This window comes from Salminus brasiliensis, chromosome 13 (genome assembly GCF_030463535.1).
Source record: "Salminus brasiliensis chromosome 13, fSalBra1.hap2, whole genome shotgun sequence".
Lineage (NCBI taxonomy): Eukaryota > Metazoa > Chordata > Actinopteri > Characiformes > Bryconidae > Salminus > Salminus brasiliensis.
Genome location: NC_132890.1, coordinates 25319623 through 25380753, shown reverse-complemented (window position 1 = coordinate 25380753; position 61131 = coordinate 25319623). Strand labels below are relative to the sequence as shown.

At 40.2% G+C, this 61131-nt stretch overlaps 1 protein-coding gene across 1 annotated transcript; it reads right to left on the bottom strand.

Annotated features, from left to right (window-relative positions):
* Positions 1-515: 515 nt before the first annotated feature.
* Positions 516-28954, bottom strand: LOC140575438 (uncharacterized protein C14orf132). Its single transcript, XM_072695756.1, has 4 exons — positions 28670-28954; positions 5150-8170; positions 4188-4241; positions 516-3419 (listed from the first exon to the last, which is right to left on the bottom strand). Exons 1-2 carry the CDS (start codon positions 28694-28696, stop codon positions 7952-7954), a joined length of 246 nt encoding a protein of 81 aa, XP_072551857.1. The 5' UTR covers positions 28697-28954; the 3' UTR covers positions 516-3419; positions 4188-4241; positions 5150-7951.
* Positions 28955-61131: the final 32177 nt, after the last annotated feature.

Genomic DNA, 61131 nt, shown 5'->3' with positions numbered 1-61131 from the left:
ATCCGTTAAGGCTCCACCTCACAACTTACAGAACACAGCAAGCATCTGCTGATAACATCTTGGTGCCAAAAACTACAGAACACCTTCAGAGGTGACCATACCGTTTGGAGTCCAAACCTTGTGTCATATCTGTTTTGGTGGAACGAGGGGGATCCACACAATATTAGGCAGGTGGTTCTAATGTTATGTCTGATCAGAAATGGCTTCTTTGGACATGAATTAATAACCGCAGTATTGGGCCGAGGCTGAGACTGGGGCTGGGACTGAACTTTTAAATGAAACACCAATAATTGTAAACATTTTTATGCAATCATTTTACTTCATATTTAAATGGACTGGTAAAACATGTACATCTAGACACATCACAGTTTAGTACAGTTAAAAAAGAATTATTACAAATTTTTAAAGCTATTAGTTGAGCTTAAATGTGAAAAAAAGCAAAACAAAAACAAATACTTTTAAATACATTTGTGCTTTTGTATGCAAATAATAGAGATTTATGAATTCAGCAGATATTGTACCCATTACACACATGTGAAAACTTGGCTGTACATTTTATACAAATATTGAATAAAACAAAGACCAGCTAGCAGAAGAAAATGGTGATAACGGTTGGCATGCGCTAATCCCTCCATGCTCACTGTCTACAAATGCTAATACCAAGCACAGTACAGTTATGGTCTCTCACCAGCTGAGTTTGTTGGAAGATTTTGTCAAGTTCCTTAGAAAACACATATCTACATGCTGATGCTATCTAGATATATTCTTTATAGAAAAATGGTAGTACTATACAGGTTGCTACATGCATACAGTGCCAAGGTAAAAACAACGGCTGAAGTCAAGTTAAGGCAGACTAATTCTAGAGGAGGTGATCTTTCATTCATCTCAGTCCAGGTTATTGTCTAGTTGGTACTTTATGCCCTTTTCACATCTCATCACCTTCAAACTCTCAGTTCCCGCTGCCCAGGAAAATCTGACATGACAAATCTACAATGACATGTGCGTGACACAACAGATACGAGATTTCTTCGAAGGCCTATATTCTGCCCAATGAAAGTTTGGTCACAATTTCCAAATAAGTTTGTTACATTTTAAAGACCATTCAAGTTTATTTCTGGAGTAGCATCATTGAAGAACCATTTTTGGTTCCATAAAGAACCAATTTTGTAAAGAAGACTTATAGACTATATGTTAAGAACCTTTCAAATGTTTAAAGAAGTCATTTTAAAGCATCTTCACACTCACACAGATTTTTAAATGATTCCTTATGGAACAACATTTTTTTCTTCTATGGCATCGGCTAAACAACCCTTTGTAGTACCTTTAGTTTTAAGAGTGTACCCAAACTGCCCGTCATACCAATAAGGATATTTTGATGAGGCTCAATGTTAAATATATCTAATGTATTAGTAAAAAGCTGTTTGCAATATTTTCTTCTTACTTATTTGAAAAAAGTGCTGCCAAACTTTCCACAAGGCAGTTTACCACAGGATCCTTAAATGCCTCTGGAGGAAAACAAACCAGTAATACAATGGCATTCATGTTTTGTATAGTATCAAAAAAGTAAATCATTGGTGTCAGAAGGGCTGGCTTGTATATCTTGAACTGCTGATCTTCTGCTGATCTTGTGTGATTTTCAGCACAAAGGTTCAATATGGTAATTATAGTGTAATGGTGTGATAAAGAAAACACATCCAGTTCAGCAGATGGAAACGACTTGTTGATGAGAGAGGTCAACAGAGAATGGCCAAGCTGGTTGGAGCTGACAGAAAGGCTACAGTAATTCACATAACCATTCTACAACTGTGGTGAGCAGAAAAGCATATCAGAACACCCAACACGTCCAACCTTGAGGTGGAAAGGGGTACTATCAGTCAAGTACAGAAAGCTGAGACTGCAGCGGGAACAGGCTCACCAACACTAAACAGTTGAAGACAAGAAAAACATTCAGGATTTCTGCTGAGTCACGCAGATGGTAGGGTTAGAATCTGGTGGCAACAGCATGAATCCATGGAAAAGAATCTTAAAGGACTGTTTCCAACATTTTGAGCAAAACATGCCATGAAGTATTGAGATCCCAGTATATTTTCTTATCAGATTACGTGTGTTGATGTGTGGTTCCTCAAGACAAAGATGAATTAGCAATTATTTTATAATGTTATGAATTGGAGGTCTTGATAAAAACAGTACATTAAATTGAGCAGTAACTCTAGTAAAGGTTTTCAAATTCAACACTACTCAGGATCAAGCAATGTTGTTTTCAAACCATAACTCACCAGTAAAACTGTGGTCTCTGAAAGTCAGCACCTCTTAACACTCATCACTTTAAAATGCACTTTAACATTATATAATACATTACGTAATTGTGCTTTTTATGTTATTATATAATTTCATGTCTTTAAATCCAATGCCTTTTAAAAGCATACTGTCTCGTGTGGCTAATAAATACCCACAGCTATCAACGGACCTTAATACTCCTGTCTAATACCGTCTAATTTGCTGATTTTTAAATAAAGCAATGCATGATTTTTTAACATGGACTCCTTAATGTCTTTAATGCTTTGCATCTCTTTCTGATGTTGGTGGAAGATATTTAAGTACTTTCAGACCTGCCTTGTTTGGTCCGGACCTTATTATGGACCAAAATTGCAGGCGTGAAAAGAGCCTCAGACCACAGTGCGGACCAAAAGACCAAAATTTGGTCCGACCTGGTGGCCTCAGTCCGGATCATACTGAACCATGGTTCAGTTTTTAGACTTTCTGACTAATTACAGGACGTTGAGGTTGTGTATCTTCATCCATTTAACAAAAATGGGCTTGTCTGAAAATGGGTGGGGATACAACAGCTGGAAAGGAGTGAAAAATGCAGTGCTTGAATTTGGTGCTGCTGGTGGTAATGCCAATTTTAAATTGACAACATAAATTAACAACATGCCAAGTTAAGATGCACACCCCTGTTAAGTTTACCAAGATGCATCCCATGTAGGTGATGCAGACAGTCTGTAAGTATTTCATGCAGTTCTGTAGTGCAGTGTGAAACCAAAGCTAATCGCATTAAATGTACACAGCGTAACAAAAACATGAACCTTGGTTTCGGACCTTCGCCCGGACATTAGGCGTGAGAACACCCTTTATGTCTTATATCTTTGAGCCTGGTTGGAAAAAAGGAACACGTGCAAGGTGTGTCATTCCCCTCAGTCCTCAAAGACAGACATGAAATCCTTATCCACATAAGCCACACTCCACTGTTGTTAGCTGTCACCGACCCCAGCCACGCTCTCACTTTCATCTTTCTTAATTCCCTCTCCTAAATGTGAGTGTTACGTAAAGTCACGTCTGTTGAGTGTCAGAATTCTTCAAGCGTCTCAGAATCTGCTCTAATGAAATTCTCCTGCAGGCTGTAGCGTGTGCCTCACAATCTGCAAGACAAGAAGAGATACATTAGAGGGAGAGCCAAAACACATTGCATCTTCAACAGCCCACAGCCAAATTCAGGATTTAAATAACAATCTCTATAATCACAGGACAAACAAACAGCAAGCAGGAGGCAACAGTTCATGCGGAAGTTTCTATCTTCTACATCCAAAGGCTTATCCAATGTATCTTCTGAACTCAAGGGTATTCACAGGGAGTGTATGTTTTCCTATGCTGTAGAAACAGCCTCTACTCAATTCTGAGAAGCCTTTACACTAGATGATATAGATGAGATGAAATACTGCAGTGAGGATTTAATTGCACAAGAACATTATTGAAGGTCAGGTGCTGATGCTTGATGATCAGTTCTGGATGATAAACACCGCTCCAGTTCACCCAAAGGAACTGGATGGAGCTCAATCACTCCAGAGAACACAGTTCCACTGTTCCACAGTCCAGAACAGTTTGTATAGTCTCAATTTTTAAAGAACTGCCAATAGAATGCACTGCTCTGGAGCAGCTGCAAATTAGCCTAAAGTCACCTTCAATCCATCCATCCACCCATCTATCAACAGTGGAATAGAAAAACGCTACATTAAGTAAAAGTTCTCAGTTGTTCATGATGTATTCTGAGGAGATGTGATGAAGGATAATCCACTTACATGAGGATGCCAAAGAAAAGGAAATAAACAAAGAACAAAGACAACTAGACCTCGAACAACTGTGCAAGACCTAGTACACCACAAAAAGGAGAATATCAGCCCTAAATGCACCTTAAAGAACCGAAGCTTCTGACAGACGATTCTGTGGATCTAAGTGCTGTGGATCTGAAACAGAAAAGAAGAACATTCAATCAATCCCAACTGCTGAAGCTGTTGTTCTCAGAGTCCATATCTCAAAATTATTAATGCTGTTTGAGTGGCAAGAATCAGAAAATTCTCCTCCTTTGAAGATTGAACTTTGGAGGTGTGGAAACGTCTCCCTGCAGATTTCCCCATGATGAAGAAAATAAGGAAAAATAGGCTTGTATTTAATGGGCAAATTCTCATGACTAGACATTTCTAAAACAGCAGGTCTGTTCCTACCAAAAGAGGTCCAAGAAAGGAAAACCAGTGAACCGGTGATAGAGTCAGAAGGCAGAAGGCACCAGACACCAGAAGGCTAGCCCACTTGGTCGAATCCAGCAGAAAAGCTAGTGTAGCATAAATTGTTGGTTAGGTCTTGTGGAGTTCATGCCTCGAGGGATCAGAACTGTTTTGGTGGCATAAGGGGGACCTACACAATATTAGGCAGGTGGCTTTAATATTATGGCTGATTGGAAGCACAGTAGACAGCAACATGATCAACATAATCTCACTGTGCAGTCCTATTAGCCACAGTAGCATCATGCAACCAGTGCAAAACTATAAGAAGCAAACTTCAGACACCAGAATGTCTTGGCTGACTGACTTTACCTTTTGGGGTAAGTGGGAAATTGTGCAAAAAACAGGGCTGAGTGTGCACCAACCATACCACCACAGGCCTAAAGTCCACTGCCAGGCCAGACACCATGGTCCAGTGACCAGGAAAAGCACCAGGGGCAACCTTGGGATTTATGCTGAAACAAACTGGCTCTGCCTAAGGGTGGTGCGACAGAATAATCTCAAACAGACTGTGATACATCTGTTGGAGAGGAGGAGGCTAGAGGTGGGGTAAACAAGGTGAAAACGGATAAAAACAAACGAAATCGTCTTACCTTGGTGGTCAGATGCAGGTCTGAATATATAACCTCCTCCTGTGCAGCAACTCCAGACGATTATGGATTTGCAACATTTTAAGGCACAATGTGAGGTGTGTGCATGTGGGTGATGGGCACCTATGCCTCCACTGACTCTGAAGCCAAGCACACAGCAAGGCTGAAGCATGGCGCTGGGCTCTGGCACATTTCTAAGGCCAAACCATGCTCAGAAAAAGGCCAGAGCACCTTTGCCAACCCCCTGAAAGAATTAAGGAGCTGATGCAGAGGAAGGATGGGAGGTAGAATACATTCAGTTAGCCTTACTACAGAATAAAGCTAAGTGAAGAGTATGCTTTACCAGCTGTGCAAGGTCTTGTGTATGTCACACTTGTAAAAATTAAGGTGGTACAGGGGGTTCTTTGAGCGATTCCATAGAAGAACAACTTTTGGTTTCATAAAGAACCATTTTACAATAGAGTGTGAGTGTGAACCTTTAAATTATTAAAAGAACTATTAAAAGAAGGTTGTTTAAGCCTTTAAAAGGTTCTTAAGAACCAAAAGTGGTTCTTCTGCTATGGCATCACTCAAGGAACCATTCGTAGCATAAGGAACTTTGCAATAAATGCTAGGATTCTGAACGCATTCCCCTGTGGAGAAAGTGTCAAAAGTTCTGAAGAAATAAACGGTGAATCTCACACTGGGATGGTTACTGTGTCCTAAATTTACTCCTCTTCCACAAACCCTTCCTGTCAGGTTGTCAGAATGAACTCTACATCGTTTGTCATTTGAAAAGGCAAGGAGAAAGCTTAAGAAGCAGCCTGAAGACTGGGCTCCTTAATGCTGAGTGATTGCATGCTAGCTGTTATTAATCTGCTCTCCACACACTGAATAAATGGCAGAAATAGCTTTGTTCTGCTGTCAAGTGAAGCCTTCATGTCTGCTTTGATGGCTACTGCAGACAGGGCTGGAGAAGAACTAGAGAAGAAGATGCGATTGAATTAGCACAGTGACATATCTGTGGTCCAGTCAGATCAGGACATCAGAACGCTTTTCAGAAGTGCACACTGAAGGATGGGAAATGTAGACATCTACGTGACTGAAGCTAAAAGTAGCAGCTAAAGGTAGGGCGACTGTGATACAATTGAGGGAGAAGGGATTTTGGAGTTTTAGAGCTGGTAGGTTTATTGTCTCAAAGATATCCTAACCTCCATCCATTCATCCATCCCATGTTGTCATGTGTTTCTTCTTGATCTGGGTTGTGGTGGGTCCAAAGCCGGGAATCATTGGGTGCAAAGCAGGAATATCATCTTTCAGTCAATTGCAGGGTACCACACACATCTAGCGGGCAATAGCATAGTTCATTCACCTGTTGGATGTATGTATTTGGAAGGTGGGAGGAAACAGGTGTACCCAGAGGAAACTCATGTGAACATGGAAACACCAAACTCCCCACAGACAGAGACTTGAGCCAATGAGGCTTGAACCCACAAGGCAGCAAAGCCACAACTCCAGGCCCCTAGAGCTCTGCTTATGAACTACCATCTAAAAAAATAACCCTGAACTTAACTTGTTCAAAAATAAGATATAATAAATGAATTTCAACAATAAATTATGCAGCACTGACTGCTGAAAAGCATTAAATATAGTAAAACAGCCAGCAAATGAATGACTGGAGTTAGTGACTGGAGGAGAGAGGGTTAACGCCTCACACATTGGGTCTATTATAAAGTTATTGAATGCAGAATTTAATTATTTGGTAACCATTGGGTTTAGCTTATCTTGTCCCACAGGGTTCTGTTTTTGGGGGCTATGAAACTGATGTTAATTATGCAGTGTCATGGAGTGTGGGCTTAAATACAGGGCCTTTAGTGGAGGCAGGTGTATCAGACCCACACTCTTGTCATCAATAACCCAGTGCTTTAGCCACTGTGCCACCTCCACTATATACCCACTGCCTGCCTTAGAATAAGCTTGAAAATACTGAATATATTGATATTGAAAAGAATCTATAATCTACTGGAAATATTGATTTAGATCAGTCCTAATTAAAAGCAGAATACATGTTGCTGTACAAAAAGTCTAATAATTGAGTTCATTTTTTGCCCTTAATGCTCCAGAATGAAAGACTGCAGGGAAGGAGCAGGAGAAATGAGGGGGTTTGGCCAAGCAGAAGTACCAGGAGCACTTTATGCTAAAGCCAACTGACCCTGGGTGACTGCACAGGCCCTCTGGACAGCCACCGTCTGTCACCAATTTATTACACATACACACACAACACACACACACAGATCCCACAGCCAGGCTGGTCATCAGCTATCTCACAGTGTGTGCCAGAGATTTGGTTTATCAGCAGAAGGATCCACAAGATCACATCTGTAATCAGTTTTAATCCGCTGGACTGATCCGCCAGGCCTTTCCTGTTAGAAATAAACAGCAGCTTATGTAACGCTGGTTTGTGTAACTACGTGACCTTTGGGTGGCCGCTACGCATAAAAAAAGGTATATTTACACATTCACAGTTTCCCTATGCTGGTTATGCTTTTCACACTCTTCATGAAAACAGAAGGCGGTACATGTCCCACCTTAAGAATGATATCTGATGAATTTCACATGCAACAGGCCAATTCAGTGTAATCTCAAATATATAAAATATCATATTACCAAAATTAGGGTTGAGCCATATCCCACGCTTCATATTCTCATGGTCCCTTGCTGGAATCTTTGGAACAAGGTAAGGGAAAAGGTGTGCTAAGGTGCTAATGGGCAGAATGAGAGAGAGAATCAGAGGGTTTGAGGCTGTGTCCTTGCAGACTACGGAGTCTAAAAGGCACAGGCACACACCACCGCCACCACCACGATGTTGCCGATGGTTGCAATCACAGCCACCCACAGCCAGATGGCATCACTGGAGAACTTGCCCTCCTCCTCCTGCTCCACTGGCCGGGAGAAGCTGGCGTTGAGGTTGGAGGTGGAGGTCTGGAGGGACGTGTTGCCATTGTAAGGAGAATCCATGAAGGCCCCGCTTACTGCTGGGAAATGCTAGGAGAGGATGGAAAAAAGACGATGATGAAATAACATTGAAAAGTCTGATTTATGACTGGGTTACCCTTAGAAGACACATCAATCACCTGACATAACAAAATCATAGTGTAGGTAATTATTAAATATTGTTCAGTGGAAAGACAATCCTCTACATTATTGCAAGGTTATATGCAAAAAAGAGCTAACTTAATAGAAGTTGCATTTTCGTATAAATATATATGGAATCTTGTTGGTCACTAAGTAGAAACTGTTGCTACATGGTTGCTATGGTATTCCATGTGGTAGATATGCTGTTTGTAAGTGGTTGCTACAGTGTTGTTTGGTGGTTGCTATGATTTTGCTAGGTGGTTGCAATAATGTTGGAAAGCAGTTGATTGGCATTTGCTATGGTATCCCAGGTGGGTGCTATGGGGTTGCTAGGCCACTGTTATGGTGTCCCAGGTGGTTGCTTTGGTGTTACTAAGTAGTTGCTGTGGTGATGGTAAAAGGTTGATAAGCAGTAAACGTTGATTATGGTTCGTAGAGTGCTGTGGCATGGTTTCTGTGGTACCCCATGAGATTGGTTGGGTGTTACTAGTGTACCTGTATCATTAGAAGAGTGTACAGTGTTGCTAGGTGGTTGATGTGATTTTGCGAGGTGGTTGCAACAGTGTTGGAAAGCAGTTGCTAGAGCGTTGATAGGCATTTGCAATGGTATCCCAGGACTTGCTGTGTCATTGTTATGGTGTTACTAAGTTGTTGCTATGGTGTTACTTATTGGTTGCTGTGGTGTTCTGTGGTACGCCATGTGGTTGGTTGGGTATTACTAGTGTACTTGTTTGATTGTGACATAAGAAGAGTGTACAGACTTTTTGCCCCCCATTCGTTTCTATGGGAAAAAATCCATTAAACATCAATTCTCATTGGATAATGTCCTTGCTTTGTACAACGATGCTACTAATTTATGTAATTTACGGATCAAAATTATTATTTTTATATATTTTTGAGTTTTTTCAACAGCGTTTGTCTTTTTTCTTCCCTGACAGTGGATAAACTCTCATAAGTCTGTTACCAGTGCTCTAGACACCCTGATTATATACTAAGTTTTATTACCAACAGTAATTGAAGACTCTGGAGAGACCGGTTACTGGTTTATTCTTGTTTCACTGTGTGAGAACACATTTGCTTTGCTGGTTATAGCTGGGACTTTGGTAAATGCTTTGGCTGTTAAATCTAAAAGTACCAACGGGTCAACTTGTACAGTCTGCATAAGGCAACGGAATACACCTCCTTAGATTTGGATAAGAGCTGGCAGTAGTGTGTAGGAAATTTGCTTCATCTGCACTCCAGATAACTGTCCACACACTCTCTGCTCACACTCCTCTGCCTATTGAAAAAAGGATATCAGACAGACACTTCAGCCCTGTTTCCTCTCTGGCTGAGATGTGCAGTGAGTTGCTGCTTTTCGCATTGCTTTGAGGCAATAAATCGAAAATCTGGACCTGAACTGCAGTCCGTCCCTGACACCCCTATTGCATGTGTAACATCTGTAAGAGCTTTTATACATGACAAATTACAGCTCCAGTCAATAACACACATTTTATTGGGTGTTCAGCTAAATTATTCATTATTTCAGTCATTAATATCATATATGTGTTTAAAGCCAGTGCTTCTGTAGGGTACTAGACACTTTCCATGCACGTGGCATGTTCGCACAAGAATGAAAAATGGATTACGATGTTTTGAATATATTCTGATGCACCAGGATTTTAGCCTTAGATTCTTAATTCTAATTACTTGCTTGGTCTCTCATATCAGTATATGGTAGTACATGTTTCCTCATAGACACATGAAGAATCATTGGACAGCTCAGTATGCTGGTTTGAGAACTGCTCAATTCGTAAGGTCATCTAATAAACAGTCACATTGCAAGCATCATCCCAGTTAACAGAGAACGTTGTAGCACGTTCAGCTATGTTTTTAAAAGGTTCCAAGAGGGTTGGCTTGTACCATTACAGAAAGACGTTGCAGGAACATTCTGAAAATGTTGATGTAACAATAACGTTATTAGAACATTTCTTAGACAGCGTTCCCAAACACTAACGGTATGGAAAAGGTTGCAGTAACATTCCCAAAGCTAAATATTAAAAACACTGATACAACTGATACATATTAATTTTGCCATTTTCTCATGATAAACTGTAATATGGTCTCCTTATGTAACCAGTCTACTGAAATTGTAAGCATCCAGATATACTGTACCAACAGACGTGTACGAGCACACATATTGGTGGTTCGCCCTTCTGTCTCCTAGCCCCTTCCACTCTCTTACTCAAAGACAAACCATAACAGAAAAAAACAATGAACTCAAATGTGCTTATTAACATAACATACATTTCTTCAGCCATACCATTGTAAATTCAACATTATATACAGGTAAGTATATCTACATATGGTTTCTTTTATTTACAGGTTTTGGACTACCCCCCTTTCCAGGATGACTGTGGATCCATCCAGCCCCCCCACCCCACAGAAGGTGAGGTGATCTGCAAGAAGGTGCAGATCTCCTGACCCCATCACAAGCCCCGTTCTAGCTATGTGTTTAGATAACTATTTGAGTCATTCCTGATAAAAGGGAGAGCAAGCAAACATAAATAAACCAGTCTGTTAAATGTGTTCTGCATTGGCTATTAGAACATGAGATAGGAGACTATGAGACGCACACATGAGACTTTATCATCTAAGCATGTATAATGTGATCCTTAGTAACCTGAAACATGTGTCTGTACTGTGGTGTTTGACCTGCTAGCTAAGTTATGTAAGAAAATCTATTTTTTATCATTAACCATTGTGTCTGTAGCACAGCAGTCAGTCGAATAGCAGCTACACAGTACTGTGTGGCCCTTGTGGCACTAGCCAAGCTAGCTACACAAAGGTCACCTTAGTGAATGGACTTCCTTCAGAAGTGAGTCTAAATGTTCTAACTAATGTAGCCCTAAAATATTTTCACATGGTCCATATTGTGGGGACCCAGGGCTCTGCCTTATATTCTTAGGCATTCATTTGGGTTTCAGTCAACAGGAATGTTAATCTGTAAGCAACCCAAAACATAACATATGTTTCATATGTATCGTTGATAATGGTAAAATAGTGGTAAATCTGAAAAAATACACTTTTTTCTGGATATTATTTCACTGTACAGTGCCAGGTATGTTACTCTCTGTAATCAATCAAACATCCTAACCCCCAGGATCCTCCAGCCTGGCACCAGAGACTTTGAAAGTCACTCATCAGACAAGTTTCCGACAAGTTCAAAGGGAAAACAAACTTGCTTTCCACTTCACGTGTTTCCATTCATCATGCAAATGTCTGATGGCTTCCGTCTGGGGCTAGCATATGGTGACACCAGTGTTCTAGTCTACAGGTGCATGCTGGGTACTGCGGTCCGATACGCTTTGTAACTGCTTTTTTTCTCCACCTCATTGCCTCTGTATCCCCACAGTGAGAGGTTCTATTCATCAGACACAGACACACTCATCATTCTAACTCGGATGACAGCAACATGGCAAAGGACACAGACGTTTGTCCACCATTTTATTTCGGGGAGATCCTAACTGGTTGTAGAGAGGTAACTTAACCTGGAAAGAACCAAGTTGTTGTAGTTGTTGTAGTACCATGGAAATCGGTGGTGGAATTCTGCTGAGAATGGATAAAATAACTCTCAATTATAAGTTGGGAATGAGGCACTGTGCAGTATTCACTCAGTTCTAGTGTTATAAGAGCAGGATATGAGGTGGTAGATCTCTTCTCTCAGACTTAATTCAGATTAATGATGTGTCACTTTGTGTCACTTTGAAAGTGATCCTGAATGACATTCTTTTCCCTCATTGTCTGTAATGATAAATGGTTCGTTAAGGACACCAATGATAAGTTTAGAAATAATGTCTCTTAATAAGTTCAAACTAAAGGCATGAAATATTAAATGAAGAGAGCTTATACACCTACCCTTAACCCAACTCTTCCCCCAAAACCACCTCATGTCACCCAGGGGGATTAAATAAATAAATAAATATATATATATATATATATATATATATATATATATATATATATATATATATATATATATATATATATTGAAAATTGGAGCATTTCTAAAAATTATATATATATATATATATATATATATATATATAATTGGAGCATTGGAGCATTTCTATTGATCCAGTAATCATGACATTCTGACACAATGTAAAGAACTATCATACAATCTACCGATTGCCGATTGCCAATGCAGTTGAGCAGTCACTGAGCAGTCAAGTTATCATAACAGGCCTTGCAACTTATTTACAGTAATGAAAATTATCCATTAAATGTTCTCCCCTTAACCATTAAAATAATTATTTTATGGCATTACTCCGAATAACCTTTTACTGTTCCACCCCATAACACTACACAATCCTCAGAAACAGCCTTGCAGCCTTTTAGTATAAGGGTATCTACTGACACTGAATCTGGCACAATATGCAGCAAGACAGATTGATGGGACTGAAGTACTTTTTAATGTAACATTCAGACATTCCAAAATGTAACTATTTCAGATATAGATATAGAAATGTGTATATCATTTTATATTATACTAATTAAATCAGCTATTTTACATCTTCAAACATGTTCAAACACGGCTCAGCCAGTCACTGTCTCAAGGCCACCCCAACCATATCCTGAAAAACTGAACAATTTTTTGGCATTGTTACCTAGAATAACTCAAACAAGTACAAAGAATTCCAGAGGCAGAAATCTTTTTTATGTTTAAACTGAACACTTCCAAAGCCCTCCAACCTCTTCCAGAACCCTCTAAAAATCTTATGAACCTGCATCCTCCACTCATGTGGAGTTCCTATCCGGTGAATGGCATTCAACAGCTCAGTTATAAAACAATCAGTACTCAATTATTTATTTTCTCCAGTGTGTGCTTTCATGTTGAATATAATGCACTGACTGCCATCCAACTTTGAGTGCTGCTCACAATAGCATGTAATAAACAAAACTGAGAGTCAGTTTGATTAGACGTGGGTTTGCTCAGTCACGTTCCTATCAGAAGCCTTAGAACGGTAATACAGTAACATAATAATAGGCCTTCAAATTCCCCTAACCCCATAAGTACATTTACATTTACATTTACATTTTCGGCATTTAGCAGACGCTCTTATCCAGAGCAACGTACAAAGTGCTTTGCTATTTACCCAAGAAAGACCTCAGCTAGTTAGAATAGACTAATAATTCAAAGATACCTCTAAGCTTTAGACATTACTAAGCACAAGTCAATAAGGTGACCATAGTACTCTGCTATTCATCCAAGTACTCTCTGAAGAAGAGGGGCTTCAGTCTGTGTTTGAAGACAGCGAGCGACTCGGCCGTTCGGACACCCAGGGGAAGCTCGTTCCACCACTTTGGTGCCAGGACAGAAAAGAGCCTGGACGCTTGTCTTCCGCGGATTTTGAGGGATGGCGGGTTGAGCCGAGCCATGCTTGAAGCTCGAAGGGCTCTTGGTGCGGATCGGCTTTTGACCATTGCCATCAAGTACGGAGGGGCTGGTCCGTTCTTGGCTTTGTAGGCCAGTGTCAGGGTTTTGAATCTGATGCGGGCAGCTACAGGAAGCCAGTGAAGAGAACGCATCAGTGGAGTTTCATGGCTGAATTTAGGGACATTGAAGACGACCCGTGCCGCTGCATTCTGGAGGAGTTGCAGGGGCCTGATGGTGCGCAGAAGGAGACCTTGTGACGGGGCTTGTGACAAGAGACTGAACAAGCACCTGGGCGGCCTCTCTATACTGTACTATTCTGTACTATACTGTAGATGTGTGCTAAAATGCATATTATTACTGTCTGGAGAAAAATGTATCTCCAGAATGGAAACATTACTGGGGAAGGCAAAAATGTTTCACTTTTAATGTACAGTCTTGTCAGCCCCTCGGTATCGCACCCTCCCCCGGGTTGTGTTTGCGTTCTGGTTTCGATTCTAAGACTCGGTTCATGTTCATTTACATCATGTGTGTTCGGTTCAGTGTTTTGTTCATGTTCAAATGTTTTGATTCAGGTTCGTCATGTTTTGTTTAGTTAATGTGTTACACCTGAGGCTGGGGGTACTTAAGGGGCTTCGATGCTAGACTCAACGGCGAGAATTATATGGTAAATGGATATATGGTTTATGGTCTAGGAACCTTGAGGTTGTCTGAGAGGTTCCAGTCCGTTTTTCCACGTAGTGTTTAGGCCAGCTTCAACTCAACTCCGTCATTGACTACTACTACTGATCTACTCGGAGATTTGAGCTTTCAGCGAGGTTCGCTCGCTTTTCAGGGAGATATTCCCTCTACTCTCGTTCCAACTAGGCGACCTTCTGCCACGCGGCAGTTCCAGGTTGAGTCGGTCTTGCAACTCTTGCCAGGTGGCTGGTTCCCCAGTTGTTTTCGCCTTCTTGTTTGGCATGTTCTGGTTATGTAGAGCACTGCACTAGTTGCTGCATATTTTTGTCTCACTTGCCCCCTTTTGTTTGTTGAATTAACTACTTGCATTGAGTCCATTTCTGCGAGTGTTCAGCCTTCTGTGTCTGGCCTAACCCGCCATGACAAGTCTTACAAATAAAGGTGCTAAAAAGGGTTCTTTGAGCAATGCCTTAGAAGAACCATTTTTGGTTCCATAAAGAAAATGAATTTCACAAATGGACGGTTTCCATTGGCCCATTCATGTTTACACAATGTAAAAAGGTCCTTGTGGTATAATAATAACACTAAGCAGATTCATATGTCTAGACATTATACACAGTGGATTTTTCTGTTCTGCAGTCCTATTACCCAAACGCGAACTGGACAGAAACTAAACTTCCTCAGAGCTTTCACACAGAGCTGAACATCAGACGGAAGAGAAAAGTTTTAAACGCGTCTTAATTTTGTAACTGCTTCAACAATTTCACACACACTTCCACACATCACAACAGGAAAAAGCTTTCCGGTTCAAATAAAATATGCATATCATGACTGGAGTAGAGGAGGGAAAAACATTATTTACTTGAATGTAAGTTATTATAATGTAGGTAATGTTAGACCAGCCTATTTCTATTGATCCACACAGCAACGTTAACTTAGCACTGTGCATGTTACAATGTAACACAGTGTGAATTTAACTAACACTAAATAACACTAACAGTGCCGATTGAAAACTGGCAAATTTGCTGTGCATCTGTCATGAAATGTTTATGCAATGTACAGAGCAGCTGCCGTTTTCTTAAATAAAACTATGAGGATTTACAATAATGATAAACTGGACATTTTGAGAGAAACCTTTGGGCAATTCCAGAAGCATGCATCAATAAAACACTAACTTTTAGTGGAGATTTACAGTCCGGCACTCCAGGATACAAGAGACAGGATGGTTGAGACAGCATGGGAGATGTGGTAGCTGACAGGACAAACCAAGGTTCACAGGAGATGCAGGAGGAGACGAAAGAAAGTGCTGAAGATACAGCAGAGGAGTATAAGTTGAAAAGGAATAGAAGTTGAAAAGAGGTACTAGGGTTGATAGAGGATATAGGAGGTATAGGTTCAGTAATTTATACAGGAAGGTATAGGAAAACGTGTGGTATATCAGAAGATATCTGAGTTAAGCTGAGATATAGGAGTATAGGATGTATATTAGAAGATATGGAGGAGTTAAGAAGAGATACAGAAGTGCAGAAGATATGCAATACTTATAGGAGAAATCAATACAGTATAGGAGGTATTTCAGAAGATATAGAGGAGTTAACTGGAAATAGAGAGCTAAAGAAGGTATATCAGAGGATATATACAGGACTCTCTGGGACAAAGCAAGAATGTATAGGTCATATATCAGAGGATCTAAAAGACTTTATAGTAGAAAGTAATGAATGTATAGGAGGTATATCAAATGATCTAGAGGAGTAAACTGGAAATACAGAAGTATAGGATGTATATCAGAAGATATAGAGGACTTTATAGGAGATAGTAAGAATGTATAGGAGGTATATCAAAGGATCTAGAGTATTAAATTGGAAATACAGAGATATATGAGATATATCAGAAGATACAGTGGGGAGAACAAGTATTTGATACACTGCTGATTTTTCAGGTTTTCCCACTTGCAAAGCATGTAGAAGACTGTCATTTTTATCATAGGTACTCTTCAACTGTGAGTGATGGAATCTAAAACAAAAATCCAGAAAAATACATTGTATGATTTTTAAATAATTAATTTCCATTTTATTGTGGGAAATAAGTATTTGATACACCAGAAAAAGAAACTTAATATTTGGTACAGAAACCTTTGTTTGCAATTACAGAGATGAGACGTTTCCTGTAGTTCTTGACAAGGTTTGCACACACTGCAGCAGGGATTTTGGCCCACTCCTCCATACAGATCTCCTCCAGAGCCTTCAGGTTTCGTGGCTGTCGCTGGGCCACACGGACTTTAAGCTCCCTCCAAAGATTTTCTATTGGATTCAGGTCTGGAGACTGGCTAGGCCACTCCAGGACCTTAAGATGTTTCCTACGGAGCCACTCTTTAGTTGCCCTGGCTGTGTGTTTTGGGTCGATATCATGCTGGAAGACCCAGCCACGACCCATCTTCAGTGCTCTTACTGAGGGAAGGAGGTTGTTGGCCAAAATCTCACGATACATGGCCCCATCCATCCTTCCCACAATACGGTGCAGTCGTCCTGTCCCCTTTGCAGAAAAGCATCCCCAAAGAATGATGTTTCCACCGCCATGCTTCACGGTTGGGATGGTGTTCTTGGGGTTGTACTCATCATTCTTCTTCCTGCAAACATGACGAGTGGAGTTTAAACCAAAAAGTTATATTTTTGTCTCATCAGACCACATGACCTTCTCCCATTCCTCCTCTGGATCATTCAGATGGTCATTTGCAAACTTCAGACGGGCTTTGACATGCGTTGGCTTGAGGAAGGGCACCTTGCGTGCACTGCAGGATTTTAATCCTTGACAGCGTAGAGTGTTACTGATTGTTTTCTTTGAGACTGTGGTCCCAGCTCTATTCAGGTCATTGACCAGGTCCTGCCGTGTAATTCTGGGCTCATTCCTCACCTTCCTCAAGATCATTGATGCTCCACGAGGTGAGATCTTGCATGGCGCCCCAGACCGAGGGAGATTATCCGTTATTTTGCATTTCTTCCATTTTCTAATAATTGCACCAACAGTTGTTGCCTTCTCACCAAGCTGCTTGCCTATTGTCCTGTAGCCCATCCCAGCCTTGTGCAGGTCTACAATTTTATCCCTGATGTCCTTACAAAGCTCTCTGGTCTTGGGCATTGTGGAGATGCTGGAGTCTGACTGATTGAGTGTGTGGACAGGTGTCTTTTATACAGGTAACGAGTTCAAACAGGTGCAGTTAATACAGGTAATGAGTGGAGAACAGGAGGGCTTCTTAAAGAAGAAGTAACATGTCTGTGAGAGCCAAAATTCTTACTGGTTGATAGATGATCAAATACTTATTTCCCACAATAAAATGGAAATTAATTATTTAAAAATCATACAATGTATTTTTCTGGATTTTTGTTTTAGATTCCATCACTCACAGTTGAAGAGTACCTATGATAAAAATTACAGTCTTCTACATGCTTTGCAAGTGGGAAAACCTGAAAAATCAGCAGTGTATCAAATACTTGTTCTCCCCACTGTATGTAGGACTGTCTGGGACAAAGCAAGAATGTTTAGGAGGTATATCAGAGGATCTAGAGGAGTAAATTGGATATACATGGATTTAGGAGACTTAAGAAAACTACAAAAGCATTTTAAGGACATGAGTATACAGGAGAAATGGGACATGCTGGAGTATAGGAGGTACATAAGAAGATGTAGAGATGTTTATAGCAATATAGTAGCTATATCAGAGGAAATGTTGGAGAAGATAAGAGTACAGGAAATAAAGGAGTTCAGGATATAGAGATATGGAAGGACACAGGAGAGACTAGGGGAATATATCAGAGGATATAGAGGACTTAAGCCTAGACGCAGGGGTATAGGTATATCAGAGGTATATCAGAAGTGGCTGATGGCTTTATATATAGGAAAATGCAAGATAGTATATGAGGTATATCAGAAGAGTAAATTGGAGTTTATGTGATATGTAAATAAGGAGACAAATGAAAAGAGATATAGACGTAGGAATGTAGAAGAGGAGAAATAGGAGTTAATTTAACATACATGAGTATAGGATGTATGTCCGAGAACATATTGAAAATTATAGGAGATATAGAAGAACGCATATCAGTACGGGAGCTATATTGGATAACATGCATGACTTAAAGGAGATACAGAAGAACACATGAGAGTTTAGGACATATATCAGAAGATATCGAGGGGTTAAGCTGAGATACAGGAGTATAGGAGGTATAGTAAATGAGCTACAGAAGTTAAAGGAGATACAAGAAATATAGGAACATAGGCGACATAGACTTGAGTTTGTTAGGAGGTACATTAAACATTTAGAGGGCTGGTTTGGAGGTAGAGGAGAGGATAGCTGAGGGGTTAGAGGAGTTGGTATGACATACAAGAGTTGATGGAAAGGGTGGCTGAAGAAAGAAAGAGAGCGCAGTACCTCAGGCTTCAGGTCCAGAGAGGAGTCGAGTGCAGTGATGCTGCTATTTAGCAGAGTCTGCCCTTAACAAGAGTACATCAACCATGCAACACACTGATTGGACCATTGTGTGTGTGTGTGTGTGTGTGTGTGTGTGTGCCTGAGTGTGTGTGTAAACTGTAATCTCGCTCTGGATGGATGACTCCCAGCAGATTAGTGTCAACCTCCAATGATCGTCTGGCTTTCACTCGTTTCTGAAAATCCAGCATCACTGAGGCAACCAAACCTCCCCCGTCCTCCTCTCCTCCCCTCTCTTCTGAAAAGCTCTCCCTCATCCTCCTTTCTCTTGTTCTGCTCAGACCCATCTGCTTAGTCATATGTGTGTGTGTGTTTTGTGCATGCTCACATGTGCGTGTGAGAGGGGGAGAGAGTGTGTGTGTGATATGGTCTACATTAATGCATTAAGCACTGAAGCATTTATAGGAATGATTTTCTCTAAGCACATTTGATTTCAGGCAGGATGATACTGAGAAGGCAGGTCATGAAAGTGACCTACTGTTCAGCGGTCATCTTATATTATGTAACATGACCCGCCAAAGTGAGGAGATTGCCACACAAGTACTAGATTAAGATTTAAAGGGATAGTTTGGTGGAAATCAATCAAATCTGCCCTGGAGCTGAGAGGTTAAGGGCCTTGCTCAAGAGCCTAAAAGTGTAATCTTAGTGCATTCAGGTAGTGAACCCACAAGCCTGTGATCAATAATCCAGCACTCTAACCAATGAGTCATCACTGCTCCAGAACGTGCCAAAAAAGTGCAAAATCAGAGATGACTGCTGGTTTTGGTTTCTAGTTTAGCAACACTGTCCACTTTAATAGATAACAGTATGTTCTATGTAACATAGGCATAGACACATTGAAGTGCCAAAAAAGGTTCCATAAGAAAAACTGAACCATTATTTGGTGTTGTATGGAATAATTTAGCAAATCATTCTTTAAAAAATAAGTATATAGCAGGTTCTCAGTGACAGAAAGGACAGTTTGAACACAATTTAAGCATCAAATTAGGGCTGCAGCTACTCATTATTTTAGTTATAAAGTATTCTATATTTTATTCCACATCATTAAACTGCGATAGTAAATATATGTAAGATAAAATAAGACCTTTTTTGACACTCATTTATATTTGTAGCATTTTATTGATTTGAACATGCTGCAGCTGTCCACACAGAGCACTGTAATTTGCCTAAAAAGAGGTGAAATATTTATAATGATTCATTTTTAATCATTTCTAGGTCTAAATATCAGACTGTAAGTACTTAAGACTTTACTATGTTGAAGTGTTGTTCTACATTTGCTGACTCTACTCACTGAGATCAAGCTTATCAGAATATGCTTGCTGTATTAGATTGGTGCATTTTAGGCTCCAATTGCTATTTACAACACCTGGTGTTTTGCATTCTGGGTTTTTTTTATGCTTGACCATGACCGGTCAGCATTTCATTTTCTGTGGTTATATTCCAGAGCAAAGCTTAGCTAACATATGGACATCATAACTAGCCATCACGTTCATTAACTTTCTGAACTATCAGTTCCATATACCCATAACTAATGTACATGTGTTACTAGCCTTCATCTTAACTAGCAAATCACACTGATTTGCGCTAAAGGCTAATGTTAACACTATCTTGTGCTGGTTCCAATCTGTGGACTAAATGTGGAGACTGGATGCTCACTGCTGAGATGATAAATGGTTGACAGTCTGCTGTTGTGGTAATTTGCCTAGTTCGGTTTTACAACAGCCACACTCTACAGATTTTGACATTTTTTCCAGCTTGAAATGAACCCACACTTTGATTTCTACTGGTCTGACTTTTCTGTTTGCCTTTGGATATTTTCTCTCTTTATATTTTGCAGTTTGTGCAATCAAATGACCAGATCACCTGCCCACAGTGTGTAACACAGTAAGATGTACATTGTTATATGGAGCAAAAATTTGAACTTTGACGCGACAATTTTGCATTGATGATTTTTATTAATCGAGTCACTCGAGTTCGAGAATTCATTTTAGTCCTACATTAAATGGTTGTTTGGGTTGTTACAGTTTTATACATAATTATCACTTCAGCACTAAAGTAGTTTTAGGTTTTTTTTTAGGCTGTACAGTATCACAAACCAAATCACTCGTAGCCTCTTTTCACATGCCCCCGTAGTTGCCATTCTAGGTAAAGGTGCACGTATTTGTCACTGTACAGTGTACACTGTACAGCAAAATGTGTCCTCCGCATTTAACCCATCTGTGGTAGTGAACACACACTAGTGAACTAGGGGCAGTGAGTACACACACACCCAGAGAGGTAGGCAGTCAACTCCATCGCCCGGGGAGCAGAGAGGGTAAAGTCCTATTGAGCATCTTTGGAAGGAGCTGAAACATGCCGTTTGGAAAAGGCACCCTTCATACCCGAGACAACTGGAGCAGTTTGGGCCAAAATACCTGCTGAGAGGTGCAGAAGTCTCGCTGACAGTTACAGGAATCATTTGATTGCCTCAAAAGGTTGTGCAGCAAAATATTAAGTTAAGGGTACCATCATTTCTGTCCAGGCCTGTTTTATGAGGTTTTTTTTTTTAAGAATTCTGTTGAAGCATTGATTGAAGTCAATGTCTGAATTTCATTGGTTGATTTTCATAGCATTTTTATTATTATTACTTTTGTCAGATTCAAGTTTCTGTGACCATTGTGGGTTTTTCTTTCATTAACCGAGGGGTACCAACAATTTTGTCTGTGTGTATATGTTTAAGTTGTCACCGATTAATCGGCAAACCCTTAAACTGTTCTTTATGGAAGCAAAAATGGTTCTTCTATAGCTTTGCCTAAACACTATTTTTACTGCTATTACCTAAATACCTGCCATCCTGAAAAAACACATTCACACATTTGCTAGACTTTATAAGTGCACACATTCTGCTGACATGATAGTTCCATAACTCAGGTACGATATTAAGCAAAGAGTGGTGAGAACACAAGGCAGAAAACACTTAGTACCCTTATTAAGATTTAATCCTCTAGAGGTTTACTTAATGGCTATCCTGCTGCTCTCAAACAATAAAGTTATTTTGACATATTTTGCATAATTTACTGAAGCCATGTTTTTTATGATTCCAGTTTTCAATTTCAGTTCTTAAGAGCTGCTCTCAAGTTCATTTTTCATTTTCATTCAAGTTGCTTTTTAGGGTTTGCCAACAGCAGTGAATCCATGTCTCTGTATAATCTGTATATATAAAGCTTAAAATAAACTTCAGTTCATACAGCCAGGGAGAAACATGCACATGAAAAATCAATATTATCACCTTTAGATATCAGAGAGCATTAGTCTTCAGGTAAGCGTTCTGATGGATGTTCTGCTGAATATGGGTGTACTAGATGACACATGGGTGCTAGTGTTGATTTTCTTAGTGTAGCTGTTTGACGCTACTACAACTACTAGTAAAATAATAATTAATAATAATAAAAATAAAGGTGCTACAAAGGGTTCTTTGAGTGATGCTATTACTATTAATTTCAGTATTAGTGAAAATCAATTTAACAGTAAAATCCACGTTAAACGTGATTGGGACAGTGGTGGCTTAGCGGTTAGAGCCCCGGGCTATTGATGACAGGGTTGTGGGTTTGATACCCGGGCTCGGCAAGCTGCCACTGTTACCCTTGAGCAAGGCCCTTCACCCTCTCTGCTCCCCGGGTGCTGGAGTTGGCTGCACACTGCTCGGTGTGTGTGTACTCACTGCCCCTAGTTCACTACTGTGTGTGTGTGTTCGCTACTACAGATGGGTCAAATGTGGAGGACACATTTCGCATAGTACAGTGACAGATACGTGCACCTTTATGTTTAGTTTATAACTTTGTGTTATAGCTATTTCATACAATTTTAATGTTTGATTCTCTTTCTGTTATAACTATAAATTTTAAAGGTGCTTTACTCCTATACTTTTACAAACATGAGAGTTTTTCTTGTAACTCAAAGAGACATTTGTAGCATCTTTAAGTTTAAAAAGAGCAACAGTCGCTTACCATGTGTTCACCCTACCAGACAACTGGTCATTTCCTATGAGACTCTGTGATCTGTAGCTGTGATTTAGCCACAAGCAGCACAGCGACAGGCAACATTGAGTTGAGATTTTCTCAACTTTATGCAAATGAATTATGACGCGGTAAATTCACATTCCAAACAGTTGGCTCCAACAAATTCTTCTGACCAATTGTAGACAAAAGGGGTTTGAGGTTCCCAGCTTCTGCTCTCTGAACTTTTTGCTGACATTTTAGGCCTAGCAGTGTGGTGCTAATGTGGTGCTAATATGATGAATCTGTGCATAAATACAGGGAAAAAACAAATATTTAATAATGATTTGTCAGAAAAATTAAGATAAATGAGGCTTTTACATTTTCTTTTTGCAAGCTGACCCTTGTACATGCCCTTGAGCGGCCTCAAATATGGGACAAACTTCAAGAGACCTAAGCGACTTGTCACCTGCTAGTGTGATCGCAGGGATAAGCAATCAAAGTGAAAGGGCGTTAAGTGTATATCTTATCTCGCCCTCACAATATAACATACAGATTAATAGTTAGGGTAACTGTCAAAACTGATGGCTTACCTAAGTGTCAGCTGTGCTACCCAAAATAACTTCAGAAGTTTCCGTAGTTGAGCAAAGAAGTGTGGCTAAAACTATATAATAAAAAGTTGTAAGACTTATTATGAGTAATACTCGGTGTGACTGCTCCAATGACACAAATTTAGTCTAGTCACCTAGTTATCCCACTATCTGGAAACATAGATTCTATCATGGCTGGTGCACTGCCAACATGCCCACTGACGGTCAGCCAACTAAGGACTACTTGTAGACTAAAGAAGGTTTTCCACTCTTGGCCGAAGGTCCAACAAAAGCTTGTTTTCTGGGTATTTATTCAAATCTGATGATTTGGCTACTTGTAAAATCTGCAGCACAACCATATGCACTTATAAATATGCACCTATATATATTGTAATTGCTGCCCTCAGGATCGTTATGATAATTTATGTGAATTTATGTGATTGTTGTGAATGCGATGTAATTTCATAGTGCAATGTGATTTCACTATTACTATTCCACTGTGAAAATGCACCTCACTGCTGCAGGTTGTGAAAAATGTCCATTTATGGTGCCTCTACAAGATTGGTGCAAACAGAGCACCATAAAGAATAAAGGATCGGAACAGCACTGGTCCCAACATTGGTCCCTTGGCCAACAACTTTTTAAAATGTATGGTTCAAATCCAATCGCAATCTGTAACATCGCACAATGTGATTAATGGGAACAACTCAGTCTCAGCTAGTCTTAGCCATTTTTTTTCTTTCCTCTGTATGTTCTGCCTCTCCAAAGTCACACACTACCTTCTCTCACTTTTTCTCTCTCTCTCTTTATCTCTGCCTCAACAGCAGCTGCTCAGCGTTTCCTACATAGTCTCCTGAGAGTGGAATAATCTCACGTATGACAGCAAGACACCATGTCCCGGACACACACTCTAATAGTCTAACATTGGACTAGATACTGAGATTGTATGGTCCCGGAGCAGCAGAAACACCCAAACAGCACATATATCACTTTATATCACATATCTTTTAATCAAAATAGCAACTTTACAGCAGAAAAAAAACCTTAAATGAAGAAAAAATACCAGCAGAGTTTTCCTCCGAGTTGGTTAGCTACATAGCAATGTTCAGTTTGAAAAAAAAGGGTGGTGTCTAACTTCACAAGTATTGGAGAAGAAAATTGTTAGTTTTCCACCTTCTGTTATTGGAGGCATTGTCAGTGATAGGGGGAGTTCACCCAAAGGGGGATTGGGTAATTGGCCTTCCACACTGGGTGGAAAATAAGGTCAAATTAGATATAAAATTATGAAAAAAAAACAGCACAGAGTACTTCAACAGTCCTGTTTTGCAAAGATCACATTGAATTGAATTTTTATGTTATTCCTATGGATGCAGTAGCTGGAGAGGTGACTTTGGAGAGCTGGAGAGGTGATTTTGAAGCACAGCTATAGCTGTTGATGATATTACGCTGGCTGGGCCTCTAACAATTCTCCCAAAATACTCATCGTAGAATCTTCGTACAACAACAAACAAACACACACACACACACACACACACACACACACACACTGCCCTTGATAATAAACGTTCAGTAACTTTGGTAACATCTATCCTTGTTGACATCAATGGCATCATTGAAAGATGACCTAATGAATAAACCGTAAAGACAACAGAATGGCCAGTCATAACAATTAAGCTCCTCTTGAAGTTGTTACCTACTGATTCGTGCCTCTACTGGCCTGGATGACTAAGCTGTCAGGCTGAGTCGAATTCTACCTGACCTGCTGTCCCTCTGGAGCCCCATCATTGTTCTCACCCAGCAGGACTGCTGTGGATCAGGACCGCCTGCTAAGCCTGAAGCAGCTTTAATAGAGATGACTGTGCTTCTTCCTGCCTCTGCACTCAACAGCTAGCTCAACACCTGCTTTAGGAACAGTATAATCCCTTTTTGCAGCTGTGTCGCAAAGTCATGCCAGGTTACAGTAAGCTTAGCTGGAGGAACTTGAACTGTGTATCAGACAGAGAGAAATACTGCTTTACTTCAAGGGGATCATTTACACTGCCTTTATTCTAAGCTAAATGCAAACGTTTGATCTGCTAAAGGTGAAATGTTCATCTATGATAGAGATACTACACAACCTCTTTTACTTAGTGGATTGCCGATTGCCAAGAGTTGCATAAAGCCAAACATACATACATGGGATGCCACCTTTTCAAGTCAGTTCATCAGATTTTTGCCCTGCTCAAGCTGCCCCAGTCAACAGTAAGCACTGTTATTGTGAACTGGAAGCATATATGACAGGTGGAAAACCGAAGACAGGTGTCCATCGCAGTTTGCTGATTTCCCTGCTTTAACACAGATATTAAATAGTTCCCCACCCCTGGTCTAGAAACCAGGCTTCATGACTATGCGAAAGGGGACCTCAAACTGTGCACACACTGAAGCAAGAAGCCATGGAGGCAAACAGGGATGCCACTTTGCCATCTCTTCTCTCCAACATCCACTCCCTCAAAAACAAACAGGGCAACCACATATGAACTAAATCTGAGCTAAACACACATCAGAAGGCAAAGCAATGGCTTATTTTGTTACCACTAAGACTCAAAAAAGCCAAGGCCAAGGCTGAAAGCCAACCAGCTACAAACTCTTCAGCTTGCTAACAGCACGTCGCACTGAGAGGACACAATGAGAGGACAGCAGCACTATCTGGTAAGACTCAGAAATATGTGTTAAAACTACGCTATAATACATGGGTTATGTGTGCCCATCAAAGCTTATTTACTTATACTTCTTTACAAGCCTTCTATAAAAGGACTTATCAGTGTGTTTTATTTTTGTAAATAGGCTTTTTAAACAACATACGAGCACAAACATACTATTGTTATGTCAATAAACAAAATACAATGCTCAATAAATGCATTCTTTGGCACCTTTAATGCTCACCTTTTTGAAGTGAGATGTTTTATGAGCACATACGGATGTGACATCCCAGTATCCACATACTTTTGGCCAGGTGGTGTATTTTTATATCAAATGTTGGTGTCTGTGCCTCCTCCTTGCATGTATAATTAGAGCTGTTCTGGGAAACAGATGTGAGCCGGTGCCCTACTTCAGGATTCTAATTAACATTCTGTCACTTCATAATAAAGTGCCCAAAGAAAAGGGGGCTGATTAAATAGCTATTACCAGCTGCTTATCCTTGTGCTTCTCAATCAGCCTTGCTCAGGTGTGAAATATTAGACAAAAGAACTTAGCAGCGCTGTAGCTCTGAATGTTAAATCATTTCAACTCTGTTTTAAAAAAGGCTTCTGGAAGCTGGGACAGTTTAGGTTCAAAGTATTAACATTTGGACTTTACCAAGGTCATTTTGAAGATCTGACAGATGGATCAGGTCCTTGCTTAGAGCTTCTGACTGAAGTGAGTTAAAGTATTAACTGGGTATAATATTGAGTGAATTGTATATAAAATGAGCTTTAAATCAGCTGGCTTCATGTAAATACATTCCCACAATAGGTTTGTGCACGGGAGGCTGAAATTTGTAGGTCAGATTGTGCATAATTCCATCTTTGAAGTGCTATCTTTCAGCCAGTTTTCAGAATCAGTTTTATGTAGTATTCATACATTTCCAGCAAATCTATGCATTATTCATTTCAGCAGGCACCATTTGAAGCTAGACCATGAGTTCAAAACAGGTTTCACAACTAAAAAAATATATTTTGTGGGCCTTTTGAACCTGTATTTTCTTCATTTCCACCAATTCAGAGGTTGATTTGAAATGTGTGAGATCTGATGAATTGATGAAGAACATTGCTAATTGCATCTGCAACTTTTATTTACTTTGTGTCATTTTAGTCAACGTATTTATTTGACTTGAACCGAACTTGTTAAACTGCTCGTTAACACATGCATTTTTTAGTTGACCTATTTTTTACGCTGTGATGTCTTTCTGCGCTTCGAGATGTGGAGAAGCCACAGCGGTCATCCGTGCTTTCATCATGCGATTTAGCTGGAAGTGGACACAGAGCCTGAGGGCCTCACAGCAGGGCATTGAACTCCCACATCCACTGCAGAGTATGCTTTTACCCACTGATGCTGAGAATAATAGAGTCGAAGAAGTCAACGTCCACTCTCAACCTTCTCTTGTAACCCAGTGCTGGTTCTGGAATCATCTATGAGAAACCAGACTCTCACAATGTGGACTAAGATAAACCACAAAACGTCAGCAGAAATTCTCAGCATTACACTTTACCAAAGCAATTACACATCGCTCAGCACTGCCTTTATACAGTAGACCATTGTATGCAGTCTGATGTTCTTGTTCTTGACTCACTATTTCCACTTAATATACTGTTGCTTCCATGCAAAACGTTCTATATCTCAATTTTTTTGTAATTTTTTACTTTGTTGTGTAACACAATTTAACTTTCTTAAAATTTCATGAAATGCTCAAACACTTGGACAACCACATAAATTCCATTACATGCCAGAGCTACTTCCATTTGAATCGCTAATAATGGAAATAATGGTTCAACAGTCCTATGGCGTTTATGAAATGGCCAACATAGGAAAACAATGAAGACTGGCCTAGTAAAAGATTTTAGGAAACACACACAAACACACACAAACAATAAAGAAGTACTGCCAATAGAATAGGACTCTCTGAAGTAGATATACATGAACCTACTGGCATCAAGCTTAATGTCAGGCGTGGGCTAGAGGCTGTGGGGCAGTGGAACTGTGTTTTCTGGAATGATGGTGGAATGAGTTGTGGAATTGGGGATGGAGGTGGATGAGTTATAATCCAGCATTCAGACCTCACTAACACTCCTGCTGCTGAACGCAATCCTCAAGTCATCACAGCAGTCCTTCAAAAAGTCTTCCCTGGACAGTAGAGAGAGGATTCCCTGTTTTAATACCTTTGATTTCAGAAGAAACTATGAATGAGCAGCTGACTATAGACACTGACTATAATATGTGGTGTGACGGCACTGATCTTTGAACTCGGATGGACTACATGGATGGATGGATGAATGGATGGAAAGACAGATGCCAGTTTTCCAAATGATTAACCAAAAAAAACAGCATCACAATGCTCCAGTCCATGACTTGATCAACATAATCCTCCCTCATCATTCTACACATGCCATTTTGGCCCTGACCCTAACCTAGGCTACTCCTTCAATGTTGACTCCAGTGTGCATAAGTTTTTCACTGCGGATCGTTACGGTGGTTGCCCTCACAGTAAGAAAGCTACTGCAGCAGAGCGTTAGCTGATAAGAGGGAAAGTACCTGCGCTGCCATCAGCGAGAGCTCCATCTCTTCAGTTTCCGCCGTGCTGAGTTGAGTGCAGGTCCACACACTGTGCTCGAAGGGTCTGGATCCAGGCTCTTCAGTAGCTGCTCTTCCACTCTTTGTGTTGTGTGTTATGCGCTCGGCTGGCTGTGCTGGTGCTTTTCATGCCGAACCACATTCAGTGAGCGCTCCTCTTCTCTCTCTCTCACTCCGCAGAAGTGGATCTCAGCTGCAGGCAAACCAGCCAGCCTTGCAGAATCATTGATGAACTTTTCCTTTGACAGTCAAGCTCTTTGACATGTAGACTTCCTACCAGCATCCCTCTTCCCTCCTCTTCTTCAGAAATCTTCCTTACAGCATGAACAATGTTCTAGTTCTTAGACGAATCTCTGAATTATTCAACTGACATTGGCTTTTACCGAGGGGGGAGTTAAAGTCCCTGAGTCAAACTGGGTTGATTAACTCTTTAATTCAACCACTGATGTCTTTATACAAATGTATTGATTTTGCAAAATGCAAATCATCACTGTCACATAAAAACCCTTGAAAATCATTTTGGAGCATTTCTATTGGTCCATTCATCATGACATCATGAAAAAACCCAGAATGGAGCAATAAAGAAAACACATGCAGTGAGCATTAGTTCTGCAAATGGTTCTTCCTGATGAGAGAGGTCAACAGAGAATGGCCTGGCTCGTTAGAGCTGACAGAACAGTGAGGCTACAGTATCTCAGATAACCCCTCTGTGCAATTGTGGTGAACAGGAAAACATCTCAGAATGTACAATATGTCCAACCTTGAGGCAGATGGGCTACAGGAGCAGAAGACCACATCAGGTTCCACTTCTGTCAGCCAAGAACAGAAAGTTGAGGCTGCAGTGAGCACAGGCTTACCATCACTGGACAGTTAAGGACTGTGAAAAATGCAGCATGAATGTGCTTCCAAAGAATCTGTAGGAAATATGTAAATCTATCATGTCAACATGGATCTTGCCATGAAGAATTGAGTCTATTATATATTTATTGAGTAGATGTAAAGTCAGAGACAGAAGCTCATCTGTTGCCACTTTTCTTCACTGTTTGCAACTTAAAACCACTGTTACCACCCACTCCTCTACTAAGGTGTGACAAGGAAATGTGTTTGGCTGGGTGTATTTATACCGTGCCACACAGGTGGGTCTGGTCAGCATTGATTACTGCTTGGGCTTCTGGGGCTTGGAGTTCTTTGCTCCAGCTCCACCAGCGTTCCTACTGTGCTGGCCAGGCCCCCTGCTGTTGGCTGACAGTACATGCTGCCTGTTTACACTGCTAGTCCTTCTTCAGTGATCATAGGATGCTGCTCACAGGATGCTGCTGGCTGGATATTTCTGGTTGATGGACTATTCTCAGTGCAGCAGTGACACTGAGGTGTTTAAAAACTCCAGCAGCACTGCTGTGTCTAATCCACTCCTACCAGCGCAACACACACTATTAACACACCAGCACCACGTCAGTCAGTGTCACTGCAGTGTTGAGAATGACTCACCACCCAACTAATGCCTGCTCTGTAGTGGTCCTGTGGGGTCCGGATTATTGAAGAAGAGGGTGAAAGAAGGCTAATAGAGTATGTAGAGAAACAGACTACAGCCTGTAATACAGACTCACAAAGTGCTCCTATATGGTAAGTGGAGCTGATATAATGGTCCGGGTTCATTCCAAACCATATAACTGTAGATATAACTTTAAATGTACTGCATTACTACAATTAATACAATGTATAATTGTATTACAAAATCATAGCAATTTTACACTTTGCAATGCTAGTACATCTGATCAGCACATGCAGTTTGGGCTCATGGTCACGCAGAGTAAAGTATTAGATATTCCTCTTTGTGAAAGTTGAGGTGCTTCTTAATGGAAGAGTGGAGAGCCTCACGTTGAAGACGCATGTGGCTGAACTTTTGTGCGACGGAGAAGAGTCCTATTAATACAGTGAGGAAAGGATGGGATTGAATTGTATTATCTTAAGACCCTGTTTAACCTCATGATGTCAGTTTCATTAGCTTCATATGGAATTCCTTCTAAATTATTCACATTACCCCTAATGTGCTCTCTCGGGTGCACAAACTTGGTTATTACGGTCTGTCAAATAGCAGATATGGAACTTTCCCCTCAAGAGTTCCTGCTTTATGAATGCAGCTTAAGAGAAATGCAAATCTGAAGTTTAGGGAAAAGCACAATGTCATGAATGTATAGATGGATGGGATGGCATCTACTGTCACTGAACAAAAGCAGTAAAATTTCATCATCATGTGTTTAATTTATAATGCTGTTTCAGAGAGTTTTCCATTCACATGTATAATATAACATATAATATAATAATATAATTTAACATGTATAAATGTTAAACTACAATCAACTGTTCAACATTCATCATTCTGGAAGAATTTTGAAGAGGTTTATAGACTGATAAGAGTGGAATCTACGTTTTACATGGGGCAGTGGCAGATTTGAGTATTAGTGACATGGGGTCGGCATGGGATGCCCACACTGAAAAATTTTGAAAGATGGGGAAGGTTTGCTCCCCATGGCTATAGTTGAGTAGTAGTGACATCGGTAAGGTATGGGCTACCAACACAGAAAATTTCAGAAAGTTGGGGAAAGTTCGCTCGTCATCACCTGTAGACTGTTGCATTATCTTAGCACACTTCAAGGCATCCAGTTGGGGAAAAAAAAGGCAGGCCCTCACATGACCGGCCCAGCGAAAAAAATCCCCAAACTTTCCAATGGCCAGTCTATTCCTGGGTGGTTATTTGATATCTTAACAAAATGTAGTTGGTGCCAAATAGCCAAAAATAGCTTTTTTTGGTGGCTGAAGGAAGGATTTGCCAAAGGAATCATACAAACTAGAACCATCATATGGTTATCCCCTCCAATCCAAGGATTATTACACACTGAGGCTCATTACTTAGTAACTACAGGGACTGTAGGGGAATTATTTGGTAAAAGAAGTACATACTGTGCCCTTTTCCTGTTGGCCCCATTAGCCTCAGGGTAGAAATACAAATGAGGGGGCTTCTGATTCGGTGCCTTACTATCTGTGCAGCCCTGATACTAGAGCTAGAACCCTAGTAACAAGGCTGAACCATCATTAACATATGGGTTAATGACGGATTTAAATGAGATAAATAAACCCCCACATAAATTACAGAGATTGGAGCTGCTACTTCATATTCCATACTTTATTGGCACATACAAAAGTTACATTTGCTAAAAAGTTTTTTCCCCTAAAGGTACATACTGTGCCATTTTCCCATTGGCCCCATTAGCCTTTGGGTAGAAATACAAATGAGGGGGCTTCTGATTGGGTGCATTGTCATCTGTGCAGCCCTGATACCACAAAACAAGCCTCAAGCAGTCACTATCGATCATTACAGAGTGAAAATATAACTATAAGGCTTTCAGATAAAATGTAGTAGCTCTTATCTTCACACACTTTAATTTCATTTGCTTGAAATAGGCGAGGAAACAGAGTAGAAGTGCAGAACTACAAGTTACAGATTAGACTCTTTGAGCTCACTTAAATAGAAGTATTTATGTGATAGTAAACTCTTATTAATATTGCTATGCTAAAACTTGCTATATATTTTTTTTCTAATAAGATATACAGTAGTACTATTTGCATTTACATTGAACACTTGTTCACTTCTTTTTCATGTTAAGCATCCATTGTTGACTTATAAAGGCTAACATTGTATTTTCACTGTAAACTTAAACGTTAATTCAGGGACATCAAAACAATCTCTCGTCTTAATATTTGCCCACCATAAGAGCACCATTGTAAATACATTCAATCAAGCAGTTTTTAAAACAAAAGCTCTTTAAGGCTTAAGCAGATTAGCTGGTTTTAGCTAGCCAATCTGTCATCATCAGCCTGTCTATAGCTCTAGGCTTTAACTTACCCCACACTGATCATTTAAAACATAATATTAGTCCCCTGAAGCTTTGGCTGGCTTACATCTTTATTAAACGATGACAAAGGACATGTTGATTCTTCAGGCAGTTTGGATCAGATGCCTCATGAAGGCATTCTCTCTCTCTCTGGAAGCTAAATGACTTTGCATGAGGATCTGAATACAGGGTGTAGTTAAATAAAGTGTTTTCAGGTCATTATTTTGCTACTCAGACTAACCCAGAGCACCAGGAGTGAAGGTTAGGAATTTATCATTTCAGTTCATTGTAATTAATTAAGTAATGCTGTGCTGGCCTTTTTAACTGAATGATACTGAACACCTATAGCAATTGACTGAAAATGATCAATTAAGAGTTTTCAAATTCACTTTTTTCTAAGATGCCGTTTCTGTCCTGATTAAGCAACAGGAGCTCAAAGAATTTGTACATGTACCAGCAAAGTGCACCCCAAAAAAATCATAAAATTTGTATATATACATTTATAAATTTATATATATATATATCATTATCATCATATTAAGGTTCACAAGGAGCTCCCGTCCACTGTTAGCACTGTTTTGCCAAATACACACAACACAAAAACCAGTGGCACTACAGTATTCTGTTTTTCTCTTTTACAGAGCTTCTACAAATGGAATTAATGGATGGAAACTCTTGCAGAAATGGTAAGAATTTCACATTCTTCTATGGCTATGTTTAGGGTTAGAGATAGAGATCGGCTTTAGTGTTAGACCTAAGTAGGCTTTGGTTAAGTTTAGGTCATGGGTAAGGTTAGAGTTAGGGTTAGGGTGAGAGTTATTTTAAGTTTAGCCTATGTTTGTGTCAGAATTACTTTTAGGGTAGTAGGTTAAGTTTAGATTTAGTTTGGGCTCTAGGTTCAGGTCATAAAATGTAACTATAGTTTAGTACGCATTGTACAAATGTAGGTGAGGTTGGATTAAGTGATTTGTAAGATGTCCTGATAGTGGGCCTAACAGAAAATCTATGTATTTGTGTTGGAATTGTTGGCAGCTACAGTTGAAATTATTCAACCCCCTTTGCAAATTAGGTTTATAACAATTTAAGAACAATTTAAATGGTTCAATGCAACTTATAGAACATATGACATAAGAACATATGCTTTCTTTAAATTCAAGATAAAATGTCACTTTCAATGACTACTGCAAATCCAGGAATATTAGTGAGCTTTTTAGATTTGTTTATGACATTTGTATATTTTTCCATGCATGTGTGCACAGATGCGTCCTATAAAATAGGAAAAAAAGAAGAAGTGGTCTCTTCTATGTTTAACACCACACTTATGAGAATAGGAACAAAATGCTGCTAGGAACAAAACATTCAGAGAGCAGAGAGGGCTGAGTACCTCTGATCCCCATGTCTACCAAAGGCCCAAAGAATTTGTTGGAGCCAATCATTTAGTCATGTTGCTTCAATCATAATCAATCGTATCATAATTCATCTGCTGTGTCACTGTGTCACCAATTATATCTACAAATTGCATACTCCTATAGAAAATGGCTCTCTGTTTAACGTTCTGTCATTGGCAAGTGTGAATGCACAGTTAGCCCTCTCTGCTCTTGGGGGACATTATGCTCTGACTCTTTCTAAACTAGAACAAGCAAAGTGGGCTTGTGACCAAAAGGTTGCTGGTTTGATCCCCGTGACCAGCAGGAAGTGAAGGAACAGTGCTTCCTCAACATCCATGACTCAGGTGCCCTTGAGCACGGCACCTAAACTAGGTGCTGAGTGCCCACAAAGTTGTGATCAGGCAGAGAAGTTGGGATTTTGTAGCTTCTTTCTCCATATCGTTTTTTAAAACTGATGTTGGATCATAATAAGGTTTAATATTTAATATGACAAGTGTAACATGACAAGTGATTACATAGCTCATGAGGAAGTAATAAGCACGCATCTAATCTCTTTTAATCTCCCTCATTTTATCTAAGATAATTTAATCTCAGCCGTCTCAGATTTCACTCATTAGCGCACGCATGTTCATAACTCATACCCTTTCTCACTCACTCATGCTGAAGGTAGCACGCACAAACCCAAGCTAGCGACAGCGGCTCAACGATTCACTGACACAATGGATTCCGTGGCAGGCTGTGGAGAGATAAGAGTGTGCCGTCAGATTCTTCCATTCAGGCAAAGGCACAGCCCTGCCTGCACCGTGCATCGCGTGGCTATTTGCGGGTGCTCCGAGGCAGCATGTTTGATGGATGGAAAGTGGCCTCCTCCTTTCCCTCCTGTCCGGATTTTATCTCTTCACGTCTCAGATCTGTGTGATTAGGCTTAATTAAAGATCACTCACGGGTCTGTGCCTGTGGGGGACACAATAGGTTATGATGATAAGACTCCTTAGAGTCAGAGTAAAAATCTTGGCACAGGAGGACACTTTTAGCCTTTCATGTTTGTATGAACACAATCTTTTGGACTAGATCAAGTGTTTCATATTCCAAGACACTTGATCAGAAGAAGGCAGTATGTGTTCTTAATGTTGTTTAATTAGTGTTGCTATTTAACACCTGATTTTAAACTATTTAGCAGCATTGTTATGCTACAGTACTAAAGCTAAAAGTACCCTGCTAAACAAAAACAGTCTGGCCCAGCTCAAGCTCGTCAAGCTTGTTGATTAAGCTGATTGAAGACCATGACCAAGAAGACCAAGCTGGTCAACCAGCATCACCAAGCACATTGACCAGCATGACCAGCAAGATCAAGCTGGACGACCAGCATGACCACCAAGACCAAACTGGTCGACCTCCGTGACTAAGCTCGTTGACCAGCATGACCAGCAAGATCAAGCTGGATGACCAGCATGACTAAACTAGTCCACCAGCATGACCAGAATCACCAAGCTGGACAACCAGCATGGCCAGGCTTGGCTAAAATCAAAAACAACATACACTGTGCTGCTCATGAGCTGGTTAACCAGCCAGCTTATCATCATAGGAAATGTTTTCTCTCGGATGACCAGTTTTTTAACCAGATACCAGCAAAAGCTGGCCTTGAGCTAGATGTTTCAGCAGGACACTCTTGGCGTGTGAAATGCAGATTACACTGAACATTACATACATTGATGATTGTCGGCCATCAGACTCTAATTGTAGAGTATGGATCAAAGTTCAAGGTCACCTTCTGGTCCCAGTCTATAGCCCTGCCTGGGCTAATTCTCCTGCAGCAAGGTCCATGCAAGTCTTTCAGGTTTGTCACTGCTGAGTTGTTTTTTTGTTCTGTGTGTTTTCATGCAGTTTTAATTTTTTCATGCAGTTTTAATTTTCTCTGTGTGTGATGAGGGCTGTGTGTGTTGTCCCAGGACAGCAGGACTTCAGCCTCCAGCGCAGGAGAGCGCTTAGGTCATGCGTGGAGAAACCAGACAAGCAGTGAGAGAGAGTGAGGGTCAGAGTGAGAGTCAGAGAGAGAGAGAGAGAAACGATAAGGACGGTGGAGTGGACCAGTGAAATTGTGTGGTTATGTGTGTTTGTCTGAGTGTGTGCATCGTGCATCATGGCTGGTGTGACAGATGTTTATGTTAATGCCAGCCTTCTAATCCCTCCAGCTATCCTACATGTACCACCATGGAGACCCCTGCCCTTCACATGCTCCCTAACAGACTACTTCAACAGTTTCTGGGAAACTGTACCTTGAGGGCAAGGAGGCCCATGGTAAACGGGTAATCGCCGTAAGCAGCTTTATTGGTCTTCTAATGCAGAGATTGACACAAATGTCCACCCATGACTCAACAACATACCTCACCGCTTAGATTCCAGCAGCTCTATGCAAGCAGCCACAACATCTCCCTCTTCACATTCATAATGCAGCTCATCCATGGATCCTTCACAAACTACAGCATGATATATGGATTATTTATAACTGTAAAGATGCCATTTGAATAATATATCTATTGAGAATCAACTGTGAGTAATCTTCTGTATTTGGCTATTGAGACAGCTAAATATGATGTACTGAGACCCAAACAGACAGTCCATCATATAGATGCAATCAGCTAAAAAATAATACACCTACCCCAATAAAACTGTTGTCTTTTGAAAAATATGGAAACATATGGACCTTTGATCTTCATGTGAACAATATTGAGAGATGGAGATAAAAAACAGGTCCAAAACACAGGTAAATAAAACGTATAAAAAAAAAACATGGAACTGAACAGATGTCTTTTAAAATCCTGTGTAAAATTGATAGAAATGTAATTTTAGGACACCCTCACATTTATTAATATTTAAAAGGCCTAAAATTAGAATCAGGTGCAGCACATCAGCTGCAGCTAATGGTTAGAGAGGATTCTGGACGGGTTTATGAAAAGCTGTATTCGGATGAGATCAGTTTTACTTATGGGGAGGTGGGGTAATGTAATTAGCAGAGCTGCTCAGTGATTTTAGTCCCGTCCGAATACGCCATGTCTGTCATTTTTACGAACCGCATGCTCCTGTGTCAGTAAAGATTCCGGTGTCTGTTACCTTCTGTGAAATGAGCCATAAAAATACCCTAAGGTTATATTAATCACATGCGAATCATAATGTGTGTAAATATTCCATCATAAAAAAAAAGTTTTTTTTTTAAAGAGTTAATTCAAATCTAGTAGCCACTCCTACCTCAGTCATTCATGCCGAGATTTATTCTCTTGTCCTGTAGATGTCCTATAGTAAAATCACATTACTCCCCACGTAAAACAAATCCTGTCCAAATAGGGCTTTTTTTTAAACCTCAGACATTTAATTGGGTTTGCTCCTGATTGTTGAAGTAAGTGGTGTCATCATGGCTAAAGAGCTACACTAAACAATTTACAAGTGAAACAACTGCCAACATGGTCTGGTCAGGCTGTCTCAGCAAGTTAATCTCAAAAGCAGACAACAATATGCATAAAGAAGTCTCCAACAATCCCAAAATCATCACAACATTTTTGGGATACACTGCTCCTGGTTCACACCTGTAACTTAATGCTGTCCAACTTGGTCGGATCCTCAAATACTTAATTGTTAATGCCAGGCGTAAATGCAGCCAGAATGCCATTAGAACTTTTCGAAAATAGGTGGAGATGCTGCCTGATCTTGCTCCAGGAGGACTGGGCCTAAGCAACGCATCAGCTCGGCACACACACTGCAACACAGCACCCTTCCAGAGTTCCAGAGTTTCACTGGTATTTGGCCGATAGTTAACCAGGCTTGTATGGAACTTGTCATAACGAATGGGATGACAGTAGATGTCCCTTCCTCTCTTTCCCCGGCCTCCTCTCTCTCACCCGCCATGAGAGTGACTGAACGTTCAGATTTATGCAGCTGTTATGTCACAAGCCTCAATTAAAAGCCACTTCCTGAGGCATTAGCTGGCAGATACAGTACACAAGAAGAGCAGACATGAAAGGAGCTTTTTACTGGATGATGTGGTGAGGTGCCTAGAGACATGTGTTAAAAGTGTCTTTGGATACACTTTTTCATGAGAGCTATAGAGAGAGAGAGCGAGAGAGAGAGAGAGAGAGAGAGGGAAACAGTGGGAAAGTGCAAGTCTTTTTTGCAAGGTCGATGTTTCAACACTTCGGAAGAAAGTGGCACAGACTCAATCTTTTATCACCAAGCTGGGTGTGAATGCTGTAAAGTCAATCATCTTACTAACTGACTTTAGTTTATTTCTACGAGGCTGGACGTTGGAAAAGTGCTCAAATTAGAGCTCATGTTTTTCCTCAAAAACAAGATTTTTCCTAAAGATCAATGGGAAGAATATGGTATTTAAAAAAAAATGTCTATAGCAGCGTTAGAATCTGGCTAACTACAAGATGACAGCCCAAAGCAGCTTTCCAGAAATGAAGGTTTGGTCCAAGGCAGACCCCCGACAAATGCGCAGTCAAGCCTCTCATTTTCTGAATTGCCACCGGCTCCAACGCACCAGCCTGCAGAAGCCAGTGACGGCCAGCACTGCAGCGAAGCGATGTGGGGGAGGAGTGCCATCTACTAACCCTGGAGAGAGCAGTTGTGCTCTCTCAGGGCCTCGGCTGCCGATGGTTAGCAACATGACTGGGATTCGAACCAGCTATCCACATCCACCTTAGAACGGTGCAGGATACTGCGGTCACAACAAACAAATGACCGATGTTCTGAGAAAATCCAATTAAACATTGGACCAGATCAGACAAAGGAAAGAGCCAAGAGATAAACCAGACCAACCAATGTACTAGCTAATGTGCTAATCGCACAGTATTGGAACATGGAGGGTGAGGAGCGCAGTGTGGGGCAGGTGTACAGCACCCAGAACAGATGGATTAATGCAGAAACTGTTAGGCAGGAAGCTAAATTCAGATTACAGCAGGAGTTTAAGAGGGACATGATGAGTGATGATCTGCCAGGTGGTGCAATTAGTTCTGAGAAACAAACAGATTTAGATGCTATGGTTCGGTTTCATTTTGTTGTTCTGGTCGACAGTGCATTTCTGTGAAGCTTGATTTGACTTATTATTTATTGAATTATCTCATCATTACATAATCCCCATGGTAACCAATCCCCAGTGGCAATAAATCCCAAAAACACTTTAAAAGGGGTCATTCAGAGCATGTTTTCTACTCTACCACCACTGCTTGTGAATTTAAAGAAGAGCCTGTGTTAGCTTTAATATGCTATGAATATTGTTTTATCATATCATATATTAAAACATATTACCTATTACATATTTCTGTATCATATAAAATAAGATTTTAGAGTGGAATGGAGAGCGCCTCCAAGTATTAATGTTGCTTAGGACACCCAAACTGGGTGGCCTGGGATGGAAATTAACCAATATTATTCATATATACCGTATACTCAGACAGCTACTGTCCGTATGGATGCACCAGGCTTAAATTATGTAACCTACCTTTGCACTCCTCAGTGTTTACTATAAGAAGAGTGTGCTGCTTTGTAGCCCCAAGGGAGGTGTGAGGCATCAGTACACACCCTCAGCAGGGGACCAGAGTTTTCCCCTATTCCCATAGAGGAGCTCTTTCTCCAACAGCTGGACCCTGTGATGTAATACACATGACAGTGTAATGCTCAAGTGAGTAAACCCAGCAGTGAATTCTTCAAATCCACACCTTCCTGTATTAGTGTCCAATAAATTACTTATATTTAGGGCCAGTTTGGGGGTCTGAAGCAAGATCTCAAAGAAATAGAAGTTTTATCCATTGTCATGACTAGACATCAGACTAAAATTAGCCAGAAAACACTGAACCAAAGACCAGGACTTCTGGAACAGTGTGTTTTGGACTGATGAATCTTGAGTATTGCCCTGAAGTTCTTTTTTTTTTGACAGCAAGGTTTTCCTCTTTGCACACCTCCCATGAAAATCAGACGTGTGCAGTCTCTTTCAGATAATAAATACTTTGACATTAACTGTGGCATGTAGAGTTACCTGTAGGTCTAGTGTTGACATTTTAGGATTGTTGGAGACTTCTTTACGCATCTTGTGGTCTGATCTTGGGCTGTACTTGCTAGGGAGGCCTAAGTCCACTCCCAGACTTGCCTGCATCTACAAGCTTCTTTCTGAAGGCCTCACAATGCTCTTTGGATCTGGCCATGGTAATCTCCACCACTCACTTCAACAAAAAGAGCAAACCAAACTAAATGTCTGGGGTTTAAATAAGACAGGCTCCTCCAGAACCTTCTCTAACCATGTTCTAATCATCTGCAGCTGATTTTAATTCTACACATTTTAAGTAGTAATAAATTCTACAACAAAAGTTCTCATGGGGTGCCATAATTTTTTTCACATCTGTATCTCCACTTATTAAATTTAGAGTGGAAACAGCAACATCTTGGTAATGTGTGGACAGGTTGCAGCATAGAGTTATGATGTAAGCATATAATGTAATTGGAATGTTTATAATTCCAGTAATAAAGTAATAAATCTTGCTAAAGTCATTAGCAAGCAAATTACTTTGCCATGTTTATGTTGCTGTAGCTTAGTGAGCTACATTTATCTGGAGGTGGCTTCAGTGTGGTGAAGCTTCATTTACTGTAGACTAGCTGTCCTACTAATATTATTCAATCAAGAGCAGAAATCACTTTTAGATTAAAATAACAACAAACATAACAGCAGTTGAAGGAAAACCAACAAATAAAATAGTTGTTTTTAATTTTATACATAAGAATAAAAGAGAATAAAAATGCCTGATAAACATAAAGGAGCCCAATTTTCCAGTGTAGCCTGTTAACTACATATTATCTGTGGATATGTATGTATTATGTACCCCTCTTAAATATTGATCCTGCTTACAGTGCCGGTTACATCCAGAATAAACTGAGAAACTAAAAAAATATATAGCCATGGACATTAGTATGATTTTGAATGACATAATAGTAATAAATAACAATAAAAAACTTTTTTATCTCTGTTTCTTTTTTTACGCTGTCCAATGAAAAACATGTATGTCCAAAATAGTCACTTTACAGGTGAGCGCAAAGGCAGTTCTTAACTTTAAATAAAAAGGTTAATTCCAGGTAATTTAGAGCATTTCTATTAGTCCATTCATCCAGAGTTATTCACGCAGTGTACATATCAGCTAAATGGTTCAGACCATGAAGAAAACAAAACCAACAAAATCAAGGTAGGTGTTTTTTTTTAATGGGACAGCAGTGAATTTTACTCTTTGCTACCCTATTTCATTCTTTGGGGACTCTTCTTAGATGGTGTAAGCAGCTAAATTAGCAGCAGAGGGCGCTGTGGTCTGTCTCAGTTGATTATGAGATCACAGTCAAATGCATGAAGCAACAGCTAAATCACCATAAATGGAAAAGCATTTGTGTGCACGAACAGCAGAGGGGGCAAGAAGACCACATTAATGAGCACTGTTATATTTTCCAGTCTCTGAAGTTTGCTTTTTTGGCATCAGAGACTCCTGACCAGACCAACTTATTCACTGCTCCACAAAACTGGCACAGCAAACATCCACAACGTTCCTCAAATCAAGCATCACTGGAAAGTTTCTACTGAAATTTAGATAAAGGTTATCTTTTTAGGGAATTTGGTTTTATATTTCGTCAATGTTATGTTATGACACTATATATACTTATCTGTCAATCAATCCATCTGTCCATCCATCCAACCCATCCATCTAGCCATGCCTTGACCCATTTATTCATCTATCCGTCCATCTTTCCATTCCTTCACTTATTTATACATCCACTCATTTGTCCATCTGTCCATTCATCATTACTCTGTCCGTCCAGCCATTAATCCATCCATTTATCCATTCACATGTCCATACATTTATATATTTACCTATCCATCCATCTACCCAGTAATCTGTCCATCCATCCATCTATCCACCCATGCATTCATTTCCTCAACTGTCCATCCATCCATCCATCCTTCCATAATCTGTTTGTCCATTCATACATTTATCCTGTCCATCTATACTTCAATCCATTCATCCATTAATGCACCCATTTATTCGACAATACATTGCTCCATCCATTCATTCATCTACCAATCATCCATCCATCTATCATCTATCTTTCCATACATTTATCCAACCACTGAATCTATAACCGTCTTCAGACCTCCTTGTGCGTTTTAGCTCACTAGCCAAAGTCCACCAGGACACTTGTGTAGAGACATAAGATGTCCCTGCAGTAATGCCTGTGTCAATATTTCATCAGTCACTCCTCAGCAGCTGCCCTGTTCTCACTGGTGCCAATCTCAGCCTCCATGCCAGGCAGAATACCCCTCACTTACCATTCACTAAGGTACTACCAGGGGAGATGGCGGCAAAGCTGTAATCCAAAGATGTTTTCTGTTTGTTTCTAAATGAGAGACACAAGTCTCCATGATACCTCCAGCGCTTCCGTTCCCTTCTGCCATGACAGCCATTTTCTGTGCTTTACATAAATGTTGACGACCTCCATGGGGGATCAAGGAGAAGTACACATTCACACACACCCATCATGAATTACTGGGACTCTTACATGCTTCTTCACTTTGCAACAGTGTGTGATATTTCTCACCCGTTCAAAGACTCATTCATTATACAGAGTTCCTCACAGAGCCAGCATGCAAGCTCAGCTTTCCCTATCTCTGAGTGAAATGAAAAATACTCTTCATCAGTGATGCAGCTCTGGTTAACCTCAGCAGTTTGTTAATTGCCTAACCTTGCCTTGCCAAAATGCGGGTTGTATTTCTTTATTATGCCCACAGCATGAAAAGGAGTTAGGGGTTGCAACCATCACCTGCTGTATTACATTGTTTTCTACATATGAAAAAAAAACACTTTCACTAGTTCATAACTATGTATTTATAATCTGCTACATATCTACAGTTTTTTTAGTAAAGGTTCTCTATAGAATCATGATAAACTGATATGCATTGCACCATACCCCCACTTTTGACCTTGCGGGTGGAGGGTCCACACAATTGTCCCACATTATTTGTTCAGACTTAGCCTGACCAGGGACACTATCTGCAAACTGTCTGCAGACACTATCTAACTATTAGCCATGTTGGCATGTGAGGTTGATCTACCCCTTTAACATGTGTCTGGGTGCTGCTGCCTGCCTGGCTTCTGGACAAGTTTCCCATGCAGGTTGCATTTGCCTGTGTTTGCCATGGCCCTTCTAACCCTTTTGTTTACCTTCCTTTCTAGTAGTCTTTTTCCTGTCTCTCTCCCATGTACTGATATGCTTTGTTTCTTCTGTTCTGCCTCAGTGCCACCCAGGTCCGGCTCTCCACCTACCTGCTGACTGTTGATGCTGTCCTGCTCTGGTTGATTTGTTCACAGCAGGGTGATGATACATAGCTGTACATGTGACTGTTCAGCCTAAAAGGACTTCACACTAGTTTCAGGTTCATAAGTTATTAACCAAAGTGCTTCATTATTTGACCAGTTTTTTCTGGTGTCGACCAGAGGAGGTTTGGCTCCCTTTTTTGAGTCTTCGTTCCTCTCAAGGTTTCATACTCTTGATATGAAGGGAGTATTTCCTGTCACTGGTGTCAACAGCTTGCTCAAAAGAGGCTCAGACCTGCATTTCAGTATCACAAACATTAGAATATGCTAATAATCCTTGTTTATGAAGAAGCAGATGTGTTATTTGTCTGCAACATCAATGGGTATTTGCTATAAAACAAAAAACAATTTGCCTGGACTCACCTTTAAGAATTACATTCAGGTGTTCATGGCCCGAAGGCCGATGCCACAACAGTTACGCAGGCCTCATCTGTCTCAGCCATCACGTTTACACCCCCCAGCAACTCCTCCCCCATATCCTCCACATCACCGGTGTCCAGAGCACACCTGTGTTTTTTTCTTGTTAAAAATTTCCTTAAACATTAGACTTGTTTTTTAATATACATTTTAAGACTTATATAATAATCGTGTTGTTATGAGTAAGATTATGTGTATAGATCATCACAGTGCTGAAATTTGTAAAAACATTTGACCTTGAATGTTCTCTGCAAAACATCATTTTAAAATTCTGAGACTTGGGTTAGGGTTACAGTAGCCTTTCTATCAGGTCTGACCAGATGGAATAGCCTTTGTTTCCTTTGTGCATCCACTAACCTTGTGCGCACAACATCCTGTTACCGGTTTGTGGTTTGCCTTCCTCTGTCAATAGGTAGTCACCACTGCCCAACCGTTCAGAAATGTTGTGGACCCAGGCATCTGGCCATAAAGATATGGCCTTTGTCACTCAGGTCACTCAGGTCTACATGCCTGCTCATTTCTTCTAAATCCAAAATGTCTACTGCAAGAAGCGACTATTCAGTTACGGTCTAACGTACATCCCAGATCTTCACATGTGGTGCTGTTAGTGAAGTTGTGGTGAAGTTTTCTAGATCTTCAAGCCTAATCATTTGTTATCACAGCAATGAACTGTTTAAATGAGTACCAATTTTCACTTTTTTAAATACATTTTAAATTAATGTATTTTTTGAATGTATACACAGTTTCAAAATGTTCGCTACTCAGTCCATAAAGTTCATATATTGAAACCAAGCTATAAAGTAGATTCTATTTTCTAAATGAGGCACAGCACAGGGCAGCCAATCAGAACAGAGCTTATTTTCAGATCCGTCTTAAAGGTGAATTAATAAAAACAGTCTGTTTAATCTTAATCTTGTTATTGCTCTTTTAATTCTTATTTATATTGTGTATATAGTGTAAATTATTTATCCAAATTTTTGTAACTGAGTGTCTTGCTATCCCTTTCTGCTGTTACACTGGGAATTTCCCCACTGCGGGACTAATAAAGGACTATCTTATCTTATCTTATCTTATCTTAAAAGACCGAGGGCCCTAACCCACACTCCACCAACAGTCTATTTTCATGCCTTCCACCTGTGTTGTTTAAATAGCAATGGTGCTTGCGAATATATCTAAACTAATGGGCACAGTGGTCTTGAAATGAGGTGTTCAGGTAAATTTCTCATGTATTGTAATCTTGGCAACGGAAAGATAGGTGCACCGCTAACTGAAAACAACCTAGGCAGACATCAACAGTCTGACATTCGTTGCTATATTGGCAGTCAATTGTCAGCATAGGCGCATGCCCAACATGTGTACATCCCTGCTTTGTGCCATTGAAATAGCAATCCGCCAAAGTCAGGCTGCACCTGTCTCTTAAAGGGAATGTCAAGTGACATGCTGATTGCTTTATTGCACGCCCAAAACACACCTATAAATAATTAGGAGACTTAATAATTAAAAGTACATGTCTTTTGCACATTTCGAGCCACGCAAGGCATACGTTTCCCTTCGTTACGATAACAAAGACACACTGACACGCCCTCAATCAAGCTGCGCTGTGCACGGTTAACGGCTCACTAAAATAGGGCCCTAAGAGAGGTTGGAATATGATCATGTAAAATAAATAATTTTTGGTACAAACCAACAAGTTTTATAGGTGGACCTTAAAGAATAAAATAAAATACAAAAAAAACAGGATATGGACCCTTTATAACTCTATGTCTGTTAACTGCATTGTTTCAAATGTTAAAATATATAATATGCTGTCAGCATTTTGTCAGCTGTCATGTTGTTTAGCAGTTAGACGTGTTATCCGAGTACGGCATGTAGTTTGTTTACGTGTGACATCACAAGTTTTCCAGAAGGTGTGACTGATTTATGACCTTATCAGGTCACTGAATTTGGTCCATATATATAAAAATTACCTACAGAAGTTGTGGCTGATCTGATCATGATTGTTTGCCAATGAAGTCTTTTTGCCAGGGTTTTTTCTTTGTCCTTCTGAAGTCTTACTTTTTACTTTTAGTTACTTTTACTTACTTACTTTTTGCAGACCTAAAACCTAAATTTTTTGTGACTTCCTGTTTTAGCGTTCTCATATTTCCATGTTTGTTCCCATCACCTTGTTCTCACATTGAAGCTATGTGAAGCATGTCCTTGAGCTTACAGCCTCTGTCAGTTTGGTTACATGAGCAAAACAGATTTTCGCTGCTTCTTCTGATCTCCTCAGTGACATGTGGTCAAGTTCCCCTTTTGAACATTCTCAAACTTTCCCACGGAGTCACTCTAAATTTTGACGTATGTGTGAGTCCTTGCAGAAAACCACAGTAAGCATCATACACACATTGACCTTTACATGTTAATTACGTTTCCAATGACTGTCCTCTAGATAGCAGTTTTAGCAGTGACCCTGGGGCAGGTATTTCCAGTCATACAAGACCAGGCTTCTGTGTCCTATAAACGAAAACCCTAAGACTAATAGCCAGGATAAGTTGTTGCTAAGTGTCCAGATTTCATGATGAATGGACTTTGGTCCATTAGTATTAGTTTGCAGTTTTTAGGTTGTTTCAACTACATTAAAGCCTTTAACACAGCAGGGCTTATTACACACTAAGGCATATTATTCATTAACTCACAAAGGGGGGCCCACTTGTCCCACCTGCACCTTTGCCCAACAAACATTGACCTTTTTTTAGTGAAGGGCAGGACTTTCTGCACCATGTTAAATGCTACACACTTTTTTTAATCTTTATAATGTATCACTGTCATGTACACATGTGCATTTACATTCATGACCTGTAATAGATGTTTGTGTCCAGAGTGACATAACATACATGAGAGCTGTTCATTAACCCAAAAGAACTTTACCATGTTGGTTCTTGGGAGTTCCTGGGAGTCTTGATCTTAGTCTTCCATGCATCTGGAAGGATGGGGATAAATCCATGCCATACTTGAAGCATGAAGAGCAGGAATCAGCTTTTGATCATGACTGTCAGGTGTTCAGAGGCCCATTTTTAGCTTTGTAGCCATAAGGATTTTAAATCTGCTATACTGTGAATAACAAAACATATGGATCTGACCACAAAGGCCACAAACCTTTTAATGTTTTGATGTAATAGTGTTTTTTCATTATTATACATGTCAGTGTACAAACTTCTTTTAATATTTTCTGGTACTAAAAGCCTATTTCTGCCCAGCTATGTTGGAACACCAAGTCACACTTGTAGCCAGATAAAGAAACACCACTAGGTCCTAAAATATTACAAAGTGGGAATACATTTGGTCTGTGGTTTCACCCATTTAAGACAGTTAAACTTGTTTTTCATTGTCAGTCTGGCTTTGACGTATGTGTGAGAACTTGCTAAAACCCACACTCATATTGACGTTTACATGTCAGTTACGGCTGCCACAAAATGTCAAAATTAGTCACGGTTTTCTATTTGTTTTTTGGCAGGTGAGCTGGGGTGAAGTAGGGGGTGTGCAGTCGCAGTTTTTAAGCAGATTAAGGTAGATTACATAGTAGGCCGAAGATAGTTTGAAGGGCATCTACAATGCATGATGCAAAATAACATGTCAGTCATTAAGTCATGGACTGCAAACAGATTTCAAATGAATTATATTCTCAGGTAGATTACTCTCGATTTACAATAGCATCCAATGACATGCATTTCTGCTTTAATTTGCTGTTTTTTATTTTATTGTACTTGGACAAAAATGTGTTAATTTCTTAACCAGGCACACACTGGTTGTGCTCGAATTCTATAATTTGTGTATCATTTGTATAAAGTTGAAGTCAGTTCGTGCCACCTGCTATTTCACAAAGCTTGGGCATTTTAATGACTCAAGCGACTCAGTTATTATATATATATATATATATATATATATATATATATATATATATATATATATATTGTCAAGTCAGGTCAAATTATTTTATTTAGCACTTCTGACAACAGGGGTTTGTCACAAAGCAGCTGTACAGAGATGCGGGTCTGAGCCCCCCCTAGTATGAAAGCCAGAGGTGACAGTGGCAGGGTGAATTCACTTGTGGCCAGAGAACCAGTACAGCAACAGATGAAGAGCAAACCCATTGCCTTGAAATGAGCAGCAGTTTAGACCTCCTTACCTGAACTTTTTTTTTTACCATGCTGAATAAAACAACAGCTAGCTCAATCAGGTGAAGCTGGTTGGCCAGTGTTGTACTTGACCACACAGCCTAGGGTATGTATTATATATATTTTTGGTTTTCTCCATGGTTTGAACCCTGTAGCTGCTTTAAAACTGCTCTAAAGTACTTGGATAAATTCAAAGCCAAGAGCATTTTTGCCTTCTCCTATAAGGTCACTATTTTGGAGATGCATGTTTTTTTTTTGTATAGCGACAATATGCCGTGCCAATCCAAAGCTAAGCCGGTTATCCAGCTAAACCAGCTGTTTTATCCAGCATAGGCTATGTTTTCCTCCAGATGATTAACTTTTTAACCACCTTGGTCATCAAAGATCAGCTTAGACCATCTGAAACCAACTACCAGCAAAGACTTGTCCCTTGTCCAAGGTTGTTTATCTTGTTTTCTCAGGAACAGAAAGAATTCAGACCTTTGTGATTATTCTCATTCAAAACCCACTACTTTGACCAGCATGACCAAACAAGTCAACCAGCTTTAGCAAACTAGTAAACCAGTAATCATCATCAGCTTGATGACCAGCTTGGTCATGTTGGTTATTGTGACAAACCCCTCAAACCCTCAAACCCAGATCAATGCTGGTCAAGAACTAAGTGAAACCTTATCCAGCGTAGGGTAGATTTTCCTCCGGATGATCAGCTTTTTAACCACCTTAACCATCAAAGAACAGCTTAAAACCAGCTATTCTCCAGTTTGTGTTTCTTTGGTTCCTTGTTTTTTTTGTTATGTTAAATTACTTTGGCTGTTTACCTTGTTTACCTAAATGGTTTCTCATGATCAGAAATAGTTCAGTCTCATTTAAATTGATTTAAAGTGATTATTCTCATTTAAAACCCACTAGTATGACCAACATGACCAAACTAGTCAACCAGCTTCAGCAAACCAGACCACCTACTCCATCAAACTCAGATGAATGCTGATCAACCAGCTAAACCAGCTGTCTTATCCAGAATTTTTCTGGATGATCAGCTTTTCAACCACCTTAACCATCAAATACCTGCTATAAACCAGCTACCAGCAAAAGCTGATCTTGAGCTGGACAGAGCCTTCAGTAGGAGGTGGAACTGTTCCTTTACCTAAATGTTTTTTTCTGAACAGAAAACCTGAGCCGAACTTTCTGTGATTATTCTCATTCAAAACTGTCAGAGTCAGCGATCCAAACTGAGAGCAAAGTAAAGTGTGTTCACCTATGCGGTCAGGATAGTCGAGGATAAGAGGCCGAGTGCTCTGCAGAAAAGTGTGCCACCGCCTGCCTCTTGTTGGGGGGCAGGCCGAGAGGAACAGCCTGTGAATATTTCATCAGCCTCTAAAAATACAGATAAAAAAGTAACAAAATTTTCTTTTCTTTTTTTTTTCATAATTTGGCTTTGGCTCCGCCTATCACCACTTGGCCCCTCCCCTTCCACCCATTGTATCATTCTCTCGCTCATTTTTGTTCTGTCAGTCCTGTGCCAACCCCTTTCGCCATCCCTCCCTCTCCCTCCCTCTCTTTCCTATGTTGTCTGACTCACATGTCTTCAGCAGGGTTGCTTGTGATGCAGGGAAGGTCTCCCTGGAGGCAGTTGCTAAGCAACTGGCTGCTGTTGGATTATGGGTTAAGTTAGAGGCAAGAAAAAGAAAAAGTGTGTGTGTGTAACAGGAAACCAGACAGAGGGCAATTTTTGTGTGCATGTGTTATGTTATATGTGTGTGTGTGTGTGTGTGTGTGTGTGTGTGTGTGTGCATTCATGTGAGCATATGTATGTCTTATATACATATGTGTTTGCAAGCTGGTTATGTTAGCTAATGGAGATACTTTAGCAGTACTCAACCTAATCTCTATATGCTGCATTAGTAGCATACAGTTACTTTTCATGGACAATTATTCATGGCATTGCCTCGTTCTCTTCGTACTTCCTACATAAAAACTTGCTAGGAAAAAAAAAAAGTAATAGACGTCAATGGGCAGATGCTGTCCATGATGGTTTACTATATTGTATACGTGCTGCAGACAAATATTAGCTTGGAAAATGAAGAAGTTCTTATTTAACCTTTACTAAAGGCTATTTTGTAATAGTAGTGCGCTTATTAGCAATTCTGACTGTTACTGAGAAACTCTAAAGCATGGTACAAATTTGGTCCGACATGTGTAGGGGGCGGGATCATCAGGAGGTGAATCAGTCTATGAGACCGGTTCCATTTGCCGTCTGATGAGATATAAGAAGCACAAAAAAGTGCCAAAGTGTGTTTCCAAATTATTGCAATACTGCATTGATATAAGTATTCAGTACTTTACTCAGTACTTTGTAAGTTGAAGCACCATAGGCAGTGATTACAGCCTTAAGTCTTCTTAGGTATAATGCCACAAGGTTTGCACACCTGGATTTAGGGATTTTCTGCCTTTCTTCTCTGCAGATCCTCTCAAGCTCTTTCAGGTTGGATGGGGAGAATCGGGGACATCCATTTTCAGGACTCTCCAGAGATGTTCAATTGGGTTCAAGTCAGAGCTCTGGCTGAGCCATTTAAGGACTTTCACAGAGTTGTCCCAAGCCACTCCTGTGTTGTCTTGGCTGTGTGTTGAGGGTGACTGTCATTGGAAGGTGAACATTCGGCTCAGTCTGAGGCAGAGGTGTCAAGTAACAAAGTACAAATACTTTGTCATCTTACTTAAGTAGAAATTTTGATTATCTATACTTTACTGGAGTAATTATTTTTCAGCCATTTACATTCTCACACAATTATCTGTACTTTCTACTCCATACATTTTAAAGATAGCCTCCTTACTCTTATTTCATTTAATTTAAGTTTGTTTTCATTTTGGCTTGTCATCATTCAAAAAAACTAAACAGAACAAAAAATAAAAACCTATCTAGATAAATCTCGCCATCTGGAAAGTAAGAAATTGGTTGTGGTTGGATGAGAAGTTTAAACATACAACATTCTGACACTCCATTGGTTTGTAAACAATCCATTGCACCTGTCACTCCAGCAAGGACACAGCAGACGTATGTAGCCTAGTATGAAGATGTTTGTGGCAGATACTCAAAAGAACTTGAGTGAAATGTCCCAACTAAGCACCACATTTACCTTCCAGTAAAGGTTATTGATAATATGGCTCCAACGTTTGACTTTGTGCACCAATACTTATAGGCAACTACTCATCATATTTTCCGCTCCATGAAACATGTTAATGCACAGTAGTACACATAGATGGTCCTTTGAATATATCTGGCATTACTAAAATGCATTAATTTTCAATGGGCAGATATGCAGCTGACACAGGTAGCCTAGTGCATCCCAAAAATTTTCAACATGAACATTTTAATATAACATTATAGTAATCATGGCTTTATGCACTATAGACCCCTGTGGCACAGTTTAAGTTTTTGGCATTTGTTTTCCTTACATTACTTTTACTTTTATACTTTAGTAGTTTTGAAATCAGTACTTTTACACTCCTACTACATACTTCAACTTCTATAGAAGTCTTTTTCCACAGCATGATGCCGCCGCCACCACCATGTTTCACTGTAGGGATGGTTTTGGAAAGGAGCTTTCATGTATATTTTACTGAGGAGAAGCTTTGGTCTGGTCACTTTTTCATAAAGCCTGTTGCAATGATGGCTGACCTTCTGGTAGTTTCTTCCATCTGTACACGGGATCTTTGGATTAGTTACACAGTTATCATTTTGTTAGTACATGGCCATTTTTTACATGACATTAGCATGTACAATATCACTAAATACGTGTTATTTTCTTTTATCAAACCCTTATTATAAATTTATTTACAGGAATATAAATTTTATTTACAGGAAAATATGTGTGTCCCTGTTTATATAATATATATTTATTGAAAATAAAGACCTTTGGTTAAGCATTTTTGTTTAAAAAAAATCATTTGTGTCCCTAACTTACCACCTTGTCACACTAATTGATTTTTGTGTATAAATAATAATGTATTGATGCTTGAAATCACATCACAAAGAGGAAGTGACATCATTTGTGCATTTGGAACAGCGATGAACAAAAATGGCAAAATCTATAGAAATAGAAATACATATCTTTTTATTTGTAGCTTTTTCATGTTAGGCAGAATCCGTCAAGCTCAACCCAACCAAACTGTCACACAAAATGGACACATTTTATACTATGAGTGCAAAGAAAATTTTTATTTGAATAAACTAACATATGTGTTAAGTCAAGAAATTGATCACATGAAGAACTTGAAGAACCTATTTCCAGATTAAATTTACCACCCCGTCACATTTCATTGTGAATATGGCTTTCATGTCTGAATAAAAAGGATAATAAGTTGTTGTTTTTTTTCGGAGGATGATCATATTTTTCGTGTTGGGGATTCAATCAACGTGGGGTGGACAACATGGAAGTGGCACCATTTTTGTAGAATGACACAGGCCCCATACAGAATTTTAAAAATAAAACTAGGCAAATAAAGTTAAACAGATTCAGTGCAGGGATTTGTCAAACACTTGGATTCTGTGACTGATCTAGATCTTTTTGTTAATATTGTTTTGCAAAATACATAAATGATAAATGTGACTAATTACGAGGAAAAGGAAGGACAATGAATCACTGTTGTGGTGTAAAGCAATGGTGCTGTGAGTGCAATTGTATAACAAATACTAGCAGGGTAGGTTAGTGCTTGTTTTTCTTTAATAGACTATATATAATAACCAGAGCTTGAAATGGGGGGAAAAACCAGTACTCCGCTTCTTTAAATTCTGACACCCCCAACCACCCCTACCCCTAAACAAACCGACAAACCAAACCATGCTTTTGGAGCCAGGTGAACAGCTTTAACCTTTAAACCAGGTTTAACCTTCAGGTGATATTTTGTTTTTCAAAAAAGGGAGCACTGGGGTCAGTGGGCTTTTTTTTAAGTTGCCATTAAAGTATCCACTGTTAGAGACTGTTCAGTCCTGGTGAGTCCGACAGGCTTTAATGCTCTGTGTAACACTGTTTTGGTGATTGATTTGAAACTCAACGCTTTCAGACCATTCAGAATATTAGGTCTACTGTGTGCACTGCTTTTGAAAAGAAGCATGTTCTTAGATTGCTAATGTTGTATTAAATACCATTAGCACACTGTGGCTAAAGGGTGCTGCTAGTGGAACAGTGGCTGGCTGACTGACAAATTATGACTTTCCCTTTTGTTTCTTTTTGTTTCTCTAATCTTCTGTCTCCAACATAACAGCTGTCTAGGATAAGAAAAATAGGTTCCAAACTTTCAATGGAAGTCAATGCATACAAACTCATTTTAGAGTTTTCCTACTGGTCCATTTATTAAGAAATATTGACACAATATAGCGAACAAATACAAATTATGTCAAAAAGCAAAAAACAACAAAAACAGTGTTTGCGACAGTGAGGATATTTATTTTATCTCAAATATATTTGAGCATTATTACTTTGTCAAAGTTAATTTAACAGGTTGTGCTCTGCTGTTGTGTATTGCTGTAATATCTTTATTCCAGTACTATGTTGCAGTACAGACAGGCTGCAGTAAAGACATTTTCACGATAAAAAAAAAAAAAAAAACAGTTAAAGGAGGTTTATTAATTATCATTGTGGCATAACGCAATTAAACACACAACGATACATTTGCATTGCAAAATTTCTACATCTACATTTACATTTAAGACATTTAGCAGACGCTCTTATCCAAAGCAAACTAAGAAAAATACCCTTAGCTTGTTTGTACAGGCTACGATCCAAACCATACCTCTAAGCTTAGATACTACCTAACACAAAAGTCAGTATGGAGACCACAATACTCAACACTACACTTCGCCCAAGTACTCTTGGTAGAGGTGGATCTTCAGTCGATGTTTGAGGACAGCTTGAGTCCTTGCATACCACTGGCTCATGGGCTCCTCCTACAGTTGAGTGTAATTCTCATTTACTCCACTGCAGTAAATACAAATAGTGCTCTGAGAGCCCCTTCATGGACAGCTGTACACATGCATTTGTTGATAGATGCAGATGCGGCATCTGAAGTGAGAGAATCATGTGGACTGAGGCGGTTGAGTAATATTACAGGATTTTACACTGATATGGGTCATGCAGTGTTATGCAGTTCTGCGAGAGGTCCCATGCCCCTCCGCCAAAGTTCCTTAGTGCCAGAGACGGCATTTTTTTCTATTACATTCAGCGGAGCATTGTGAAGTGCTACAAAATGTTACTTTAACCTGCTATAAAACATCACAGCTATTTTGCATTCCTACTTATACACTACATGTCCATATGTTTGTGGACACCCCTGCATTCAGCTACTTTAAGTTAAAAAAGTAATGCCAAAAGAATAGGACTCACTGAAGCAGATAGACATGAACCTGTTGGCAACATGCCCAATGCCAGGTGTAGGCTAGAAGGGTATACAACCCCCCCCCCCACACCCCCCCCCCCGTTTTGAGCTGTGGAGCAGTGAAACTGTGTTCTTTGGAAGGACTGTGCTTCAACCAACACTTTTGGGATGAGTTGGGGAGTTGGGAATAAGGTGGGGTGGTAATCATCCAACATCCTGGCCTCACTAACTGAATGCTCTTGTCACTGAATGCAATCAAATTCTCACAGCAGTGTTCTAAAATCAGTTATTCCAACAAAAGCAGGATCATACCTTTGATTTTGGAAGAAATAGTCAAAGGAATCATGTATAAGAAATCATCCAAATAACAGGTAATAAAATTGGACAATTTAGACAGTGCAGACAAACTCTGGCAATGAAATAAAAAAACATCGTCCTTGGCTTCTTTTCGACAGTGACCGTGCCACCACTCCCACCCAAAACTTATCTTGTGAAATTTTAAACACCGGGGGGTGGCGATATCATTACCATGGCCTCTATTTTTTACTTCAAAACAAAAAGATACAACCAGAGAGTGCACACGCAAGAGAGAGATGTTTCTGACGTCCTTACGGCTCCCATCTGGTGGGCAATGTAGCAGCAATGCTCTGTGTCCAAAGGGAAAGTGGCAGTTTGCCCAGCGCTGGAGGCTCGGGCCCTCCTGGCATTTCCCCTTTCACTGGAGGACTGGAGCATCAACCCAGTAACTGGAGCTCAGCTCAGAAGACACGCTGAAGCCATGGTGTGCAAAACACCCACACATACCATAGCACAAACACATGCAAAAACACACACACAGAGCCAAACTCTGTGACGGCATACGGATCAGCGCAGTAAGCACACAAAGGATGTGCAGGACTTACACAGCAGCTATTCTGGAATCTTTTCCGATTTCTGCTCAAAGTGGTTCAATTTGAAGCCAAATGCAAAGTGCCACTCATGTCTATGTGTGTCCGTGTGTGTGCGTGTAGTCTGAAGCGAGTAATGTGAATGAATTTCGCTGTCAGTCTTTAACTGCCTGCTGTTCTGGGAGCTTCCACGTGGAGGGAGGGAGAGAAGGAGGGAGGCAGATTCAGGGAGAGAGAGAGAGAAGAATGGTGAGAGTGGGAGAGAAACACAGCGGAGGGAGGGAGAGGGGAACAACCGAGGAAAAGAGAGTTAGAGAGAGAGAGAGAAGAGCTGAGAGCTGTACTAAGAGGTAGAACTGGAGAAAGAAAAGAGAGCTAACCAAGAACGGAAGTGAAGAGGAAAAGAGGAGCACTTTGTGAGGACCTGAAGGAATTTGATGGAATCTGATGAACTCTCCAACCTGACATCTTCCAACAGAAGAAGTAAGGAGCAAACACAGGTGAACACTGGAGCTATGCTGAACTGAAGGCAAGTCCATCACGAAACATCTGGATGTTTTCTAGAACGCCCATCATCTTCAAATGGGATGGCCCAGCTTGGAGTATAAGCAAGGGATCGAACTGCTGCCTCCTGGAGCTCCGCCCATTGCCCCACAAGCTCTGACCTGCCCAAGGCCGGGCAGCCTGGACACCCAGCTGCCTGTCTTCCTTTGGAACCCGACTTTCTAAATGTCTCTATAGAATTGAGAGAGGAACAGGGAGAAAGAGCCAGAGGAACCACTCTGTTCCTTCACCTTTCAGACCCTCTATATGTGTCAGGACCTGTAGGGAACGGTGGGATGTACACAAGTTCAGCTCAGTGAAGACAGTGATGATAATGTGGGCAAGGCAGCAGCAGCAGCAGCAGCGGGATGGAATGCAGTCTCCTGATGAGGACAACAGGAATCAGATACACTTAGAGTCGCTTATGATGAAAGATTCATGAAGACAGGCATGTTGGGAGAGGAGAGTGCGCTGGCCAGTGCCTCCCAACACCACGAATAACAAACCGCAATCAGTTTCCAAGTGCAAACAAGCCTCTAAACAAGGTTGGTGCACACACAGACAGCCACAGGAGAGATCCCGGTATCTTTGGAAAGACCTGACTGACTTGTTTGGGAGTCTGCAGCTGGAGGTCCTTTCTCTGAACCTTCAAGATCTTGAGTTCCCAATTTGAAAAAGCAGGCACAAGCCAGGCGCCTGGGTAAAGCTTTGCATTTTGAGTGAGGAACTCAAAGGAAAGGAAACATTACAAAGACTTCGTGGAGTGGAGGGAGAGTTGTGGAGACAGGTGAGAAGGGAGCCAGAGAGCCAGAGCTGGCCCTGGCAGGATGTGGGGCGCATGGAGAAAGGGCCCAGGAGGAATGGCACTTTAAGGGCTTCTATGAAGGCTTAAAGGAATGGATGCAGCACCGGAATAAGAAACAGAACTGGGAGTCTCTGCAGTCCCCCTGGTACAATGCGTGGTGAGTAACATAATGGGATTTTGGGGTGTTAAAAGAGAGAGACTGTGTGTTTGTGTGTGTGTGTGCTTAGCCTCTCTCAAAAAGTCCTTGCAAGATGCAACCTACAGTTTTCATGTTTGGCATGAAAGTGGATGTTAAAGTCTTCTGTTTTTTTTAAATCCACTAACATGTTAAGGTTGTCTTTCCACCTTATGCATGAGCTGTTCTATTTAGCCATTTCACTTGACTAATGTACAGTTTTTTCCTTGACTATCCTCTGCTGATGAATGTCCACTGGCTGTCCAAATCTAGCATCAGCAGCAACAGAAGGCTTTATCCTTTTACAAGGTTAATTTTGTCCACATTTGCTGGACAAGAGGTCACAAGAGGGTTAAAGAGTAGGCCCTCAGATCAGGCAGTCATTGACTGAACCCAAAGATGCTTGAAATTATGCCATCAAAGAACCACTTTTGGTTCAATAAAGAATACATTTGTAATAAAGATGTGTGAGTAGGGCTGTGATGACAACACTGCTGTACATTATTGCCATCACCGCACCGCACCACTATTGATTTATAAAATGCATAGTTCAGGCTCCAAGACCTGACCTGACCAACATATATTATTGGGCTGTATAAAAGTAATACTGTATACAGCTCTATCTAAAAACTATGATGGTAGCTCCAAATTCAGACAGCATTTCAAAATGATAATGAATGTGTCCAATTTCTGTTCTGTGTGTATCTAGTACATGGCCAAAATAGCTTATTTATTTATATGCATTTGAGAGCCACAGGGTGGGGGCGCTGTGGGAGCTCACTGATTGGTGATGTAATGCTTTGAAAACAAGCCCATGGAACAATCCTGCCATAGTTGTGAGTTTACTGAATGGGAGAGCAAGCAAACTTGGATGAACCAGTCAGAAAGATGTGCCTAAAAACAACCTAAAAACACTCTTAAAAGCATTCATTTGACTTCATAATTCTCAGATATGAGCTATTAGCTTAGATATTAGCTGATTGCAAGGCCAAACAAGGCAGAACCAGTCGCATTTCTCTTTTATGTTACTCCCAACACCAGCCGCTGGACTGTGGAAGTTTTTTTTTTTTATCGCCAATGCTTGTGTCAGTTAGTCAGCAGCTGCACTGAGCTGTCTGATGGTGTGTTTGCAGTCAAGTTTAGCAAAGGCTAGCTTAGCAAGTGGGCTACAGAACCTACACCATGACAAAAAAACTTTCATCGGTGGACTTTTGTCTGTGGGCCTGTGAACAAACTGAATCCAGGATGAGATTGAGATGGAAGCTACCTAAACACAGGACCAATAGCAAGAACCTTTAGATCAAGAGAAGGTCCCTTCAGCCTTTCTTCATGCTTACACATCTCTATTACTAATAGTTCTTTATATGCAAAGTGGTTATTCAATACATTTGGTTAAAGAACCTTTTGTAGCACCTTTAGTTTTTAAGAGTGAATAAACAGTGAAGAGCAGGCTGAGGGCATCTTTAGTTGTGGTCTCCTGTCTGACAGATTCCACAGTAACCTCTTAATCTATGACATTCTATTCAATGTGGCCTTCAAATCCTCAGAGGTCTTCTTTTGACTGCTGTTTTACATCTTTATTTTTTTTATTTAGCATTTATTGAGTAAAGTTCACAGGTTTATATGGATTAGCTTCTCAGACAAGGAGTTTACTTTTAGACAACATTGCAACATGATAGTGCCTCACAATTAGTCTAGTCTAGGTTAAATTGTGGGAGGGGGGGAAAATAACTGAAGCCCCTCCTGCCAAATTTAACATTTGTTCATGTGTCTACGACATAGTCTGAGCAACCCTCCACCATGCCATCCTCCTTCATTTTAACCCTGCCCTCTTTCATTCCTGGCTCCACATATCAGAGGGGGGACCAACTTCCTACCACAAAGCAGAAGTCACCCAAACTCCAGCACTCTCCTCTCTTTGAGTCTTCTCCCAAATCATCAGAAGCTAAAGGCATGATCTGAACTAGCCCAAGTGCCAACTAGGCAAGATTCAAGCGTCATCACAGAAGACATCATCATAAAGCCTATTGGCTTACAAACCTCAGACTATGAAACTTTAACATTTTCCAGTTGATGCCATTTACCATAGCTATTCCGTCCTGTATGTACTTACTACTGCCCTGTTACATAATGTTACCCCATCTCCTCTGCTCCCAGCAAGCACAGTGATCAGTCTTCTTCAGTCTAATACAACTGGATGCCCATGTTCAAATATTAATGCTCTTAAATTGGTCACTTGGGAGCACAAACGTGGTCCTCTGCAGATGTTACAGTACGCTACAGTAAGGTTGACAGTAGGGCTGCCTACCTTTGCCTGGATCCCAATGGGATAGAATCATTTCAGTATAAAAATATTCCATTCAGGCCTCAGAAGCAGAAGACCGGAAAAGGCCCGGTCCACTGATGCTATGTAGGTGCTCACTTTGTCCTTATTACTTGAAATCAAAGTAGATTACCTTCAACTTTCCTTATATAACCTTAATCACATTCCAGAAACTAGACCTAGCCCAGATTCCAAAGCTACCATCACAGTTGATTATCAACCAGAATGGTTGTGAGAATGTAGATGACCCTACTCACTCCAAAGGGTTACTTCTAATAGTGTTACCCATCATTCTGACTTATTACAGTAAGCAGAATGTCAGAAAGCATCTTGCTGCGGCAATTCTAGCTAATTACAGAGTGACCCGGCTTTTTCCAACCCATGCAGATTTGCCATTTTCAACTCATGAAAAGTTATGAGTGGCTAAGGGCTAGGGTCAGGTCTAGAAGTCACAGTGTTTACTGCATATTCATTCATATGAAATGTAACTGCTCATTAGAATTCCAGTGACACTGAGGGGTATTCCACAGTTTGTTGGATAAGAGGTCACAGTCACTGACCCAACACTTTTTAAAAGAAATGTGCCTTGAAAGGTTCTTATATGCCATAGACAAACCACATTTGGTTCCATAAAGAACCATTTTTACAATTGGAGATTAATGACTGTGAGGATCTTTACACATCACAAAGGCACAAAGGGTTCTTGTGTTTTTCTAAAAACAACCAGAGCACCAAGAGAGTTTTCATACTGCAGTACGCTCCCTGTAAATCCATCGCAATGTTTCAGAACATTCATAACGCTGCCAGACTGCTTTGAGTCTTCAATAATTCATCACAAGTGATTTGTCTCTGTATCTGCTTGGATTTGACTTGGATTCTACCACGGCACCAGTGAAAACAGGTAGAGCGTGCAGCCTACTCTGGCTAGGCTTAATTATCCTCCCTCATTCCCAGTAGCAATAGCATGACCATGGAAAACGGCTCTAGCTGAAGCAGGCTCGTAAATGGAGCAGCAGTCAGTGAAGGCAGAACTGATCGCGAGGACGGCTCCTTCTCCAGCCTGGCCGGATATGACTAAAGATGGGCAGGAGAGTGAGGGGAGCTGACAGAGCAGCCGCTGCTCCGTGGCCCCCAGGGGCCTAGCCCTCCACCGCCCGTCCAAACCCATAAAGAGCCTGGGCATGTCCCAGCATCATAAGCCTCGACTCCTTCCACCATCACAATATGAGTCATCTGATTCTCGGTGTGAGCGTGGGTGGTTTGGAGAACACATATGCATGTGTGAGTGCGCGTGAGCATGTGGGCGTGTTTAAAGCACTAAAGCCAGGGTATAGTCATTGCTGTCATTGTTTGTGGTTAGCTGCACTGCAGACGTGATAAGGGTGTCTGTTAGCTTTTGCCTGCAATAGTTTCATTTCAGGAATGCTGAAGCATTAGTCATTCCATGAAACCCATCATTAGATTTTTTTGCCCTTAGATACTAACAAGCTTGCTTCTATATCTTCAACATCTGTTTGTACCTTAACTGAATTAAAAAAAAAATTGAGATATTATAAATATGCTAGCATATTTATGTACTTACCTAAAAGATGTTCAAAATATATCAATATTATACTTTCATCAAATGCTTGCAAAGTAAACATTTTGATCACACTTAAATATATTAAAATATATAATATAGTAATTTTTTAACAAATATTAATATGATAGTATACTTTTAGTTCAAATGTGTTCATTTAAATTTAATATACTTCTTAAATACTTTTTTTTTTGTTTTGAAAATCGTATTAAAAACAGCTACTACAATCATTCACTTAAAGCACACTGGAAATGTTGCATAAAATGATACTGTAATCCCTGTTGTTTTCACTCAAATAATTGAAGTCTGTCATACATAAAATTGGATCTATCCAAAATATTACTCAACTGTTGAATGTTTGTGATCATTTTGCAGATCTTCTTGCTATTGACAAATGGACAGTGATTGGCCCATGCAAGCTTAAAAACAGCACACACAATCAAATAAACTGCACTGATGTTGGACTTTTTTTCATGCTGGTGTTTC

Excerpts from the sequence above, each read along its gene's own strand:
- LOC140575438 (XM_072695756.1), bottom strand. The coding sequence starts at position 28,696 with ATGGAGCTCTCGCTGATGGCAGCGCAG. Across the intron at positions 8,171-28,669 it reads TCTCGCTGATGGCAGCGCAG|CATTTCCCAGCAGTAAGCGG; the intron begins GTACTTTCCCTC and ends ATCCTCTCCTAG.